This window comes from Ursus maritimus, unplaced genomic scaffold, assembly GCF_017311325.1.
Source record: "Ursus maritimus isolate PB19 unplaced genomic scaffold, ASM1731132v1 scaffold_12, whole genome shotgun sequence".
NCBI classification, from domain to species: domain Eukaryota; kingdom Metazoa; phylum Chordata; class Mammalia; order Carnivora; family Ursidae; genus Ursus; species Ursus maritimus.
In genome coordinates, this window is record NW_024423564.1 from 61,420,217 (window position 1) to 61,490,965 (window position 70,749).

Below are 70,749 nucleotides of genomic sequence, written 5' to 3' on the forward strand. Positions count from 1 at the left end.
AAATCCTCCGTTCTCGCAGACTCAGACCGAACTCCTAGGGTTAGGTAGTTTCTGCTTCCACAACAAATGTTACCTATTTGCACACCAATACTTCTGCCCCTCCTCTACTTCCAGACACTGAGGTTGCTCTTACCAAGGTCACTCAGGACCTCCTTGATGATAAAACTTATAAACACTTTCAGTCTTACCTTCCTTGACCTGGAAGCAGTATTTAACACGGTTGGCACTCCTTCTTGGAATACTCTTATTTGGGCTCACATGACACCATATTCCTGGTTTTTCTCTACCTCTCTGGTCACATCTTAATCTCCTTCACCCACCCCTTACATTATTGGTGTCTTGTCTCAAATCCATCCGCATTTGTCATCTCCAGTGCCACTACCTGACTACAGGTTACCATTGTCTTGGACGATCATCATCATAGATTAGCAACTACAGACCTTACTTCACACTTTTAATCTTTCCATTTCCCAATCTATTCTACAATACCGCAACCAGAGTGATTTTGTCTAGAATCCAATAGGTCATGTCACCACCATCCTTTCTACTTTCCCGCTTAAGGCTCTTCATCTGTTTGTTTCCCTTGCATTAAAATCCAATACCTTCATATGGCTTGTAAGCCATTTGGCTTCTGCCCCTTCTCCAACCTCATTACAATATTCACAACCTCATTCTGTTTTCTAACCACACAGTTCTGGGCCCTCTATCTGGAATATTTCCTTGAAGAAGACTTCCCTTAGGCCCCTCGATTGGATTGGGAGCCATCCCATGTGCTTCCATAGTATTCTGTGTTTCCCCTATTTGTAACCTTTATCTCTACATTGTAAGTGCTTGTATACTCCGTAATTGCCTGTTCTGCAAGTTCTAGTAAGGTCTGTCTTGCTCACCACTGTATTCCCGGCACATAGCACAGTAAATGCGCAGTAAATCATGCTGAATTCAGGCACATCAAATACACAGACCACGTTCTTTCCGCTATACCATGTAATCTCACACCCCCAAACCTAAATCACTTTACAGCCTGAGTAGAGTCCAGTGTCCTTTAAATTTTCTCAGAACTTTTGTTATTTGCCACATCTGCAGATGCTCAGATTCAGCAGTTCCCGTATAATTTTTATAATTTCACTACTGGAAAATAACCTTGTGGCAACTACCTGATGAATCTATATACTTAATTGCAATTATCACAAGATTGTTGTGAGGATTCAAAGAACAAACATTTGTAAATGGATTTACATTTATTAGGTGCTTAATACCTGGTGGTTCCCTTCTCTTTTTTATACAATTCCCTTGTTACCACCCATATCCAGAGTTTTCTTTTTTTAAGATGTATTCATTTATTAGAGAGAGAGTGAGGGAGAGGGAGAGAGAGAATCCCAAGCAGACTCCCCGCTGAGCACAGAGCCCATTGCAGGGCTTGATCCCGGGACCCCGAGATCATGATCTGAGCCAAAATCAAGAGTCTGGTGCTCAACCGACTGAGCCACTCAGGCATCCCCCAGTGTTGTTTTTTGTTTGTTTGTTTTTTAATAAAATGCCTTATGGATTTATAGCAATTTACACTTTGCAAAGTATTTCCCCAATTTCCAAGATATTGTTTCCTATCCTTACAACAGTCCTGCCAGATGCATAACATTATTTTTCTTATTTTAAAGATACATTTAAGACCCAAAAAATTAATCAGTTCACCTTCCGTAACAATGAATCAAGTCGCACAAGGATAATTTTAACACAAGCTTCCAGTGATTTCCCCCCATCACACCCACTCTACACTCTGCTACCAGTTAATTTTTTTCAGGAAGAAGAGGAGTAATGGCAAGATTGGGAATGAGAATCAAGGTACCACGGACCTCAATACGTAATAGTATACAGTTAGAGTGGCCAGGCCCCAAGAAGGAAGCCATCTCAGCACTGTCTCTGGAACTGATTTCATTCCCCCCTCTGGCTGGAACCTTGATGAGCTAAAGCAGTCTTCTAATAATTAGGATTTTGATTGTCCTTTGCCTATTCAAGGAGGAAAATTTTTCCACAGCCAGAAAGACTTCACAGAGGTCTGCCACTTTGGCCTGAAAAGACAAGGGCCTCTTGGGCATCAGTCAACTGCAGCTCATCCGGGGTGCTCTGCAAAAACATATCAACGCCTAGGTTCACCACAAGAGGACTTAATTGATTTGGGGTGGGCCCAAGCATCAGTATTTTTAAGATGTTCCCAAATGATTCCATTGTGCAGCCAGGACTGGGAATCACTGCTGGGTAAGCAGTGCGTAGAAAACGAGAATGGGAAATTAAATATTCAGTTTAACTTCTATTCACAGCACCTACTCTACAGACCAGTGAAGTAGAAAGGGAAAGGTAGAAATAAAAAGAAATAGAAAGTAAAAGGGATAAAATGGGAAATAAGTTAGTTCCAATCTCCACCGTGAATTCAGGAAAAGTATCTCTGGGAACAGTTTCCTTCAACTGGGGTCCGTAAACAGCCAAGTACAGTTGCAGCCAACTTTTGACACATCGTGTGCTGTGTTCCGTGGGGTCAGGTCACTTAAGCTTTTTTTTTTTTTTTTTTTTTCCTGTGAGGTCAGCTCATTGAACCCCATTTTATTATTGAGACCTAGGTCCAGGGATGGTTGTCAGCTTTGCCCGACTCACACAAGTCGGGGGTACTTAAACGGACGTCGAGCCTGAAAGGGCGCAGCACTCGGGGCGCTCAGCCGGAAGTCTTGAAGCAAGGTCTCCAGACCCGCAGCCCAAACCCAGGGGCGGTCCAGCTGCTTCAGCCTCAAGCTTGGGAGTAACCCGGGGGTTGAGCCTCAGCCTCGTTCCCGCCTCGGGCCGAGGGGGCGGGGCTGCATTGACCCCGCCTTCGGGAGAAAGGCGCCTTGTTTCCGCCGGGCTTGGGCCAGACTTGCCCCCACTTCCGGGAGCGGGAGAGACCCGGGCCGTTTAGCCAGGGCCGACGGCCTTGCCTTGACGTCACTTCCGCGCGCCCAGGTAAACGTCAGTGTTGGGCGCAAACAGCGGCGGTGAGGTTTGCTGATAAAAGTTTGGTTTCGGGTCCCTCCTTGTGAACCATGGAGAGTGACTTTTATCTGCGTTATTATGTGGGTCATAAGGGCAAATTCGGCCATGAGTTTCTGGAGTTTGAGTTCCGACCCGACGGTAAGAGCGGCCTCTGGGCCCCCGGGACCGAGGACTGGGCCTGGGGCGGGGTGAGGGGGGAGGCCAGGGTTCCGGGATGTGCGAGGCGCTAGAAGAGGAAGGGACTGATGACTGCGGCGCGGACCTGAAAGGATCACCCCTGTGACCGCTCCATTGGTTCTTTCCATGTGCAGGGACTTCTGTTCCGTGACATTTTTTTTACTAGAATTCTTCACTAAGCAAATATTGATCGCCTACCTTGTGCCAGGCTCTCTTTCACTATCTGGGATACAGGAGGCTCCCTCTCATGGAACGTATATTCTGGTGCTGGGAGAGATATAAACAACAACAACAACAAAAAAGATTCCAGATAGTGACGAGTGGTCAGAACATAAGACAAAATGATGGAATAATTGCTGGTGGGCTGCTTTTAAGCAGGGTGGCGCGCTCTCTGAAAAGGTAGTATTTGAACTGAACCCTGATGGACAAGAAGGAGCCAGCCTTGTGAAGCTCGGGAAGCTGAGCATTCTGGACAGAGGGAGTAACAAGTGTCAGGGCTGTAGGGCATGAGTGAGCTAGTAGGCATGTTTTAGGTGGCCAGTATGGCTGAGGAAGTAGTGAGCTCTGAGGAGGATAGTAGGAGACAATGTCAGATAAGTAGGCAGGGGGCACACCATGTAGGTGTTTACAGGCCATGACAAAGAGTTTGGATTTTATTCTAAATGCAGCAGGAAGCAATTGGAAAGTTTTAAGGAGAGAAGAGATGTGATCTTTTCCTGAAAAAGTGTTTTAATCATTGGGTGCAGAATGGGCAAGAGTGGAGACAGGGCTACTTATTAGGAGTCAGTTACAGTTGTCAAGACAAAAAGGATGTTGTTTGGGACTAGGGTGCTAGTAAAAGCGGATAGAAGAATTTAGGGTACAATGGGAGAACCAACAGGACTTTGCTGTTTGATAAGATCTGGGGGAAGGGCCACTGTAGTGAAGGAAAAGGAATCAAAGATGACAGAAAACTCCCACTAAATGGGGGCACAAAGATGAATCTGCCAAGCCCCAGTTGTAAACAAACAATGACAAGATAGTGTCTTTGGTAGTGTGACAACATAATGTGTTTACATGTGTGCCTTCTATTCCAAAGGTAAAAACTCATCTATTTCCTTTTGTCTTTTCCTTCATCCCCAGCATATACCCAGATTAGCCTTTTGGATGCACATATACACAAAAGGCCTTATATACCAGATATGCTTAATGATAAAACCACAACTTTTCCATCACAGGAATAGATCAGAGTGTTGCATGGTCACGTGAATAGTACGTAAACAGCAGTTTACAGTTTTCAAACTGCTTTCACAACTCATTTGAGCCTCAGGAGGCCCTGTGTGCAAGTAAGTTACCATCACTCTCCCTGTTTTCAGCTGAGGACGTTAACCTGCAGAGAGATGATTTGCCGGACTCACAAAAGAGTCTGCTTGTGTTCTTTAATCACACCGAGCTGCCTTTTGCAAGAATCGTAATTCAATGTCAGCAGTATTTTTGGCTTTGAGGCTATTTAATAGCGTAAAGTGAAGAACTGAAAAGACTGGTATTGTTGGAACACCAGAAGTACAAATAGTATTTCTGGTAGACACTGAAGGGAAAGCTAGGAGACATTTTAAGCAACAGCTGATAGTCTTAGTGAGCCAATGACACTTTATTCATATGTTTTTAATAAACACTGCCTTTGTTTTTTTTGTTCCTCACAGGGAAATTGAGATACGCCAACAACAGCAATTACAAAAATGATGTCATGATCAGAAAAGAGGTAATGAGCCTTCTGAGAGCCTTTCTTTTACTACAGTTTAGCCTTTTGTCTTGTTTTTGTTCTTTCTGGGAGTAGTATTGAAAAAGAATGGGAAGTATAGACATATGTACAGACACCTTCTAAAATTTTTCTCAGACCTTTTAGTGTATATTTTCTTTCACAGTGCTGAATCACTTACTGGTAGTCATTTGAAGTCTTGCAAATCTTGGTTTAAACCCTGAATCTGCTACTTACTGTGTGCCCCTGGGCAAATTCCCTGTTCTTTGTCTGCAGAAATAGAAATAATAAAACCCACCCCCCACCCTCCAGTGCTATCATGGAATTAAATATATTATACTTACAGGGTTTGGTACATTCCCTGGCTCATAGCTTTCAGTAGAGCTCTTTAATTTGCATTTGAATGGGGAAAGGGAGCCGTGGGAAAGCAGTTCACATCATTGAATGCACGGTAGATGCCAGGCATGGCACTTGGTTTTACATACAATTTTATTTAACCCTGATTGTAAGCCTGTTTGATGGGTGGTATTATTACCCTTTACAGTGAAGGCCCGGATATTAATTGTTCAAAGTCACCTCACCCTGGCTAGCAAGAGAGAGAGTGGGAGTTCAAAGCTGTGCCTGCCTCTGTCAAGTCCGTGTGCTCCATTTTGTGTAACTCCTGCCGCACTATTGAGGCTTCATCCAAGCTTCTCTTTCCTTTTAACCACTTTGTCACATTTGAAGATGTCTTGTCAATATATTTTCATACTGTTATATTTAGCATTCAGTTTTATGTTTACCCACGCATGTCAGTCTCCTTATATTTTTTTTTATGTGGACTAATATGCAAAATGAATTTTCAAAGACATGTCTCTGCTCTTCATTATCATGTCAGCTAGTTAGGAATAACCAGGGTTACTCACAGATCTTTTGTTCTGGGTTCAGGTGTGAGTTGGGTCTGTAAGCAAGGAGAAGGTCCAAGTGAACAGAATGTGCCAAGAAGTAGAAACAGGTAGATGGGGTCTGAGTAGGCACTGGGCACTTCTGGCCCTGCCCTCTTCACGCCTGAATGCCATCCCCCTTATAGAGGTGCCAGAAACTAGGTTTTAGGAGTAGGGTTTTTGTTGTTGTTTTGTTTTGTTTTTTTTTAACTTGCATCACTATCCGAGTCAGAACACTTGCTTAGGGATGCAACTTAAGTTCCGTTTTTTAATTTGCTTTCAGGCTTATGTACATAAAAGTGTAATGGAGGAACTGAAGAGAATAATTGATGACAGTGAAATTACCAAAGAGGATGATGCCTTGTGGCCTCCCCCTGACCGAGTGGGCCGGCAGGTGAGTGTTCTAGCAACTGTCCTGTAGTGCAGAAGTCTTACAAGATGAGTTCTGCCCTGCATCTGACATTGAATCTGTGTGTGTGCGCGCGCGCCCTGCACAAAGCAGATAACCAGCACCTTTATCCAAGGAAGCAGTAATCCCACAGGGAGGAACAGAGAGAGCCAGTGGTGCTTCCGACCACCTAGAGCCTAGCCCTGGATTTCCTCACGTGACTCTCCCCCAGCCCTTCTCAGAGGTTTTGCTGCCCACCTCACTTACCGAGTAACTACTACGGACAAAGCATTGTGAACATACAAAGAGAAATAGAGCGTGATTATTTTGCAATCTAATAGAAGGAACATATGCAAGCAGATAGGTATATGTGTTTAAATTCAGATAGGTATATGTGTTTAAATTCATGGCTTATATATTTATTCTGAAGACCATTATGGTAATTAAAATAAAAGCCACTGTCATATTTGACTGTGTTAACAGGGAAGCTATTTCTCTCCACCTCAACTGCTACCTTCCTAAGCTAGACTTCTAATTGATTTCCTTTTTTCTTTTGTCCTGTACAGCCTGTTTTTCCATCCTGAAACCAGACTAATCTTTTAAAATGTAAATGTAGTCCACTGATTTTAAGTTCTCCACTGCCTTCCCACTAAATAAAATCCAGGACGACTGGGTGGTTCAGTCGGTTAAGCATCTGCCTTTGGCTCAGGTCATGATCCCAGGGTCCTGGGATCAAGTCCTGCATCGGGCTCCTTGCTCCACGGGGAGCCTGCTTCTCCCTCGGCCTGCCACTCCCCCTGCTTGTGTTGTTCTCTCTCTTTCTCTGACAAATAAATAAATAAAATCTTAATAAATAAGATAAAATAAAATCTGAACTCCCACCTTATCTTCTACCATTCAGATAATCTTTTACTGTGTTCAGACCTCACTGACCTTATTTCTGTTTCTCAGACACAGCTAGGTTGTTCCTAGTTTGGGACATTTGCATTTGCTGCATCCTTCCTGGAATGTTCTATCCAACATTGTCTTTGTTATTGCAGGTTTCAAACATTACTTCCTCAGTAATGTCTTGCCTATCCATCCAATCTAAAATGTCCCTCCCTATTTTTTGTGTTTTTTTTTTTTGTAAGATGTTTTATTTTCTTTGTAGCATTTATTATTGTCTGAAATTGTCTTGTTTGCGTTTCTTTATATATCTCTTTTCCTCCCCCCCCCCACAACAGATTTGCATATACCCCTGCAAGCTCCTTCAGTACAAGGATTTTTACCTATTTTTTTCAGTGCTATATTTTTAGTGACTAAAATAGTACCAGTGTATAGTAAAAGCTCAATAATAATTACATTTATTAATATAAAAACCCATATAAGTTAATTCTTAATTCACCTCAATGGTGGGTCAACTTTTTTTTTTTTTTTTTAATGTAAATCCAAGTTAGTTAACATACAGTGTATTACTAGTTTCAGGAGTAGAATTTAGTAATTCATCAGTTGCGTATAACACCCAGCCCTCATTACATCAAGTGCCCTCCTTAATGCCCATCACCCAGTTACCCCATCCCCCCCAGCAACCCTATTTGCTCCTTATAGTTAAGAGTCTCTTTGGTTTGTCTGCCTGTTTTTATCTTCTTTTATTTTTCCCTCCCTTCCCCTATGTTCATCTGTTTTGTTTCTTTAAATTCACATATGAGTGAAATCATATGGTATTTGTCTTTCTCTGACTTATTTTGCTTAGCATAATACTTTCTAGCTCCATCTACATCATTGCAAATGGCAAGATTTCATTCTTTTTGATGGCTAATATTCCACTGTATATATACACCACATTTTCTTTATCCATTCGTCTGCCGATGGACCTTTGGGCTCTTTCCATAGTTTAGCTATTGTGGACATTGCTTCTATAAACACTGGGGTGCAGGTGCCCCCTTTGAATCACTATTTTTGTATCCTTTGGACAGATACCTAGTCTACCGCTTGAAGAGTGAAATGAAAATCTCATCCTCAGTACTTTCTAAGGTTAACTTTTTTAGTTTATATCCACGGGATCTCAGTAAAATCATGTATATGTATTTTGCTTTACCATTAATTTTCAGCTCTATTAACTCCTTCAACAATCACAGTAGTCCTGTGAAGAAAACAGGGCATACTCCTATCCCTCGCAACAACCTATTGGATAAGGTAATTACAACAAAATCCCATTCATCATAGCAACAAAAGCTATAAGAACTTGGGAGTAAATTTAATAAGATATATAAAATTTAAAAGGGCTTTATAGAAGAACATAAAAATATGTATCATTTTTATGGATGGAACAACTCCATTATTTGGTAAATTCATTCCAATTCAAATCAAAATCACAACTGGATTTTTCCTAAAGCCTAAAAAAGCATTAAATTCATGGAAGATCAAAGGGACAAGAGTAACCAAGATAATTTTGAAGATTTCTTGAAAAGGTACAGTCATCTACTGTGGTATTGCCTCAGAATTGACCAGTAAACAAAGAAGCAGAATAGAGAGCCCAGGAACAAACCCATGAATATATGGAAACTCCGAGCAGGGTATGACCGAGGTGAACTTTCAAATTAATAGAAAAAGGCTGGGTTGTTTAACAAATGGTATAAGTTGGCAGTATGTTTATAGAATATTTTTAAGTTAGACCATGTGTAGAAATAAAACAAGATTTTAAAACAGAAAATATAGACTATCTTCTATTATTTTGGGTAGAGAAGGAATATTTTAAATTCCTCAAGGGAAAAGATTGATAAATTTGACTTCTTTAAAGTCAAAACTTCTGTTTAGCTAAAGACGTCCTGATAAAGTTGAAAGATAAGCCACAAATTGAAGGAAGATATTTGCAAAACATATATGGCAAAGGGTTTATATCTAGAATATATCAAGAACTACAAATTAATAATAAAAAGATAACCCAGGAAAAAAAAAGATAACCCAGTGACAGAATATGTAAAGGTTCTGAATAGGCAGTTTACAGAACTGGAAAAACAAGTGGCCGATAAATATATGAAAATATCTACATTTTGAAAAGTGAAAATTTGGAAAATAATGAGATACCATTTCAGACCCATTAGAATAGCAAAAAGTGGGGGTGGGGGACCATCAAGTTTTAAAAAGGATGTGAGAAAGAAAAAGGAGATCTTATATAGAAGTGGGAATAACATCAGTACAGCCATTTTAGGAAATAATTTGGTAGTAACTGGCAAAATTGAAAAAAACTATACCTTCTAGGAATATTCCTAAAGACATTTTCACACGCGTACAAGGAGATGCATAGAAGAATATTCTCACCACATTGTTTATAGTACAGTAAATTGGGAACTTAAGTCTGCTTAAATAAGGATATGAATGGAATATTCTAAAGCATTTAAAACTAATGAATTAGATCACATACAAAAACAGTGTTGGATGAAAAAAGCAAAAGGATGCATATATGATCATTTTTGTAAAAATTTGAAGACATACTACCAAATCTAAAAACGTAAGTGGAAAGAATACATCTCAACTTCTGGGATGCGGGAGGGAGAATGGAATGGGAGGTGGACCTAACCTTTGGATGTGTAATGTTTTATTTCTTTAAAAGATTTGACACAAGTATGACTTAACATTTTCACATCTGGATGTTAACATTGGTTTCATAGTTTTCTATATTTTCTGTTAGAATTCTTTTCATAATTGAAAACTATAAATCAAAAAGAAATAGGAAAAAAATTAAGAAAAAAGAAGTAGAACTCACTAGATTGTAAATTCCTCAAGGGCACAGACCTTTGGTTTTTCCCATGTGTCCCGAGCACCAAGAACAGTAGCTGGCACACAGTGAGCACCCCCATGGAAATTTTTTAAAGATTTGTGCTACCCGTGTCCCTGTTTAGAAATTGAGACCCAAGACCATACAGCTGGTAGTGACAAAGCCGGGATCAAACCCAAAGTCTAGACTTCTCCTTTTCCCATGTTGCCCAGAAAGATTAGGTTCTTGGTATTTGTAAAGCACAAGATTTATACGTTACTCCACTTTCTTAACAATGAAAATTCCTATGTAAAACTTGTAAATTCTTCCAAATCCCAGAAATGGTAGAGCCTGACAAACACATCTTCCTCTAAGAGTATGAGCTACTCAAGGACTAAACCAGTATTTAATTTCTCTCTTTGTTTCTAGATCCAGCACAGGTTAGTGCTCAGATGATAGATCTTCTGTGTGGTTGATGGAAAATCCAGCTTGACTTAGTTTTTTTTAAATGTTTCTAGGAGCTTGAAATTGTCATTGGAGATGAACACATTTCTTTCACCACATCAAAAATTGGTTCTCTTATTGACGTCAATCAATCCAAGTAAGTGTCTGTGACCCTTACATCCAGGTGTGTCTGTTTTGAAGCAGACTGATATGAAACTCTTAACCAAATTGGGACCATTATGGTAAGATCTGGTACAAATGCAAGACAGAAGGGGTCAGGGGCATCAGGGTGGCTCAGTTGGTTAAGCATCTGACTCTTGGTTTCAGCTCAGGTCGTGATCTCAGGATCACGCGATCAAGCCCCACGTCAGGCTCCAGGCTTAGCTCAGAGTCTGCTTAAGACTCTCTCTCCCTCTGTCCCTCGTCCTCTCGCTCGCTCGCTTGCTCTCTCTAAAATGAATAAATCTTAAAAAAAAGACAGAAGGGCTCAGCTTTGTTCTTATTAGAGAGAGACCCCAAATTATTCTCAAGGGCTTGCTCCTGTTGCTTTTGATGTTTTTATTCAGTCACTGTTACACACAGCTTCTCAGTGACACACAGAGTAATGTCATAGGAGCAGCCAAAATAAGAATCTGGCCAGAACAGAAAATGAAATATACCAAAACAGGTGCTTGAGAGAAACTGTAGAGTCACAGGGTCGACCTGAACACCTCTTCAGTGTTGGCTGTTCAGACTAGCACATTTTATAGTCTGACAATGGTGAAACTTGAAATTATTTAGAATACAAACTTAAAACTTAATGTTGTCAGTAGGGCAAATTATAAAGTTGAGACGTGAGTCTATGCTACAAAGAGTCCTTAGAATTTGGCAATCTCTGGGGGTGCCTGGATGGCTCAGTCGGTTAAGGGTTTGACTCTTGATCTCAGGTCAGGTCTTGAGTTCAAGCCCTGCATTGGGCTCCACGCTGTGCATGGAGCCTACCTAAAAAAAAGAATTTGGCAACCTCTATCTCCTGTGTTTTGAGGATTTGGAATTAGATATGGCTCACTTTTATATTTATTATTATTTTTTAAAGATTTTATGTATGTATTTGAGAGAGAGAGAGAGAATGAGTGGGGGAGAAGGAAAGGCAGGCTCCCTGCTGAGCAGGGAGCCCGACACGGGGGCTCAGTCCCAGGACCCTGGGATCATGACCTGAGCCAAAAGCAGATGCTTAACTGACTGAGCCACCCAAGTGCCCCTATGGCTCACTTTTAGTACATACTGGGTGTAATTGTCTTCCTTTGGACAGTCTCCTTGTTCTTAGCCAGTTGTGCCATAATAATCTTCAGCCTCTTGATCCTGCTTAGTACTACTTCTTTTTAAAAAAAAAGCTTTCCTAATTCTGAAAGTAATACATGCTCACTGTAGAAAATGCAGAAAAATAAAAAGGGGAAAATCACCCACAGAATTTAACAATTAGACAGCCAGTAATATCTTGAAGTATTTCTTGTCTATTTCCCATGCATTAAAAACTATGTAACTTTTAAGTAGCACAAAAAATATAACTGAGATCAGCAGTCTGTTATTTTAATAGTTATTTTTTTCATTTAATATAAATATTTCCCCATTAAAAACTATAACATTTTAGGGGCGCCTGGGTGGCGCAGTCATTAAGCATCTGCCTTCAGCTCAGGGTGTGATCCCCGCGTTATGGGATGGAGCCCCACATCAGGCTCCTCCGCTGGGAGCCTGCTTCTTCCTCTCCCACTCCCCCTGCTTGTGTTCCCTCTCTCGCTGGCTCTCTGTCTCTGTCAAATAAATAAAATCTTAAAAAAAAAAAACAAAAACCTGTAACATTTTAAATGACCTTGTTTAATATATAGCACATAGCCTTTTCCTTCTTTATGGACACTTGGTTGTTTTTAAAGTTTTAATTCTGTAAATACCTTTATGTAAATAATCTGGGTTGTTAAATGTTTTGGTTTTTTTGCCAGTTTTTTTTTCCAGCTTTTTAAACATGTTTTTCCTCTTGTATTATAGGGACCCAGAAGGCTTACGAGTATTTTATTATCTTGTCCAGGACCTGAAGTGTTTGGTCTTCAGTCTTATTGGATTACACTTCAAGATTAAGCCAATCTAGATCGAAAATTGGTGTGGACACAAGGGGGTTTTGGGGTACCTGTTTTTAATTACCATTATCAGGAAATTTTTGTGTATATCAGGGCAATATTTTTTTTATAAACTATAAATGACTGTCTTTAATAAATACAATAACAAATGCAATTTTTTGTTATTTTATAAAGACCTGAACATGCGAACTCTCAACTATTTTTTAAAACACTAACACCCTGTGTGTTTGCCAATGTATCACCAAAAATCTCTTAATCAACTGTAGATATAACTACCAATTTACAGGAATAAGAGAATAGAGAGAAAAGTTAGAAAATATAATAGATTTTTTAAAAAGAAAGAAAATAAAATAGAAATCTAATCAATATCCAAAGGAAACTCCAGGGTAGAGGATCTGGCTTCAATAAACAAATTGCAAACGTAAAATAGAGATGGTGTGGGAAGTGGTAGATTGAAGGAGATTTAAGAAACACATAATCAGTACACTGTTTGGACCCTATTTGGATTATGACTCAAAAAAACATAAAATTGACATCATTAAGGAAATTTGGACACTGGGTATTTTATATTAATGAAGTATTGCTAAATTTTTGGGTGTGAAATGGGTTTTTCCCCCTCTGGCTTTATTGAAATTTAATTGAGGTTAGTGTTTTTTAAATCCTCTTTTACAGATACATCTGTAGGTGTTTCAGTATGGAGGAAAACATTTTGGTTTAGTACTATATAAGGGATAAAATGCCTGGTCTCAGAGAAGTTTTCTAATAATCCATTTTAAAAATCAGTACAGGAACTGAGACCTAGCTGGTATGGACAGTGTGGGAATTTGTTCGGTAGGCAGATCTGCAGGAACTTTTCCTGGCTGCTAAATTGCACTGCTTCCTTAGGCAAATTGCTGGTTTACCAGGTCATGGGCACTGAAAGGAACTGGGCTTGGTAAGTCTCATTTGTGGGGAGGTGATTAGGATAAGCTCACATCCCACAAGACAGGGCAACTTGGGACGTGTCCCAAGTCTTTGACTCCTAGGCCAGTGTTCCCGCCCCCAATACGCACAATCTGCCTCCTTCAAAGATAGCAGCAGCTTAGGTCCAGATCTGGGACCAGAGATGTCAGGGTTCCTAACTCCAGTGCATCCCCCTCGATAGAAGGGTACCTGGGGCAATGAAGTAAGTTGGTGAAGTAGACAATAGTAACTCCAAATTTTAAATGACCGTGAGAACCTCAAAGGCTGTGTGTCGCAAATAGGCTTTCCTTGGAACACCCACAGCTTCCGTATGGTCTCAGATGTGCCCTGGACAAGAGGACAGATAAGCTTCAGGTAATGTACAAGGATAAACCAGGAGTCCAGAGAAGAGCCAGCTGAAAGGGAGTGTGCAATGTTGGGGACTGCAGCGAGACGTGTACGTGGGGTAACCCTCTGAAAGCAGGTCTCCCGGGGGAAAGAGAGCGGTTTAGAGAAGAAAGGCCCCATCCCCCAAATCTGCGAAGCTGGCCGCGGGGCAGGCGAAACCGACGCGATCTAAGAGGCCTCAGAAGGGAGCAGGGACCAGGCGGTTGTTGGGTGAGAGAAGACCGAGTAGTGAAGAGACAGGAAAGAGAACTGAGGGGCAGAAGGAAGCCCTAGCAGAGGTTTCGCGCAGGCACTATCGTGTTTGCTACGGTATCCCTCAGACTAGCATAGTGCCGGCATGAGATCGGCGTTCAGCAAATATCTGGAAGCAGGCTTCCGCGGGTCTGAGCTCAGGCTGATTGAGCACTCAAGATACCGCGACCGCTCCTCCTAACGGAAGAAAAAAAAAACCCCAGCGCGCGAGGCAAGCAGCGGCGTCTGAAGGCCCCGCCCCGTCTGACGCACGCCGGAGGTCCGCACACGGTGCGCTGGCCGCGCCCACCGTTTACGACGGGCCGGAAAGTAGGGGCCGCAGCTCTCGACGGGCCGGGTCGGGCCGAGCCGAGCCACTATGGGGGTGAGGCGCAGACAAACTGCCGACGGGGCAGGGACGGGGAGGTGGCGAGGATCTGGGAGGCGGGAATTCGTGCCAGAAGGGAATGAGAGAAGTGGGCTTGCGCTGAGAAGGAGCGGGGAGGCAGAGCACGCATCCAGGAGGGGCGGGGCCGGGGCTAGTTAGGGCTGCGCAGGCGCGGTCGATGCACGTGCTGTGGCCCTCCCTCTCCGCAGAAAATTGCGCTGCAGCTCAAAGCCACGCTGGAGAATGTCACCAACCTCCGCCCCTTGGGTGAGGACTTCCGGTGGTACCTAAAGGTGCGGCTGGAGGGGCGGGACCCTAGGCGGGAGAGGGGAGGGGCATCGGAGGGGCTGTAGGCGCCGCGAGGTTCCGGGTGGGGGAGCGACTCCGGAAGTGGGCAGGGCGCTATGGGCCGGGGCCCAGGGAAAGCTTTCCCGACCCAGAGTCTGTTTCCAAGGGGAGCTTTGTCTCCAGCAAGATTGGAAATGTATAACCGTTAAATGTTTTTTTCCTGAATAGGATTTATTCACTTTTTTTTTTTAAGATTTTATTTTATTTTATTTATTTGACAGAGAGAGAGACAGCCAGAGAGACAGGGAGCACAGGCAGGGGGAGTGGGAGAGGAAGAAGCAGGCTCCCAGCGGAGGAGCCTCATGTGGGGCTCGATCCCGGAAGGCCGGGATCATGCCCTGAGCCTTAGGCAGACGCTTAACGACTGAGCCACCCAGGCGCCCCTGTTCATTTTTCTAAATGTATTGGTTTAATTCTTAATTGGTAATGTCTTGGAATTCCTTTTGTAATTTTTCCTCCGTGAAATATTTCTTGTTGTGTAAATACTAAACGAAAGACTACCTGAAGGGATCTTGGGATTGTTTAGTAAGGAGGGGAATTTCCCCTTCAATTTGATGATTAGATTTTATTTATCGTGAAATCGTTTTAATTTTGATCGTGGCTTCCCCCATCCCTCCCCATCCATACTGATGAATCTGGTACTCTGGTGGCTTGGTCTACAGAGTCCCCCCTCTTACCTAGCAGTGTGAGGCCCTTCACTCTCCCAGATTTCAGAGCTTCTGCTCTATTTCCCTCTTCGTCTAAACCCCAGCATCCTTCAGAACCTGGAAAAAGTTCTGTCCCTTTTAGGAAGCTTTCTGGCCACCTTTACTACCAAATATTTGGAAGCTCGAGTACCAGCGCTTATTTGAGGAATTAATGTTCTTCCACTTCAAAAAGCACAGAGTTTAGCAGAGTAGACAGAGAAATAGGGTAACAGTGGTAAGTACTTTTTCTAAGAACCTAGGAGGCCTGTGAGAACATAAGGGAAGCTGCAGACCCAACAAGGGGTGAGGGTGGGAGTTGTTGAGACCATTTCTTGAATTTCCAGCCAGACAGGGTACTTCTTAGAGGAGGGCGGGCACACCAGCAGGAGACACACTTGACCTGTTCTTTGCCCAGCGAGAAATTTCGGTTATGTCCTTGGTGGGGCTGGTTGTAACGATGAGGTGAAATTGTGGACAGGAAGGTAGGTTGAGCCTGCCTACGTCACACTTTTCTTGCCCTTCCCCTGTGTGTCCAGCTGAGCCAACTACTTTACTAACCCTCTTTTTCCTCCCCCAAGATGAAATGTGGCAACTGTGGTGAGATTTCAGAGAAGTGGCAGTATATTCGGCTGATGGTAACTACTCCCCCTACCACCATACCCACACGCACACACACATAGGGCTCTGGGCAGGGATTTGGGGAGGGAACCTGTGGCCCTAATCTCTCATGTCTTTGGACTCTGCTTTTTGTGGTTTGGAAGGGCAGCCATTAGTATGGTCAACACTGGGAAGAACAGGCTTCTTTGGAATGCGAGGCAGAGTTCAAAATCAAGGGGAGTCCCTTTCTCAGTCTCAAGAAACTCCCCAGGATTCTTGTCCTAGCAGATGGTACTCCCTGTTTGGGTCTTGGTCTCTTCACCTGTCTAATAAGCGGTAGACGGGATCATGTCTAATTAACGTGTGACTAGAGATTCTGTTTACCCTTGCCAGGACAGTGTGGCACTGAAGGGAGGTCGTGGCAGCGCCTCCATGGTCCAGAAGTGCAAGCTGTGTGCAAGGGAAAACTCCATCGGTAGGTCAGGCCACGAATCCTGAGCTCTGCCAACTGGGGCTACGTCTTCCTGGTACCAGACCAAAAGCAGGCTCATGTTACTGTGGGTGGACCCAGGCCTAAGGTGCCCGGGCTGTGGCAGCCGACTCTTCTTCCCAGAGCCACATCTGGGCACAGGGATGGGGGCAGAGTATGGACTCAAGTCAACTTTGTCTTTTTATGTTTCAGAGATTTTGCGCAGCACCATCCAATCTTACAATGTAAGTTTCCTGCTGTGGTGGCAGGTGTGGTGGCATTAAATCTAAGCTGGGAGCTAGGAGGCCTGGGTTCTAGAGTTCTTGCTGTCCTGCACCAGAGTGACTTGCTGTGGGACATTCATTCATGTACTCACTTGTTCACTGATTCAGCATATATTGGCCGAGTGCCTGGTAGGAAGAAGATTCGTAAACAAACAGGCTGTTACAATGTCTTCTCTAATACGCACTGGGCTGTGGGAGCTCAGGGAACCTCTGCCCAACCTGTCCACTCAGTTCCCATCACTGGGAGCGCTTGCCTTGTCTGCACCGGGGGGCTCGTGAGCCTTCTCTAGCACCCTGATGTTGACATTCGCTAGTTGTACGTTACTGTGTAACACTGGTCCAAAGGGGAGGGAGGGAGTGTGTGCTTTGCATCTCTTTGTTTAAAGTGTAGTTACTTGTATTCACCCATTCCTTTTTTTTTTTTAAGATTTTATTTATTTATATGAGAGAGCATGAGCAAGGGGAGTGGCAAAGGGAGGGGGAGAGGGAGAAGCAGATTCCCCACTGAGCCGCAGCCCAACACAGGGCTCAGTCCCAGGACCCCAAAGTGATGACGTGAGCTGAAGTCAGACACTTAACTGACGGAGCCACGCAGGGGCCCACCTTACTTAGTATTTTTGTAACATGTCTGATTTATGTCAAATTCTCAGCTTCATCCTGAAGTTAAAGGGAGAAGTTGCCAGGACTCGCTTTCGAGTAATGATATGCAGTAGGTGAGACACACCAGCAAACATAAAGCAAACCCGGGCCAACAGAGTGCCTCGTCCGTGCCAGGCACGTGATCGGTGTGTGGGAAAGGACTGTAGCGTGAAGGACAGAGTGAGACTGAATGTGGGGCGTGGTGCTTGGCATCTCTGGACCCACGGGTCAGGCAGGCATGAATCCCTCGTTATACCAGCCCCCTCAGAGGTGCCTCTTCCACATCAAAAGCCCATTTCGAAGGCTCGTAAGTCAGCCTCCGGCCTCATAGCACGGCAGAGGCGTAGCCAAAGGCTGCGGGTCAGCATCCTGGGCCATTGGGAAGATCTGGAGACTTTATAGCCTAACATTCTTGTTCATATTTTTTATTTTGATAATTTTATCTGCCATTTATCGAGCATAGTATCGGGTGCTACAGCGGGGCACTTCCACGTAGTTCAGATTTTCACAGCAAACCTGCAGCGGGGTCCTCAGCCCAATCTGACAATTTTGGGCCCAGCTGGGAAGAGAGGTAGAGCTGTCTGAGCGCATATCCAGGCAGGCTGACTCCAGAACAGTCTTTCTCCTGCCGCAACTGTGTCCAGGAAGGTCTCATGAGGAACAGGTGCCCAGTGCAGGCTTCTTCCAGAAGAGGAGTTGCTCCCGAGTCCCATTCTGTGGGACATACTCAACACACTTCTTTTCTAGGCTGAAGACAACGAGAAGTTCAAGACAGTCGTAGAGTTTGAATGCCGAGGCCTTGAACCAGTTGATTTCCAGCCCCAGGTGCGTAACCTGTATCTTCGGGGAGGGCATATAGGAAGTAACCACAGAACTTTGCTTCATCCAGAGACCGTGGACTAGGACTCCTCCTCTTTAAGGATAATAACTGTTAGTTATTGAGCACCTGCTGTATGTTGGACTGTGCTGGTCATGTTTACATATTACTTCATTTAACCCTCACAGTACCGTGTGAAGTTACTCATCCTATTTTTTGGACAAGGAAAGAACTTCAGAGATTTTGCATCTTGGCCCGGGTGACAGTAAGCACTGCAACTGTCCTTTGAACGCAGGTCTATCTGACTCCAGAGCCAGCACTCACCCCACTTTATGCAGCTTTTCCACCTCATGACAAATCTGTGAGGCAGGGAGAAAAAACAGCATTCTCATCCCCGTTTCCTAAACAAGAAAACTAAGGTCCAGAGAGGAGAATGACATGCCCAGGATCTTTTAGGAACTCGGGGATAGTGGAAAGGTTTACCCCATACCTCCTGCCTCTGGCCCAGGGCTCTGGTTTAGAGGAACCACTGTAGTCCTGGGAAAGCTGCCAGGCCAAAAAGTGCAGTAGTTATTCCAGAACAGGAGCTCGCACTGCATCTCCGTCCTCCCAACCCACGGGTGCTGTGAATCCCTGGCCAGGCCTTACAGGCCAGACCAGTGCCTCCTTTCCCCCAGACTAACTGCGCCTTCCTGTCACCTACAGGCTGGGTTTGCTGCTGAGGGTGTGGAATCGGGGACAGTCTTCAGTGATATTAATCTGCAGGAGAAGGTACAGGACTTGGGGCCTGGCGGGGTGCTATAAGGTACCTGGTGGGGATTATCCTTTCCTTTCGATGAACAAAGATCAAGAGAAAGCTGACTCCACATTTGTTTTATTTTTGTTGGTGATTTTGCTGTTTAAATGGCCCCAAGTGTAGTGCTGAAGTGCTCCCCAGTGTTCCACAAGCGAGAAGGCCGGGATATGCCTGACGGAGAGAACACATGTTAGCTAAGCTTCGCGTAGGCGTGCGTTCCAGTGCTGTTGGCTAGGAGTTCAGTATTAATGAATCAACTATATATAAGATCTTTCTACACAGAAACCTACCCAAAACAAGTTTGCATATTGATTGGTTGAAGAAAATGTGATCAGAGATTTCCAAGAACCTAACCCTGTGTTTCCCCTGGGAGTGGCGGTTCACTATTTACTAATTCAGTGACTGTGGTGGTTTTGTAGACTTATAACTACCATGAATAATGAAAATCAATTTTATTAGTGAACGTGTTACTACCTCACATAAGCCTTGTGGTCAGGCTTCAAAAGGAGAACTAAAACCTCCTTGAGTTTGCACAGCACCTCATAACAATAGCTGGAATTGACTGAGCTCTTTTTGGTGCCTGACACTATGCTAAGTACTTCTGTCTGGGTTTCCTCACTTGCTTCTTTCAAAATTCAACATGTTATTGTCCCTTTTTTTAATAATAGAGGGCAGAACTGAGGCTCTGAGAAGTTAAGTGACTTGCCCAGAATGTACTCTAGCTCTCTTCTAGGTCATACATATTCATGAATATCTCAGTAAGAGCCTGAACTGGGCCTATAAAGTCCCAGAGTGCCATTGTCCCTACCGTCCTAAGCCATCACGAGACTGACAGGGCCATTTTTTCCCCACAGGACTGGACTGACTATGACGAAAAAGCTCAGGAATCTGTGGGAATCTACGAGGTCACTCACCAGTTTGTGAAGTGCTGAACCTTCTTCCTGCCCACTTGCTTCAACTGAGAAGGGACAATGTGCCCCGAGCAGCAGAGCCCACTGAGGCTAGTCCCCTCATCCCTTATCTCCTGGAAGCTATCCAAGCCCTCACAGCCTGCCTACTGGGCTGTGTCACAGCTTCCCAAGCCCCACCAATAAAGCCCCTGTTTGTGCCGCACTGGTGCGTGAGGGCAGAGTCAGGTGACAGCAACTCCCTCCACAAATAGGACTTCCTGTTGGAAGGCTCTGACTGCTTCCTGGCACATTCCCACAGGATAGGATCCAGTTTGTAGAAGACGCAGGAACACATAGCTTCTGAGGGCTCTCCAGCTCTTGGGGAGCAGGTAGGTCAACCCAGAGGACCTAAGGTGTCAAGGCCAATGGAGCAAAGGGCAGCCGGGCCTGTGTCATGATGCCATGCACCCCACGGTCCTGAGCCAAACATTACGTTGCCCACCTTGGCTCTCAAGTAAACCGAGGCATTTCTGGCTGGTGTCACTTCATATTCCAGGGCTAGCAGGGACTTTAGAGGCAGCAGTCCAGTCCTGGCATGAATCTGCTCTGTGAAATTCCTNNTGGACGGTCATCAAGTCTTTATCCATCTGCTGTGATGGGGCAATCCTCTCCCATCACGGGCGTCAGTATCAAAGTCCTTCCTTCTGCTAAGTCAGCCTCTGTGTTCCCCGGAGCCCCTGCTGGCCCTGGTTTGTCACCTTTGTGGTCATGCTTCCATGTTCTGCCCCTGGACAGGCCAGGGGAGGTCTGAAGACAGGAGTCATGGCCCTGTAAGTCCGTGGGCCTGGTCGCCTGGGTCTGAAGACCCCTGCAGAGTAGGGCGAGTTGCTGGGTGTGCAGTTAGATCGTGAGGACTGAGGACATGCTCATGCACTCACACTGGTGAACCCACCATTTGGAAAACCTGTTGTGAGAGACCTTATTTCTCCAGTGTTCTGCTGGAGCCAAAACTCTTTGGAAGTAAAAATGATTACCTTCATTTTCTGAGAAGCCCACTGGGAAAAAGTCTGCCCACTTCCAGACTGGTTGTGGGGGGCTCTAGGAAGGGACAGTACTACCTCAGATTTCAGATAAAGCTGGCTGTGTCCGAGGGAAGTAAAGTGACCCCTACCTTGTCCGTTCTCCAGTCTAGCATCTACATCGTGTTTCCTCTAGGTTCCCTGTGTTCCTGGCCCCCGGACCTGCTCTTTTCTGCATCTGACAGAGCAGAGCTTCTCTGGCCCGCCCTCAGCCAGCAGGTCTATCCAGGCTGTCACCCCCAGGGTCCAGTCCACTGCCCAGCTGGAAAGCAAATAAGTGGAAGCAGCCTGAGTAAGCAGCCTTTCTGGGTTTAAGTCTCTTATGGCTCACAAAGAAGCAATAAAAGGATCTCAAGGTTTTCTTTATATTTTACATTATTTTCTCATTTTTCAAGAGGTAGAAGAACCCAAATAATCATTAACAGATTAAAGGAAAATCAGATGATGTCAACAGATGCAGAAAAAGTGTTCAGTAAAATTTCATACCCATTCAACAACAAAAACAACAAACTGTAGAAACTCTTTTAGCAGACTGGGAATAGAAAGGAACTACCCTCACCTCACAAAGTGGTTTATAGGAAACCTAAAGCAAATGAAATGTGTGAAGTATTCCAGTCAAGGTTAGGGTAAGCTGAGGATACCCTTCATCACTGCTACTCTGCCTTGTGCGTGAGGTCCCCAGTGTGCTAAGACAACATAAAGTAAAGGGAAAGTATCAAAGGAAGAAACAGCTCATTTTCACAGATTGTGATTTTCCACTTAAAAATACAAAAGCATTAATAGGTGCTGGATTTAAGATCAATATATAGAAATTGATAAATTCCATTTCGGGGGCACCTGGGTGGCACAGCGGTTAAGCATCTGCCTTCGGCTCAGGGCGTGATCCTGGAGTTCTGGGATCGAGCCCCACATCAGGCTCCTCCGCTGGGAGCCTCCTTCTTCCTCTCCCACTCCCCCTGCTTGTGTTTCCTCTCTTGCTGGCTGTCTCGCTCTGTCAAATAAATAAAATCTTTAAAAAAAAAAAAAAGAAATTCCATTTCAGTACACTGCTGACATGCAAGATGTCAATCAAGAAAAAAGTACCATTTATAATAGTAACAAAAAAAATACCTCCAAAGTAAATAGGAGTTAAATCTATCAAAAATGTTCATGACCTTAGTGTTTGAGAAAATTATTAACTTGGCTGAAAGGTGTTAAAGCCTAAATAAATGGAGACCTATACTATTATCGGTGGATAGGAAGACTTGATATAATCCTTCTCAACAAATGTATTTATAAAGTTCTTGTCCAAGTCTCAACTTTTTAACAGAAGTTGATTCTGAAATCTGATGTGACACAGGTGGGAGACCCCCTCTACCAGATGTCACGATGTAGTGATAGAGCAACGGCAGTGAAGCCAGCGCCATACTGGCGCTGTGATAGACCAGCGGACAGTAGACAGACCGCTGCATGTATGAAAACCGGTTTAGGACGGGGCTGGTGCAGATCAGTACGGAAATTTGTAACTCGCCAATAAATGGTGCTGGGGCAACTGTTGAGCTGTGCGCAGTGAACGATCCTGGGACGTGTTTCACTCTGCATACGGATGTCTGTCCCAAGGTTAGTTCCCCTGGGTGCTTTGGTGCAGCAGCATGTTGGGGTAGAAGAACCCCGGCCTCAGTGTCTGGCTCACTGTAAACACCGGGTAAGTACTGTCCCTCTCAGGACCCCATTTTCTCCATCTCAAAAAAAGGGTGCTTTCAGCTCTGACACTGTTACTAAATAAAAATTAGAATGGTGGTGGTATGTCTGAGGCCTGCCGCTCATCGCCAGGAAAGCTAGTTCCCTGCCCCATGTCCAGGACTGGTCTCCTGTCCAGGTAGTGGAAATTAAAGCTGCTGGACGCAGGGACAAGTGGAAGAGGAGACCATCTGAGTCCTAAGTTCCCTACTGTCTTGGTTGGACATTCCACAAAAGTCCTCAGGATGCCCTTCTAACGTTACCCTTGAACAGCCGTTTAAAAGGTACCCTCTTTATTCAATAGCATTTTAAAAAACTTGGCTTTTGGTAAATAACGAGTTGAAGGTTGGGTAACATTAAGCTGCATCCTCGTGTACAACAGTCATTTCTGTTGTTTCCCAGGAAGGGCAGACGCACCCAGGATCTCAGCCTGGCCAGGCAGCCTTGTCAGCTCACAACGCTGTCCCCATTCCTCTGTGAGCCAAGTCACCCTGGGCTGAGCCCTTACCCTGGTTAGCCACCAGAGCCCCAGACAAGGCTGCATGCGTGGCCTTCAGAAAGCCGGCCGACCATCTTCACTCTCCTGACACTTACTGTGCATCTGACCTTGGATTCAGCCGTCTTCCCTGCGGGCTTCCGCGGCAGCGAGCTCTACAGGGAGGAAGGTGCGTGCGGCCCCAGCTGTCCTGTTCAGGAGCCGGGCAACTAAACCCCACTAAGTAAAACAGTTACTCCCAAACAGGTGCATTGGCTCACTGGGAGAACTTTTGAAAAAGACATTTCTTGGCCCCACTTCATTCCTACTGAAATAGAATCTCTGGGCTAAGACCTGAGATTTTCTTTTATTTAAAAGCATTCTCGAGGGGCGCCTGGGTAGCGCAGTCGTTGGGCATCTGCCTTCGGCTCAGGGCGTGATCCCGGCGTTCCGGGATCGAGTCCCACATCAGGCTCCTCCGCTGGGAGCCTGCTTCTTCCTCTCCCACTCCCCCTGCTTGTGTTCCCTCTCTCGCTGGCTGTCTCTCTCTGTCAAATAAATAAATAATCTTTAAAAAATAAAAATAAAAAAATAAAAACATTCTCGAATGAATCTGATGTATCCAGACCACCAGAGCACACCCTGATTGACAGCAGGGTGTGCTGTGGGCTGCTGCAGGGACTAAAGGAGATAATGTTGGGGGAACGTACAGCAGTGACGCCTCGGTTAGAAATGCAGACAGTCTGGCTGTTCTCTAATGACCGACTACCCACATGTTGCTCCCTAAACGGAAACAGCAGTGAATAACTAACCGTGCCCTAATTCCCCAGGTATGGCTGTTACAGCGCTCCCTCTTCTGAGCCTAGTGCTTCCTATTTAGAAAGAATTGGTTTGGAACCAAAAGATACAATCTAAAAAGATAGAACAAATGCCAGGTGTTATTGATTATAAAAGCCAATTACTTAGATTTACAGCAGACATGGTGAGTTACATGTGAGAAAGACCTGTGGGCTTTGGGTTAATCCATAATAAGCTCAACCTATGCCAACTGCAAATTGAATTAAAAGTGGTCACAGGCTAGATCAAAAGAAATAAGGGCAAGGGGCAGGGTGAGAGCAGCCCCCCCCTTGGTCAGTCCATGCTGTGGGGCTGTTTCATTTGGTGCTCTGCACTTGAATGCGATTACAAAGCAACCTTACTAGGCCTGGAGATGATTCCTGTGAGGTACAGTGTGAGAACAGGAGAGGTTTATCCAGGAGAAAACACTGGGAAAGGTGTGTGGGGGTGGGGTGCAGACATGATCAGTTTTTACAGAACTGAAGGATTCCCATATGGGAAAGGGCAAAGACAGTTCTACGCCATAGGGGCAAACTAGCACCAAGTGTAGAGTTTCAGGGAGAGAGATTTCAGCTCGACATAAGGAGACTCTCCTAATGTCGGTCCAAAGTTGGAATGTGATACATCACAGATCTGGAGCTCCCAATCCCTGGAGGTGTTCAAGAAGAAAAGATTATGAGGACTCAGCCTCACATGTGACTTACACAAGACTAAGTTTATCACATCAGAATTCTGGTTTTGATGCATCCAGGCAGGAATTACTGGGCTAGACAATCCAAGGAATTTTACCACCTCAATTAAGCATCGCTACTACTACAGACAAATACAGGGAGCTGAACTGTCAAAGGCCAACCGGTGAGAAAACCAGAAACTTTTCTCTCCCTTTTGAAATATCCTAATAACAACGTTTTAACAATAACTAGAGAGGGAAATGAATTTGCAATCAATTCCATGAGCTAGCTCCTCTGGCAGACCTGGGCTCTCGCCAGCTTGCGGCCACTCTTCGTACTCCCCCAGCATTAGGACGGAGAGGCTGCTTCAGTGCGTTCTACACATTTAACTGGAAGCACTATTGTTCACCCTCTCTGCCCAGCTCCAGAACTCTAGCTACGGCAGCAGTCACCATCCTGTTGCACGTACTACACGGCCCACGTGCCATGCACTCTGTCGAACATGGGGATGCCTGATAGAGCCCTCAGCCTCAAGATGCTTGCTGCGACAGAGCAACAGCCAATCCCAGCACGGGGCTTCAGAGGGATAATCAGTCAGTTCTCAGATATTTAACAAGCCCTGAGGCCCCTCTGGTTGCCCACAGTCTAACAACGGAGAAAGTTGCAGAAACTGAAAAGTGCCGTAGGCGGGGGGGGGCGCTAATTCAGTCTCAGAGGATGGGGTGAGGGAAGGTTTCCTAAAGGAAATGGAATCTAGTTGAAACCTGAAAGTTGAGCAGACGATGGCCAAAAGGGCAGGGAGGGAGTTGTGTTCCAAGCAGAGGCAACAGCATGGCATGGCATCCCTGAGGAAGTGTAAGCCTTTAAGAGAGGTGAGGCTGAAAAGATCAGCTGGGTCAGCTCCATTAGAGACTCAGCTGTCACAATAAGGGGTATGGACTTCTTTCCAGGGTAACGAAAAACCATTTTAGAATTTTAAGCAGAGATATGATCAGGCTTGAACATGAGAAAAATCACTGGCTACAGTGAGGAGGGAGAATGGACTGGAGGGAATGAGTGGGATCTAAAGGCAGGAGGGCCAGTTAGGAATGAAGACATTGATTCCACCTCTTGACAGGAGGAGCTACAAAGTTACCTTCATAGGTACGGGGGCCAGGAGGCAACAAGACAGCGATCTCCAGCAACAGCCCACTATGTGTCAGGCCCCTTAATGGCTAAAACAGAGGTCAAAGCTGGAGTAGGAGGACGGAGGACAGGATGACCTTGCAACACCGTAACCTCCCTCACCTTCTCCATCCACCACCTGTCTCAGTCTCATGTCTACCTCCTCAAATCCTGGCTCCCAGTCTTTGTCATTGTGTCGCATGAAGATAATTGGAGAGGTGTCACTAGATTTGGAAAGCATGTTTGACGTGCTCTAATTTAAAACATACGCTATTAGAAACCACAATGAGATACCACTTCACCCCCACCAGAATGGCTATTTGGCCAAAAAAGATAGACGGATGATAAATGTTGGTGAGCATGTGGAGAAACTGGAACCTTCATATTCTGCTGGTGGAAATGTAAAATGGTGCAGCTACTCTGGAAAACACCCTAGCAGTTCCTTAAATGACTAAACAGAGCTACTACGTGACTCAGCAATTCCACTCCTAGGTCTATACCCAAAAGAAATGAAAACATGTTCACACAAAAACTTATACATAAATATTCACAGAATTATTCATAATAGCCAAAAGTAGAACCCAAATGACCATCACCTGGTGAATGAATAAATAAAATGTGGTATGTTCATATGCTGAAATAGTATTCAGCAATAAAAAGAAAATAAGTACTGATACATACTAGAACATGGATAAACCTTGCAAACATTATGCTAAGTGAAAGAAGTCGACCACAGAGGGCCTTACATATATAGTATAATTCCATTTATACGAAATGCCCAAAATAAGAAAATTACTATAGGGACAAAAAGTAGATTAGTGTTTTAGTATTTGGGGCGGGGGGAGTTAAGGGAAAAGGGGAATGATTGCTAATGGGTATAGAGTTTCTTTGGGGGATGAAAATGTTTAAAATGCATTGTAGTGATGGTTGCACAACTGTGGATATGCTAAAATGATTGATACATTTTAAATAAGTGGAATATATAATATGTGAAGTATATCTCAATAAAGCTGTTTAAAAAAAAAAGCCACATGGTATCCACAAAACTCGCTTTAGGGGTCCTGGGGGCACTTCAATGAGAAGCAGATAATCTCTAGAGAGGCTGGCCTGGCTGTGAATCTGGAGATGTGCCACACTTGTTCTAGAGTCATGAAGAGAGAAAGCGACCTGGACAGAACTTGCTGACTTCCCAAAGCCCACTCCTCACATGGGAGACTTCACATGGAAGCGGCTTTAGGGTCAGGAGGAGCACGGATTCATTTGACAAAGTTCGTTCTCCTGAGTCGGGAGGCCAGCTAGTTTAAGATGTAATTACCGGAAGCCGAGATGAACAGAAACAATAGAAAGAGCCCTGGACAAGGAATCAAAAGAGCCTGTCCTGATCCTACCACTTATCACGTGACCTCCTTACATTCCACAACTATCCATCTTCTGTATGTAAACTAGAGATAGCAACTTCTGTCCACTCCACAGATGAGGGGATCAAATCAGCCAAATGCTTTACAAATGTGCAAAACTTGTGTATGAGCCCCAACTGGGTTAAGACTTAATAGCTGAGTGTTTTTGCCATCCCAGGTACCACCGCAGAATCCTTCACAGCACGAATCAAAACCAGGAGGAAGGGGGGAGGGTAAGTTGTAAGCAGGAAGGCTGAACACGGAGACAGACCATAGAAGAGATTCCTTTAAAGAACTACATGTACCCAAGGTGTACTGCCCAAGGGTACATTCACCCTGAACACATGCATGAACTACGACATCTCCGCCCTGCGAGTTTCAATCAAGGTTTTGGTTTTAAGAGCTCAACTATGCGGAGCTCTCTATTCAAGTGAGGTCAACGCTTCGATAAGGAACAGAACAGCAGCAGCACAGACATCACAGAGCAGCAAGAGAACAGGCTGAGCTTCAACACCTGCCAGGTGCTTTGCCTATATCATTATAGCTAGTCCTCATTACATCCCCATGCCATAGGAATTGTCCTCAATTACAGAGGAACACACACCAGAGAGGCGGAATAACTTGTCATATAGGTTAGACATGGTAGAACCAGGTAGAACCAGGATACCAGTTCAGGTATTTTGGAGGGAGGGGTCAGAGACGACGCCTTCGTCGGCCTGGGCCAGAGAATTGGAGTCATCTGACTCACCCACCCTGCAAATGGCCCCATACATAGCATAGGTTTTAAACTTGCCTTTGAACTTGCCTGTTGCCTTGTCAACGATTTCCTCAGACCGCACAGGTGCACGACGCGGCCAGCGTCGTCCCCGGCCCAAAGCACAAGGCGGGCACCACGGGGCGGGAGGGAAGGATGCGCTGCGCCCCGGCAGCGATACCAGCGGTGGGGCGGGGCCTCGGCTAGTGCTTCCGGGTGACGCGCGCACGCAGCCGAGCTCCGGCTCAGGTTTCTCGGTGGTGCTTCATAGATGAGAACAACGTGACGTTCACGTGTAGTGGCCTCTATCACGTGTCCCCCTCTGATTAAACCACGGAATACAGGGAACCTGGTACCTGTTGGGTAGTCACGAAATGATTACCGAGTGAAGGACAGGTGAAGTGACTAAGAAGAGGTAGAGGCATGTTCATATGAACTGTAAGGAGAATTAAGTGAGATAATGCATTGGAAGTGCTTTGTGACTGGCTCATACCGGAATTCAAATCCCAGCTATCAAGTCCCCGGGTGATCCACCACAAACACAGCTTAAATTAAACACAAACAAAACCCCTTCCTTTTCAAAACACAAGACAGAACAGAACCAAACACCCTTCATGTTACAGCAGCATTCAACAACAGATTGTTAACAAAAATTCTGTGTTCAAACTGAGGACTTCAGAGGGGAGGGGGGTGGGGGAATGGGATAGACCGGTGATGGGTAGTAAGGAGGGCACGTATTGCATGGTGCACTGGGTGTTACACACAACTAATGAATCATCGAGCCTTATATCGGAAACCGGGGATGTACTGTATGGTGACTAACATAATATAATAAAAAATCATTAAGATAAAAAAAAAAAAAATTCTGTGTTCACTCAAAACCAGAGATTTCAAGTGCAAAATGTACAGAATAGTCACGTGTACGTTAGGCCATAGATACCACGCAAGATTCAACTGATTAATAAATACACACCAATTATAAATCTTCATTTGTCTGGAATAGTCAAATAGTACTCCCCAAATCCACAGGAATACCCTTTACTGCCACAGGACTATCAGAATCAAGCACCAGCAGACCACTTTCTAGAAAATTGAAAAGGATTTTGAGAGAGGATGTCCCAGGAGAGAGAGAAGTTAATAGGGAGGATGAAACAGCACTTCCCACCTCACCTCAAGAGCCAGGAGTCAGTGGGAACTTACTATTACCTGCACTTAATGCTGGAAAGTTCTTTGTGGGGTTTAGGAAATTAGGTTGAACAACAACAACAACTAAAAGGAACCATCTCCAAGCAACAATTAAATTTTATTTCTGCTTCAACAATAAATACACCTAAGTTATCCTTCCAAATCCCCCCTCCTGATCAAATGCCCTTAAAATTGAAATCTCCCATTCTCTTTAGTTGTGATCTGGTTCCACTTGACAATTTTATGTTTAGCTTTAAAACCATGACTTTAAAAGCTCCAGCCTTACAGCATGGGCTGCTTAGGCACCTTGTGATTTGTTTCCTTCATATACAGAATAGCACCTTTTGGCTACATAGGTCCCGATTTTCATGTCAATGAAGCGATGGAGGCTTTTCACCCATCCAGAAGCTAAGTTTTGATGCATTTGCCTTCTAAGGCATCAAATATGTCTTCTAAGGCCTTTTCTACACACTGAAGAAACTCCCGGGCATTGCGGCCTGGGTAGGAGGAGACGTTGCAGCCTATCCAGTTGTCATGAACGGTATACCCAATGCCAAAGCCATCAGGGACCACAGGGGCAAAGCCCCCGATGTTCACTGCTGGGCTGCTCAGCGTGCTCGTGGACAGGATGTTGTGGTTTATCTGCCCATACGCAGGGTCCAGGTATAGCTCAGGTGGAACAATCCCCTTGGCTGCTGCCAGGTACCGCAGAGCAAATAAGTGTCGATCAAAGCCCTGGCCTGCCAGAGACAAAATAGAAAACCAGAGTCTCAGAATCATAGAACGGAAAGGGACCTTAGTAAACCCCCCACCCTCTGTAGTCAGAGTCCCCTTCACAGCATCTTTGAGAGTGGAAGAAGGCTCTGTCTGCTTATGCACGCACACGTCCAACTCACTAACTCTGCAGCTGAGCCTAAAATGAAAGTATGATTTTAAAAAATTCTGAAACTGAATCAGCTTAAACAGTCAAAAAAAAAAAAAAACAAAAAACGAAAAGAGCTATGAATTCAAAAACCAAAATAAAACCCAAAGTCTAAGTCTAGTGTAAAAGACAAGATTGAGTCACTGGAACAAAAGCGAAAGGGTTTTGACCAGGGCTCTAATCTCAGCTCTACTGCTCGTGTGTTGTGTAATGCTGAGCCAGTGGCCTCAGTTTCCCACCCCTAAAATGGAGGATGAGACCAGAATGTCTCGGAGATCTCTTTTACTTCCAGGACTTTTGGCTGCATGAAAGGACAGGACTATGTGATCCTCCAGGTCCTTTCCAGGTCTCAAATTTTACCACAGAGAGGCAAAGGAAGGATGACATTAAGATTTGGGAAGAGCTTTTGAGATGGCTTATTTATCGGAAGCCAACAAGCGAGGTAAAGTAAGAGGGGCTGCAGACTTAGAAATCCTGAACTGCCAGAAGTGAGTCAGATGACCAATAAATAATAGAAAGAGAATCATGTCTCTATCCTTGCAGAGGAGGAAAGAACATTCTGATCCCTAATGGCTAATCTGGCTGTTTAGACTGCTTGGGTAGAAAATCATCATCTGGGGGTTGGCAGATGGACTGAACTGGTGAAGTGGTGGAAATCAGATATGGAGGAGAGTATTACTGAGGCTTACCCCAGAGCTGAAGGCAACACGACCCAAGGGCAGGCTCCCCACCCCCATCTCACCCATCGCTGCTTCTTTGGTCAGCTGGCCATGGTACTTGGAGCACTCGGCCATCATCTGCTGAAGCTCTCCAGCACTGTGTTGGGAGGGCTCCCTGACAAAGGCCTCAGAACACCTCTTCGTGAAGATGGAGGCCGGGCGAATGGTCTCGGTGCGGCCATGCTTGAATGCGGCAGTGCTACAGGACTCGTAGGTGGCCACCGTCTGCCCGTACTGCCGCAGGAAGGCCATCTGGAAGGCCAGCTGAGCTACCGAGTCAGGACTCAGCTTCTGCTCCTTCAAGAACTCTTTGCCCCCTCTGTAAAACCGGATGAAGTCGACAGTGAGGGTTTTCACGGTGGCATCAAACTTTTCCTTAGCAGTGCTGATGCCAGTCTTCAAGGCATCGTTCAGCTTGAAGTTAAGTCTTTGCACGGCAGCAGAAGAGTCAGTGCGGGCTGGCTGGCTCTGTGGGCTGATAGCAGGGGCCTGAGTGCTATCTTTGAACACTTCATTGAAAAACCTGAGCACTGCCACACCGTCGCCCCAAGCATGCTCGAAGTGGATGGCGGCAGTGCCGTCCTGGGCTATAATGAGGTTGAAGGACTTATCGAACCAGCGGTTTGTGCCGTCACTGTGCAGCATGCTGTGAGACAAGTGGATGAGGCCCTTAATGGGGAAGTCATCTAGGCAGAGGCAGAACACGGCAGAGTCCACCTTCCTCAGGGTCTCCTCATTGCCACCACTCACCAGCTTCTGCCTGAGGTCTGCCCAGACGTCTCGGTTCTCAGTGGTCAGATACGCCAGGGGAAATTCGGGGGCAGGGCTGTTGTCTGAGAGAATGTACTTCAGATGAGCCTGGATTTCAGAGGCGCTCACAATGTTTCCATCTTGATCCAGGACATCAAAAACATAGAAATGTCCTTTTCTTAGGACCAGGAGGTGCCTAGCCTTCTCATCAGTAACAAGTTCATCCCGAGTGGGTCTGGGTAAACGAGTTGAATTGAAAAGCCGAAAATACTGGGACATATCCAGGGGATACGCATTAACCAAGTAGGCACCGTACCAGGACAGGGAGGAAGGCACAAAGCGTATGAGTCTCTTGAAGGTATCAGTGTCACTTTTAGCAGGGTTCAAATGGAAAACCTCTGGCTCCAAAAGACCAGCCCGAAGTGTCTTCAGAAACCGGAGGGCAGAAACAGTCATGTTGGTTGCCCTGGTGAGCTGGTCATTATACTCAGACTTTGGGTCAGGGTGGAATGCCAGGAATGGATTAAAGTTCAAGACAACGGAGTCTCGAGCAGTTAGGTACATATCAAACCAGGGGCCTAAAAGATAAAAGTAAGAAACATCATAAAAAGTTAATGCAGTCCCTAAAAATGAAATTTGAGAGAGAAAAATAATCAAGCTTATGCAGAAAAAATGACGTCAACCTCCAGAGGGTGAAATTTCCTAATTATTTTTTTGATCTGCAATAATTCATGACATATAAATGGGGCCACACAATATGTGGTCTTCCGCTTCTGGCTTCTACCACTTACTATGTTTTTGAGGCTCAGCCATGTTGTAGCACGTGTCGGTTCTTTACTTTCTTGTATTGCTGAATAATGTTCCATTACAGGGATACACCACATCTTGTTTGGTTGTTTCCACTTTTTGCTTATTAGGAATAAGGCTGGTATGTACAAGTTTCTGTATGGATGGATGTTCTCAATTCTCTTGGGGAAACGGCCAGAAGTGGAATTGCTAGAACATGTGGTAAGTCTAAGTTTAACCTTTCAAGGAACTGCCAGATTGTCTTCCAAAGTGGCTGCACCATTACCACCAGCAGTGTACGAGGATTCTAATTTCCCCATGTCCTGGGCAACATTTATTATTGTTACTGTCTGTCTTTTTGACTGGAGCCAGTCTTGTGGGTATATCATTGTCATCTGGATTTGCATTTCCCTAGGTTTGTTGCTTTTTCTTCCTTTTTCTGTTTCCTCTCCTGATTCTTAAAGAAATACAGTAACACCTCATTTGCATTCATCTTGAAGAGATTAGTTATTAATTCCCACCCCGTTTCCTTAGGTTTCTCTTGTTTCATGTCCTTTCAGGGACAACATTCACACTTGACTGTCTCCCTAGTGTGGGGGAAAGTATTCGTCATCATTCTGTATGCTCTGTGCATCTGTGCACTCGCTCTTTTAAGAAATGTTTGAAAAGCAATTAGAAATAACAATCAGTTCGTGAGGATCATCCAAACGAGCCTTCTGCATTCGTGTGGATTCCTGACCTATAAAATCCCAAAAGCAATGTTTTATCAGAAAATGTGTCTTCCAGGGAAGTTCCTGTTGAGATCAGCAAGCGTGGATAAAGTCTACACATAAAAACCACCCCCGCTGGAGGAAATAATTTTCACATGTAAAGCATCGGGGAAAGGATTAATGGACACACATTTATCTGTTATCCATTTGTTGGTCCATTCATTCCATTTCATTCCTTGAGAACACGCTGCGCCAGGCCCTGCGCAGTCAGGGGATAGAGGGAGGACCAGGACGGGGACTCTGATCAGATGACCTCTGGTGAAGGACACCAACAGAATTAAAACATCATGTAACACACTGAAATGGTAAGAGAAAAAGTACTGGGGTAAGATCCACTTGATGACAGGAGACATGAATTTATGTCTCTGATCCCTCCAGTAAAAGAATTTTAAAGAGATATAACCCAATAAGGCAAAGAGAACGAAACAGGAGACAAGAGCAAATACTGGAAGTCGGAAAGCACTGAGACAACTGGTAATGACTAAGGCAGACACGAGAACCCTGAGCTGGTGGCCAAAATAGCCAGGAGATAACATGACCTACACAGCGGAACCCCCAGAGGGCTCAGGAATTGGCAGCCTTGATATATCTGGCTGAAAGACTAATTAGACCCCCAACTCCCAACCCCAGATTCCCTTCTGGCTCCAGTAGAAGACTTAACTTTTCCTCTCTGGAGAAAGTAAAACTGGGGGACAGCAGTCACAGCTGAGATCTCAAGCCTTCTTCCCTTACCCTACTCCTTCAACAGTAGCAACCTGCAGTTTAATGGAAAAGCTTTCCTGGGAGTCTAACCCAGAGACATTAACATTAGGGGCCCCCCAAGAAAATGGTTCAGCCAGGTCACATTACAGTGAAGCTGTGACTGACCGGCTCCGCCCTCATCCACAGAGCTTCCAGAAGCTTTTGAATATCTCACTCAAATCTAAGATAACAGAGAAGGAATACGAAGGATCTGAAGAAAGAAAAGATGGCAAAACAAACAGGAAAAAAAAAGCACCTTGGAGACAGACTCTGAAGGAAGATGAGAGCATAAAAAACCTTCCCCAATAAATTATTAAGCGCATAGAAAACTAAAGAAAGCATAAGATAATTACTAACTTCAGGGGGAAAAAGTTCACACAGGAACAGGAAAAATAATTTCAACAGGCTCCACGGCTCAGCTTATGATAGTGTTTATATGGCCCGAATAGCATAAACACCAAATATCAAGTGAACCGAAACGGAACGGGACGTGCGCAGGAACACTTGTGCGTGCGGCAGGGAGATGAGACGGCCCGATTCTGGTCTCCCCGGTGAGACGTCAGGAGACAATGTCTCCAACTGAAAAAGTGAAGACGCAGTGATACGGACACGTGATTTGGAGGACGGGGGTATAAGTCAGAAGAAGGAGCGGCTGAAAGTGAGGAGTGGGAAACTAGGGGAGGGTCAGGAACTTGCTGGTTTTCCAAATCAGCCTGGTAGAACTATTTGATTCTTTAAATGATGTGCACGTATAACCTTATTAAAATATAAACTAAATTAAAAGAAGTGCTGTGGGGAAAGAGGCAGAAACAACCAGCTCTGAACAGAGGAGGAGGAGGACTGAGAGGTCTCCTGGAAAAACTCATCCCACCTGGGGTTCTTTTTTTCTTTTCTTTTTAAGATTGAGATGTAACCGACATAAAACATGAAATTACTTTCAGGTGTACAACCCAATGATTCGGTATCTGTATATGTTGTATCATGATCAGCACAATAGATCTAGTTAACATTCGTCACCACGCATTGTTACAAAATTGTCTTGTCTTGTAATGACAATTTTTAAGGTCTATACTCTAAGCGACTTTCATATACAATACAGCATCATTAACCACAGCCGCAATGCTGTCCATTACACCCCATGACTTCTTTCTTTTATAACTGCAAGTTTATACCTTTTGACAAACCCTTTCACCCAATTTGCCCACCACCACCAGCCCCACCCCTGCCAGAATCTATGGCAACCACATACTTGGGTCTTAAAGAATTTGTTAGGCTAAAAATGAAAGACTAAAGGGTTGAGGGAACCGTGACTTGTCGAGTTTTGCTGCGGCATGAGAGCGTCAGGGTAATACAAGAGGTGAGGCTGGAGAGGGCAGTCATGCCAGACTGTGAAGGCTCTAGGATGACACACACACCGCACAGGACTTAATCCTGCATCCTTTCCACAGAACCAATGATTAGGCTCTGGCTGGATGCTACCTGCAGAGAAGGCAAGACATTGCTGTTCAGCACAAACTCCAGCTGAGATCTTAGTGGAGGAGGAACTCACTCAGCCTTGAAGTTTACCTCAGAAAGAGTGGATGAGACATTACTCTGGTGGGCCGGTCTCACCGAAAATATTCTGAGACCGAAACTGGAGAAAAGATGCCTCCCTGTCCGCGGTGGAGGGCTCGGGGACTCCCACGCCCACAGCCCAGCCCGCCTACCTGAAATGTAGCTCGTATGTTTATTCTGCTTGTCCTGAGCAACCAGCTGTTCATGCAGGTCTTTTCCAACCCCGTTTTCAAAACTCTTGCAAAACTGTTCTGTTTTCCTGAAATGTTCAAGAAAAGGCAGAATCAAGCCATGGCAGGGAATACATGACTTCTAGACACACAGCCAAGAACTCTTACACTGAGATTTGGGTCCCCAGTAGCACATCCCTAGAACCTAGGACTGAGATCAGAAAGTCCCTCTGATCAGAAGAACAGCAATCAAACTGGAACAGATAAATTTAGGCTATCTTCTTAAAATGACTGATCGGGAAGATCAATCAACATCTCATAAAGCAATCTGTAATCCAGGAGGCAGCTTGGCATGGAAAAAAGGAGACAGGCTTTGGAGTCCAGAAGAGCTGAGCTTTAATTCTAGCTTTGTCACTGTCAAACTATGTGACCTTGGACATGTTACTGGATCTCTCTGAGTCTCGGTTTCTTCATGTATAAAACAGAGATAATATACCACCTTACAAGGATAAAAAATATTTTTAAAGCTAAGGATTCAGGATAGTTTGAAACATTAATACGTAGTAACTGGTAGCTATTAAATCATTACCATGTCAAGAGAAGTTTCAAGTGACTAATATAGAATATTTAAAAGCAGAGGACTAGATTATGAACAATTCATCTACATTTTCCATCACTGTCCAGGAAAGGACTCTGTGATTCCAATGACAATGCCAGTTACCTGCACAAAACCTTCCAAAATGGAAAAAGTGAATTGCACTGGGATGCAAGAGCTTAACACAACCCACTTTTGACAATATCTAATTTTATCGTCCAATTCCATGCTGAGTTAGCTTTCTAGAACTGCCATAACATCCACAAATTGCATGGCTTAAAACAACAGAAATGTATTCTCTCATAGTTCTTTGAAGTACAAAGTCAAGGTGTTGACAGGACCACACTTTCCCTCAAGACTGTAGGGCAGACTCTGTTCTCTTTGTTTCTGGTGTTACCAGCTATCCTTCCCATTCCTTGGTTTATTGATGCATTCCAATCTGCCTCCGTCATCAATGGCTGTGTCTGTGTCCCTTCTCCTCTTCTTACAAGGACACCAGTCATACCAGATTAAGGACCCACCCTACTCCAGTATGACCTCACCTTAACTAATTACACCTGCAACAATCCTATTTCCAAATAAAGTCACATACTAAGTTCCAAGAAGGGAATGAATCTGGGGGGCATACTATCCAGCTCAGTACCCCTGCTCACCAAGCAAACTTCTGGCCTGCCATATGCTCTCCTCAATGAACTCCCTACCAAGGGCACATGCCCTCTGCCAATGACCAGGGCCAGTTAGCCTCCAGGTCCACCTGACAAGATACAGTACAAATCTGGCATTCTGGCTTAGACACCATTGCCTGTTGAGTCTGGGCAGAATCTCACTTCAAGGCATCCTCAGTCGTTCCTGAGTGAAAATCTATTTCCTGAACTTGAAAATGTCAGGACTAAGTCCCAGGTCTCCAGAGACCCAACTAAATCACAGACACTCCCTGAAGCTTGGTCTGCTACTACTGGCCGGCCTCTCTTGAACCTCCCAACCACGGTCATCCGGGGTTCTCAGAATTTACCTGAATTGGCCATCATCTAAGAGAGGCTTCTGCGCACGGAGGTATCTCTTCATGGTGTCTTCAAGCTTGGGAATAGGCAGCCTGGGAAGAAAATAAGTTAAGGGTGACAATATGTGGAAGAGGTCAGTTAGCTTCATAACCCAAGCTAATAAATAATTACTGGATCATTAATTTCCTTCCCCCAAAAACCAATAATGGGAAGCCACAGGCCAATCAGAATAGAAGGATTTACTAATGCAAGTATCAATGGTAACCTTTTTTTTTAAGTAAAATAAGAATTTTCTAATGTCTTAATGATGACTTTTACAAGAAAAATAAATATTCAAATTAAAAATGGGGAAGCAGAAGCCGCCTGAAGCATTGTTTCCTCGCACAATTTTGACACCTCGGCTAACCCGGTATTGGCGCTGATTTTAATTCTACCCGAAGTTTGAGCAACTGCATTTTTCTCCCCTACCATGAAAAAGTTCATTTTTAAATTTTCCTGGGCATTTTATGACACAGAATCATACAGAAATGAAACACAGGTCTGTCCAAGGGCCAACCAAATATGGGATCGACCGTGAAGTCTTGCCGGGTCACCAAGAGTCCTACGCGGAGAACCAGATCTTCCTGTTTGCCTCCTTACTCATCACTCTCTACCAGTGCGTTCCCAACGACAGCCATGGTGATGAACTCACTGGTGCGCAGTGAAATGAAAACACAGGCACAGCAGAGCAAGGCGTACTTGCTTTCTTACGTCAGTGATTTTACTGAACGATACATCTGGTCATACCAGAACTTACTCCCAGTTTGCCAAGTTAGTGCTGCCAACCTAAAATTAAGACTGATACATTCAAAATATCTAAAGATGGCAGCCATTAGGAAAAGTGGAAAGTTATCCATAAAACATAGTCTAAAACCTTACTATAAGATATGCTGTGATTCTTCAGTTTATTTTTCAATTCATGTTTATCAAAAACAGGATGTCAAAATTAATCTGAATTATTTATAGCCGTTATAGACTTAGGCCGCACTGAGTAACCACTCACAACACTTTAACACTGTGAGTACTGCCCTTATATTCACGGATTTACATAGAAAATCCCAAATACTACCTCAGCTACCTCATAATTACAAAGTTACCTACTTACCTTTCTCAAGGCTTTGTATTAATACAATAGGGACATTAACGGAAGTTCTTTAAAGAAAATTCTCAATTAGAGGCAACGGCAGTTTTGTAACAACAGTCCTTATTAAAAGTTCAAGTGTTAAGTCTAGCCTGAACTTACTTTGGTGGGGAAAAGCAAGTTTTTAGAATAGATTTATTTTGGGGTTATTGATACAACAGAAATGGAATTTCCTCAGTGGAACTTAAGGCAGTATGGAGAAAAAAGTATAAACTTTTTATCATGGATACCAGTTTTCTGTAAATCACCTGTTCTCTATATAAATTTTTTTTCAAGATTTTATTTATTTGAGAAAGAGAGAGTGAATGAGAGGGGAAGAGAATCTGAGGCCGACTCCGCACTGAGCACAGAGCCCCACACGGGGCTCAATCCCATAACCTCGAGATCATGACCTGAGCTGAAACCAAGAGTCGGACGCTTAACCGACTGAGCCATCCAGACGCCCCTCTATATAAAAAAAAAATTTTTTTAAGATAATAAATATGCCAAATTTACTAGGTTTTTATTTTTGCCTCATATAAGATGCCTTCAGTGTAAATGCAAACAGCAGTACAGTCCCCATCACTGGATTATCTAATACATTGGTAGATGACGGCCACGGTTATGAAGTTACTGGTTCACAGTGAAATGAACAAACCTGGACAGTACAGTGAGCCTTCCACAAAGCTAAATGTGCTTCATTTAGAAGTCTGCCCTTAATTCGGAGATTGTCTCACTTTTTTTTTTTTGGATGGGGGATGGGAGTCACTAAAGGTCCTTTCTTTTAAGAAATAATGTCAACAACAATATTCTTCCCCCGTAATTTTAGTGCTTTGTGAAACGTAAAAGTGTAAGAACTCCTGGTCCAGTGGAAAGAAAATGAGATGGAGACCCAGGCTTGAGTCACAGCGCTGCCGCTTCAGGTCTAGTTATAGGGTTACGGGTGGCAAATTTCTTGATGTCCTAGGCAGGACATGGAGAGAGGAACTGCCTCACAGAGAGATCCGAAATCCTGTCTATCATGTTCCAGCTCCATCTAGCACAAGTTCATCACCACCGTGTCTAGCATATGCAGAGTGAGGTTCACAGCATTTGGAACCCCACAGATCTGGGTTTACACCCGAGACTGTCACTTACTATTCATGTGATCTCGGGCAAATTTCTTATCTCTCTGCCCCCCTCTCTCTCCATTTGTTAAATAATAGCTCAGTGGGCTACTATGAGGATCAAATGAAATAATACCAAGAACTTAGCAATGTATTCTCTATTTCCTTCCATCAGCTCAGCGACATCCAGTTTGGCCCCGACCAGCTATTACTCTTCACTAGCCACTCCCACTAGGTCTTTCATGTATTTATTTTTTTAAGTTTCTTTTTAAAGATTTTATTTATTTATTTGAGAGAGAGAACAAGAGAAGCAGACTCCCTGTTGAGCAGGAAGCCCGATGTGGGGCTTGATCCTAGGACCTGGAGATCATGACCTGAGCTGAAGGCAGGCGCTTAACCACTGAGCCACCCAGGTACCCCCCATTTTTAAAATCTTTGAAGTTTTTATTTAAGTAATCTTTCCACACAACATGGGGCTTGAACTCACGACCCCAAGATCAAGGGTTGCATGCTCTTCCGACTGAACCAGTCCAGCGCCCCTCCACTAGATCTTAGAACCCCCGCTCCATTCTGAATCAACTACCCTTGCTTAGGACTTCCTTAGGACTTCTCCTACCTCCTCACCTTTCTTAAAATCTGACTATTCTGAAAATACCACTTGCTTTCAGATTTCTCTCCAAAGAAAGCCACTCCCCAACTTCTAGGAAGGACCAGGACCCTCCTACTCCCACCGCTTGCCGTCAACATTAAACAAGTCTTTTTCCTCTCAAAGCCGGTTGTACCTCCTCCCCGTCCTCACCTGCTTGCTGCTCCAAGGGGTGGTGGGTTAGTAAGCCAGCTCTCAGGTGGCCAGGGGGTGAAGCCCTGATTTGTAGTGTGTACCAATTTCTGTAAATCCCAGGCCAAACTCAAGGTACCAACACAATGTCACTGAATGTGGAGCTAAGAAAAACTGCAGAGCTGGCTCTCCTGATTACGGTGATACACAGAGAGGGGAGCTCGCCACTCGTCAAGATCCTTCCTCAAAACCTCTTCTCTGACCTCCACCAGGCACATGGGCTGACAGAGAACAGGCACGGATCACTTCTTCCTCTCCCCCACTACCCATCCCTGATTCTGCTCTATCACATTTAGTGGGTTATGTGTTATGTCCCTCTCCCCCATCAGAATGCAAATCATGAGATCCTTAAGGACATCGAAGATGGAGTTAGAAATTCTCTCTTCTGCCCTGTTGGTTTTTTCCATCATCTTCTTCAGAGTCTCTTTTCCCTCATTATGATCCTCTTGCCCTAAAAGTGCATGTTTTCTCAAGACTGGACCCTCCGCCCTCTCCTGACTGTACCCTCTGTCAGTAAACCCCTCTGCTCTGACACTTTCAACTCTGACACTTACACGGGCTCCTCCAGGCACGTACTGAGGGAGAACACGGAAGGTACTCAAGGGAGCATGACCCTGCGTGACTGCAGATCTACTCTGTCTAGGGACAGTGAGCATCAAAGCCAGACAAACCTGAGTTTAGTTATAAACCAGTGACTGTTCAGAAGGTAGATCAGTGGCTCCCAGGGGTGGGAGGGGGACGGGGAGTGACTGCTACCGTGTGTGGGTGTTTTTTGCGGGGTGGGGGGGCATTGGGGTGCGGTTGGAGAAGGGAATGAATGAACTAGACAGTGGTGATGGTCACACAACTCTGTGATTATACAAAAAATCTCCTAATTTGTACACTTTAAAAAGTGAACAATATCTCAATAAAGCTGTTAAAAAATTTTTTAAAACAAGTTCTTTTTCATCTCTGGTGGTCAGTTTTCTCTTCAGTAAAGTGAAGGAAGTGAAAGAGGTGGTCTCAAAGGCCCCTCTACAATTCTGTGACTGCAACCTCGGGGGTCCTGTGCATTCCTCCCCTTGCACGCCAGCACCACTGCACAGTGGTTAATCTGGCTCCATCATTCACGGCTCTGTGACTTTGGGCACACTACCCATCCCACACCTAACTTTCCTCACCTATAAAATGCAGATTAACCGAGGCAATCCACGTCATTGACTTAGAACAGAGCCTGACACATAGTAAGCACTCAATACACATTAAGTTCTATCATCTACTCAGAGCTCAAGTCTTACAAATCCAATCTCTGCCGCTAGACTGTTCATGTCACTAGGGAACTAGCATATGGACTCTCCCTCAGTGCCTTTCACAGCATTTCACCAGTTTTTCTGGCTGCCCCCCATGTATTCTCTCTTCTTCTGGTAACGGCACCCCTTCCTACTCAAGTCCCTTTGGCTCAGGTGGAGCTGACTGCCCAGCCCACCGTGGAGCGGGCTTACAGCCTACTGGTTCAGACCCAATGAGACCCAGGGAGAACCTATAAAACTAAATTACAGGATTTTTTTTAACTGTTAGGAAAGGGAAATCCCTACTAGCTGAGGTCACTAAGAAATGAGGGTGTAAACTATGTTGAAGTGATGGCTGCAATTCTGTCACCTTAAGGAGAGAGCCTGACTAAGAATGGAATCACACCAAAGGGTTGAGAGGCAAGGCAAAAGAGTATTGACAACATCATTTGAGCCCCTGATCTAACCTGGATTTTTCAGGTCTGTGAGTCCCTATATTCCTGTTTGCTTAAGCCAATGTAATTGGGGTTTCTATAACTTGTTACCGCAAAGGCCAGCTACTGCTTTTCAGTAAGTGTTCCCTTATAGTCAACATTTATTCTCTACTCTTTAGAAATCAAGTCGCAAGGTCACCCCTTGTCTCTTTGCAGTTTCGTAAAGAACACCAAAAGTGGTTTCCCGTGCACACCTGCAGTTCCCTGTGCTCCCTGCAATGTTAAGCCCCAGGTGTCTTCCAAGAGGTAGAGTTAGGGCTGCAGAGATGCCTGGGGAGGTCCCTCTTAACCACATGGGTTCTCCTTCCCCACCTGCTATCTAGAGAATCCCCATCTAAACATCAACTACTATAATAAAGATGGAAGAAAAGTAAGCACCAGCAGATTTCTCTCCCTAATTATCCCCTGTGTAAGTGCCTCTGTGTCAGTTGAGATGTTATTACCCCACAGCTTCCAAGCAGCAGGCACTTACTTCAAACAGTTCCTCCTGCCAAGAACACAGCTAAACAGGCTTTTGTGTTTTTATACAATCTAGTTACCATTGAGATAAGGCCAATCTATCTTAAGGACACGCCTCTGGGGCCCTGTTATCCTTCACACTGGAAATTCTGGCCTCACCAGCCTCCCATTTGAATTCTAGACAACCTGCCCGTTATGTCTGGAATACCAGTTACTATCTAAAGTGATTAGGGAGGGGCACCTGAGTGGCTCAGTCATTAAGCGTCTGCCTTCGGCTCAGGTCATGATCCCAGAGTCCTGGGATGGAGCCCCACATCCGGCTCCCTGCTCAGCGGGAAGCCTGCTTCTCCCTCTCCCACTCCCCCTGCTGGTGTTCCCTCTCTCGCTGTGTCTCTCTCTGTCCAATACATAAATAAAATCTTAAAAAAAAAAAAAGTAATTAGGGATTAGAAGACGAAAAAACAGACTGGCATTTATTGTGAATCAACTATAGGCCTAAAACGGTAACTGACGATATTATTTTTTAAGGACATAATGGGTCTCCCCCAATCACCACCCCAACACACACACACACCCAGCCCAATTCTAATAACTTAGGGCCCAAATGGTGATTCTTTACTTTGAGCCGGACTCTCCATAAACTTCTCAACAGTTCTGAGCATGCCGTGTACTTTCGGGCTTCTGTTCCTGGGCACGAGCTGCTCTACCCTTCCCTCATTCCTCCCACTTGGTGATCTTCAAAGTCCTCAAATGCCACCTCCTCTGTGAAGCTTCCCTTACTCGCCCAGGCACTGTCACCCTGACCTCCACACTGACACAACACAATAATTGTCACCAAGCACATCCGACACCTGCAAACACGAATCTGACACAGCAAGAGTACCTGTGAATATCTCCTGAGTTACCGTGTGCCAGATTTGTACTAAATGCTTCGTATCAGTATTTAATTCTAACAATCCTGAGAGAAAGGTTAACATTATCATCCCAGTGTTTAGGTTAGATGACCTCACAGCCATGCAGCTAGTATGAAGTGGAGCTGGATTAAAGATCAGATCTGACTCCTGCCTCATGATCTTGTGGAAAACTGACGGGACTACAGCCATTTTAAAATGGAGTTGGAGCAGCCATTGTAGAGAAACTGCCTTACTTACTTTTGTTTGAACTCGCTAAAACCTTCTGGACAACATGGTAATTGTCTTAAGCAATTGTTTGAGAAGTCAATAGGAGAACAGACACCCTGATCACAAGACTGATGGTTATGGACCTTCTGGGGGGGAAAAAAAAAGTCACCAATTAATGTATAACCTGGAGTAGTTTGGCTTGTAAACATGCTTAGAAAACATCCCCCCCCCTTTTATTCAACTCATGTAATTGCCCCCTTCCTCGTCCTAATAAAAACCAGTTGCTTTCATCCTACAGGTGGGAATTCTATTCGGGTATTCACTTGAATTTGTACTCCCCACACCGCTATTCTTTAATCCCCCAAAAACGTTCATTTGCCTCTCATTGCAGCTCTTTATTTTCAGGATGACAATCTTAGCCACCAGGAAATGCTGCTTCCCATTTATCACATTTTATCTTAACTGTTTACCTGTCAAATCTCCCCCACTGTATGGTATGCTCCTCCTCATGACTGATTGGTCTCCAAATCCATACCAATAAATGTTTCTCAAATTAATAGTGTGAATGAGTAGGTCAGGTTGATCCACCCTTTGTCCCCTCAGGACTTGCAGTTTTGTATTTTGAGATTAACTTCAGTGTATATAAATATGGCCCTTAAAAATAATCCCTAACTGCCCTATACACCTAAAAATAGTTAAAATGCCAAATTTTTTTTTTTTATTTAAAGATTTTTTTATTTATTAATTTGACAGAGAGAGACAGCCAGCGAGAGAGGGAACACAAGCAGGGGGAGTGAGAGAGGAAGAAGCAGGCTCCTAGCGGAGGAGCCTGATGTGGGGCTCGATCCCAGAACGTTGGGATCACGCCCTGAGCCGAAGGCAGACGCTTAACGACTGTGCCACCCAGGCGCCCCTAAAATGCCAAATTTTATATGATGTATATTTGAGCACGCTTACAAGGGGAAAAAAAAAATCTAACACTTAAAAACAAATGAATGACAGTGCAAGGGTACCTAGAGGAAAGCAGTCAAAAGGCAGTAGGGTGGGGACGACTGGGTGGCTCAGTCGGTTAAGCAACTGCCTTCGGTTCAGGTCATGATCTCAGGGTTGTGGGATCGAGTCCTGCATCAAGCTCCCTGCTCAGCGGGGAGCCTGCTTCTCCCTCTCCCTCTGCTGCTTCCACCTACCCTCCCGCCCCCCCCACCCCATCTCCTGCTCTCTCTCTAATAAATAAAATCTTAAAAAAAAAAAAAGGCAGCAGTGATGTAACAGGAACAGGAAGAGGGAGGGCGGGAGATCCAACTGGACTACGACAAAGGGACTAGTCCTTCCCAGGAAAACTAATTAGGATAGCTGCCTATTTTTGGCATCTTATCTCACTCTGCGCTCACAATAGCCCTAAGAAGTGTGTGTTCCATTCCTACCTCACTGGTAAGAACTGTGGCTCAAAGAAGTTAACTGAATTGCCTAAAGTTACGAAGTGTCACATCTAGAATCTGAAACCAAGTTCCACCAGACTTCAAAGCTAGGACTTTTCACCAAGTGGACATCAAAATGAGTTCCCAAGATAATACAGTTTACCAGTCTAGAATCTGAGATAAAAGGAATCTCATCTTATCTCACCACCAACTCACAGCTAAGGTAACAGAGGCCTTGCTCGAAGTTATCCACGGGCGATGACTCGGTACTACCATTTGTAGCTCAATTCCTACAGGTTTTTGAGCTGTAGGCTGCTGGAAATGATCTTGAGTATTACTCCCAGCTTTCCAATTCTAAAATGGAGAAAATCCCTCTGATCTTAAACCTGAGTGGAGCCCAGGCCTGCCAGAAAGTCAAATGCTACTGGGCTTGGCAAGTGAAGACAGGTTCCATCATTCCTCACCTTTCCCCCACATACAAGCTTGACTCACACATAGGCTATTAAGAAGAAGATGTGTTCCAGGCTTTGCCCACAGGCATAAAGGTCACTTTTGGTCTTTTTCTCCCTTCCTCCTGCCAAATTTAAGCACTGGGGTTGGGGCTAGATAATCTCATTCAAGTCCGCTTTAGATGTCTGCACACTGTTATGTCATAAAAATCACCTCAGATACTATTTCTGAGAGGGTGGGGGTGGGCAAAGAGGACAGTGGGTCACACAGTTGCTGGATGTGGAGAAAAACAGCAACCGAGTAGTTGAAGGTGCCGCCTGTGATACAATCCTTGTTTTGTGAGGTGGGGAGCCCTGGCCTCCAGTTCCTGGACTGGGAGATCCCTGGTGGCAGAAGGAAGTGAGAAGGGTCTTTGAGACAATTTTGGGACTTGGTACCAGGAACTAACTGGTGAGTGAGCAGAGAAGTTACAGTCTGGTTTTAGAGGGTAAATGAATTTCAGGAAATTTCTAACATTGGAAAAGGAGCCCTGGCAGGCTCAGATTAAGGCTGGGAGTTCAAAGACTGGGAAACCTGGCAGTCGAATTAAAGAAAATACCAGGTGGGAAAAGAAAATACTGGATGAGGGAAAGGGAGAGGAAGATTTATCAGGACTGTTTTCATAGGGGAAGTAGACTCTGCGTGAAGTGTTTTAAAGGAAATGAGGAGGAACACAGAAAAATTTGGGTGAGTTCTGGATCTAAGCTGAATAAGAGTTTGGGAGGGGCACCTAGGGTGGTGTCTAGAATTCTGCAAGAAGACTGAAGCTGCAGAGGGTAATGGGAGTTAGGGAGGATATCTTAGAGGGAGAAACCTCGCGGGTAGCTGAGGAAGGTTTAGAAGGGACGAAAGACCTCCAGTGAAGACAGGACTTAGAGTGCTGAGGTTGGAGGAGGGTAAGGTGAGCACTTGAGGAGTGTGCCTGGTGACCCATGGGCTGCTAAAAGTGCAGAGTATTGGAGGCACGGTGAGCGTGGCTGAGCAACAGGCCTGAAGAAGGTGGAGTGCTGGGAAAAGTTAAGGGAGGGTAAATACTGTGTATCAGGAATTGGCCTGTCCATATTCTGGGCAGGAACGAGAGTCAGTCATGAAAGTACTTCAGGGGACACCCTCGTTGGAGGGGTAAGAGTGGTGCTGGAGATATGCACGGTGGGCATTTTTCAGCAAGAAATGTGAGGGACTCTGGCATCTGGATGGAAGTTGGCTCACTGGAGAGAGAATCTGAGGCTCAAGACGCAGAATCTGAGCAAGCTATGGGGGGGGTGGGGGGTCTAGTAGCGAATGCGAACGTTCTGAGGTTCTTGTGCCAGGAGAGTCTCAAAGTGGCAGGCTTTCCAGATTTCGGGCTGCGACAGCGTTCCAGGTAGGAGTTTGGGGGTTGGGAGCGGGTTGAGTCCAAGAGTCATGAGTGACTGGTGTGAAGGTTGGGGCCGACCCCAGCGGGGGGCGGGGACCGGGAGGTCGGGCTCACCTGGGCAGGCTGTCCTGGAAGTGCATAGTGGGCACGATGCTGCGCTGCAGGTACTCGCGGGACCCCGAGCCTGAGCTAAGGGGCCGACACAGGGGTCCCGGGCCAACTGCAGGGCCCCGGGGCCAGGCGCGCAGCAGCAGCAGGCAGGCCACCATCGTCCCGAGAGGCTGCGGCGGCGAGAAGGCGGAGGATGGGAGTTCGCGGGGACAGAGTCAAGGCTGCCACCCCCAAGTCCCCGGGGCGCTGCGTCAGGGACTCCCGTCCTGCTCGGGTAGCTCCCCCCAGCCACTTCCGGCCCCTGGCCCCGCCCACGAGAGCGACGGCCCACGGGAGCGTCGGCCCACGAGAGGGCCCGCCCACCGCCGCCCCGCCACCGGCGCACGGATCGCGGCCAGGGTTCAGCCCACTGCAGGGCGGGTAGCGCCACAGCCTCCCCAGTCCGCCCGTCTTCCTGCTGGTCTCCCTTCAGCTACCAGGGCGATGGAAAACGGAGCTCCGAAGCCACTCCCTTCTCCTGTTTTCCGCGCAATGTAGAAACTGGAGCTGAAGGAAAAGAAAGGAAGGAAAAAAGAATCTGATAAACCTAAATTTGATCTAGGCTCCGTCCCTAGGAGATTGTGGGCAAATTTTAAAGCTCTTTCCTCGTCTAAGAAATAGAGGTGTATGATCGATCATTCAGCGTACCTTTCACGATCCTAGCTATGAAATGAGGTCATTGGGTATGTACAGTGCCTGGCGCTGTGAGCAGTTCGTGGTGATGATGGTGGTTGTTACTAGTGACCCGTGAAGTTTACCCTATGGAAGATCTCAGACCTACCATGGTTAACACCGCCCAGCTGCCCTGCGACCTCGAGCTGGTATTAGGGAAAATATGCGCAGCAGCGGGAAACCATGGAGTTCACCGTTCAGCCACCTGTTCCGTGCAGAACGCCCCTTTTGAGCAGGATCTCTTCTGCTTGACAATGCTTTCTCAGCTTGAATACTTCCAACGGCAGGACGCTCTTTCGCTGGTTCTAGGGAGCATTCTGTGCCCTGTGGACCGCATGAGATTGCCTGTCACCACAAATCACCTCCAAGTTTCCTTCCAACTCTGACTCTAAGATTATAGGACTAGGGGCGCCTGCGTGGCTCAGTCGATTGAGGGTCTGCCTTTTGCTCAGGTCATGATCCCTGGGTCCTAGGATGGAGGATGGGCTTCCTCCTCGGCGGGGAACCTGCTTCTCTCTCTCCCTCTGCCCTTCCCCCTGCTCGTGCTTGCTCTCTCGTGCTCTGTGTCACACACTTTCTCTCAAATAAATAAATAAATAAATAAAATATTTTAAAAAAAATTATAGGACTGGAACAGAGATCTGTTTTCCCTCACCCATCACAAAACAAATAACCCCACCACACTCCAATCCCAGCTCTCAGCTTCAGCTGAACTATTAGGTAGATTCTGTTCCCATTTCACAGAAGAAGGAAGTATCAAAAGACATAAAACCACGTTGGCTGGCTTGAGGTACAGAATTCCACCCTGGGAACTTGGACTTTCTTAGCTTCAGCTCTCTCAGACACGGCCCTGTGTGTCTGAGGCAGCTGGGTACATTTGGTCTGTCCCATAGCTGGCTAAGCAGTGGCAGAACCTGGAGCACATCAGAAAGAGCACTGGACTGGAAGTCAGAAGACCTGAGTTTTTGTCTCAGCTCTGTCTTAAATCTAGTTGGTACCCCTGGTTGAGCAGAAAGATCACCAACCAGCTCTGACACTTGCTGGGCAGTGACTACAAATCCTTAAGAACTGAACATAAAACTCAAAAATACTGAGTATCTAATCCTCCTCCAACTGAGGGGAGAACAAAGCAGACCCAAACCTAAATTATCAGTGCCGTTTGCCTACAGTGTATAGGGCCAGAGAGAGACTATCAAATTTTTTCTTAAAAGATCATTCCACCAGGGGTGCCTGGGTGGCTCAGTCAGTTAAACTTCCCACTCTTGGTCTCAGCTCAGGTCTTGATCTCAGGGTTGTGAGTTCAAGCCCATGTTGGGCTCCACACTGGCCATGGAGCCTACAAAAAAATAAAAAATAAAAAAATAAGAAGAAGAAGAAGAAAAAAAGATCATTCCACCAAATCCAGACAGTTTTCAAAGCTTTGAAACCTGAAACAAACATGAGGAGCTATGTAGAGTTAAGGGGATCAGAGGACCCGGAAGAAACAGAGGACCCAAAAGACGAGCAGTAGCTTACTTCTAGAGACAAGAGGGCCAAGGAATAGTGCTCATCCAATATAACAGCTGAAAGAGGGGCTCAAAAGCCTTCCGTGGGTGCATGGCTGACAGGAACAAAGCAAACCCCTCACGCCGGTGGCCAAGGCCTTCTAATTCTGGCCCTCATCTGCTTTTCTAGTTCCCACTATAGGGTCGAAGGCAGGCCACCCGAAGACAGGCCACTCTGATGTGAAGATTATTTTGAGCTGAAAGCAGTCAAGACCCTGTAGGCTCAAGAGAAACTTTTGCCCCTCCTTTAACTCAAAGAAGAATCTAAATTGGGTTTTTTTCCCCCAGAATAAGGGTTATTGGCAGAGATAAATTTTATCTGAGTAATCCACCTGTATTAGAGGACAAACATCTAATTTACCGAACATCTGCTCTTCTTCTTATCGCCCTGTGAATTGCGTTCCTTTCCTCTGAAATCCCAGACTCTATCCCTCTTCTCCTTAGTTCGGGATGATTCCCATATATACCTGATAATTGTTTCATATTATGTAATATGAAACAGATACTTCAGGCATATACCTCATCTTGCCTGTCTGTGGATTATCCATGTCTGTATAGATTCCCCATATGTACACTATTAAATCTGATTTTCCCCTGTTACTCTGTCTCATGTCAATTTGATTCTTAGTCCAACTAGGAGGACACTTGAAGGGGAGAGGAATTCTCGCTCCTCAACACCATCATGTCGCCCCAGGGATCCTGTGCCATAGTAACACTAAACTACTCAGAATTCCCAGACCTTGGCCTTACTTCATGCCCTTTGTTTAGCTGTGCCTACATCTAGGATGTTCTTTCCATGCATCTCTGCCTAGTACACCCCAATATCCTCCAAACCCCACTTCAAAACCCACAACCTCTGTGAAATCTTCCTCGGTCCTCATCCTTCCTCTTTCCCACAAGAACACATCCCTCCCTTCACTGCACATTCATCCTCCTTAATCATCATGTATGTAAACCCTAACTAGATTATGATTGATTTCATTAATAGTTCATCTCCCACAGTAAACTTTGAGGTCCTCCAAGACAGGGAGCTTGCTTTTATTTCTGCACCCAGGTGTCTAACACAAGGCCTATCATGGATAGCTGCTTTCCTTCTTTTTCTTTGAGATGGCCTTGGTGACCATGAGCTGGAAGACTGGAAATACCGACTTTTGCTATGTAAAGTTCAAGAAAGTTCCTCTACTTAGAGAAAAATCCTGATGAATACATTGTTTGTATTGAAGTAGTCCCAGAGTTCTGATCTGCTTCAAATTAATATGAAACAGCAGAACATGGTGGTCAGGTTAAAATAGTGTTTTTTGTTTTGTTTTGTTTTGTTTTTTAAGAGAAAGAGAGCACGCGTGTGGGGGAAAGAGGGAGAGGGAGAGAGAGAATCTTAAGCAGACTCTGCGTTGAGCACAGAGCCCGACACGGGGCTTGATCCAAGGACTCCGAGATCATGACCTTAGCCAAAACCAAGAGTCAGATGCTTAACCGACTACGCCACCAAGGTGCCCCTTAAAGTAATACTCTTATTCAAAATCAAAGGACAATGAACTTTGAATAGACATCAGAAGATCTCACATTTCAATGAAAAAGAGACCCAGGTGTTTAAAGAAATGACAGGAACCAGTACCTAGAGTTGGCTTGGCAACCCCAAGTTCTTTAGTTCTACTGGCTCTTACCTGGACCAAATATTGCTTAAAATAAGGAAACTCACAGGCCAGTCCTCAAAAATTGATTTAGTGGGATTTGTTGTAACGAACGCCAAACGTTTAAAGAGAAACAGTATGTGAAAAAGTATTTAAATACAAAAAATTGAATCCCAAGTATAAAAAATGTGCTCCCTGCCCCGTTGTGATGGTTAATTTTATGAATCAACTTGACTGGTCTAAGGGATGCGCAGGCAGGGTGTAAAACGAGACTTCTGGTGTGTCTGTGAGGGTGTTTCTGGAAGGGATTAGCATTTGAATCAATAGACTGAGTAAAGAAGATCACCCTCACCATTGCGGGGGTGGGGGGCATCCGCCAATCCACTGAGGGTCTGGTAGAACAAACAGGCGGAGGAAGGGTCAGTTTGTCCTCTGCTTGTACTGGCATCCATCTTCTTCTGCCCAAGAACATCCCAGAATACCCCTGCTTCCCAGGCCTTCAGGTCTGGACTGGAGCTGTTTCACCAGCTTTCCTGGACTTCCAGCTTGGGGACAGACTTCTCAGCCTCCATTATCTTGTGAGCCAATTCCTTGTAACAGATCTCTTTCTGTATATCTACATATATTCTATTGTTTCTGTTTCTCTAGAGAACCCTGACCAATACACTCATTAAAAAACTTTTAAAACTTGGGGCGCCTGGGTGGCACAGCGGTTAAGCATCCGCCTTTGGCTCAGGGCGTGATCCCGGCGTTATGGGATCGAGCTCCACATCAGGCTCCTCCGCTATGAGCCTGCTTCTTCCTCTCCCACTCCCCCTGCTTGTGTTCCCTCTCTCGCTGGCTGTCTCTATCTCTGTCGAATAAATAAATAAAATCTTTAAAAAAAAAAACTTTTAAAACTCATGTGTGGATACACTAGATATTTGATTAAACCAATGAATGAGGAGTTCATGGTATGTGAAAAAAAAAATCTGTCCTTTAAACTTATAACTAACCTGACATTCACTTTTTGAAGCATTGCCCAGACCTGATGTGAAATGTTGGGGTTTGGGAGCAAATGGTCAAGAACGAATTCTTGAGGCATCTTCGGTGCAAAAAGGTGGTTTTATTACAGCATGGGGACAGGACCTGTGGGCAGAAAGAGCTGCACTGCGGTTGTGAGGGGTGACTGATTATATACTTTCAAGTTGGGAGGGGGTGAGGGATAGTGTAAGTCTCTAAGGAATTTGGAAGCAAGGTTTCCAGAACCTTGAGCAGCCAGCTGTTGTTAGGAAAAAGTCATTTACTATCTAGTAAAACACTAGTCATGAGACCCTTCAGATGTGTATCAGTGGGCCATATGCTTGGAGGACGACTGCTAACATACATCTTGGGGTGGAGGGGGGTGTTAGAGATAAAGGAAGTTTCCAAAGGGATTTTTATGGGATCCTGGAGGTCGGGCTAATGTCAAGCTAAGATTGTTTTTTGTCTCGAACAATGTGTTAACATCGAGGCAGCTAAGCTCCTTGACGAAGGTCACTCTGCCTGTCTCAAGTACTTGTGAATGGGTCATAAGCCAAAAGGAAGTTTAATTCTTTTTCTTTTGCCTTTGTTCTCCACATCAGTACTACTGGAGGAAAAGAACAGAGGGCCAGAGTCTAAAGACCTGACAGGGTCTCCAGGTAATTTAGAAGGCGCACCTTTTGAGGGATCCAGAGGACTGAATTCAGGCACCTCAGACATGGGTTCTGGTCCTCGGCGCTGGCAGGCCTCCAGTCCCTGGTGATAAGAACGCACTGGAGAAGGGGCTGTGAAGGGGCCTGAGCGCGGCTGAGGCGAGGTGGAAACTGTACCCACAGCTGAGCATGCCTCCTGAGGAAGGCTCTGCCCCTCTCTGGACCGTGTGGCAATACATGCCTGACTTCTGTTTCACTCCAATGTACACTCAGCTCTTCCAAATTGAGTTAGGTTAAGCTCACCTCCAGCCTCCTCCCAATGTGGCTGTTTTCCCTTGTAGACTTCTCTGGTAGGAGCCGACTCCTCTGCCCACAGCTCCAAGTCAATCCTGGGCAGGAAGAGGGAAGGTACTTTCAAGGCACAAAAACAATGGCCTTGTCCCACCTCCTAGGTGTGATGGGATTATTATAAAAGACCATTTTCCAATGGAAACCTTTGTCCTCACTGGGTCCTTAGGCCCCAGTTCTTTTGTGCCCCTTTCCCGATTTCAGTGGGCAAGAACTTTAATGGGAGTGTGTGTGAGTGCTCTGGGTTAATAAAAACCTCACAGAATTCAACCACACAGAAACCTTGGTCAGATTTTTTTTTTTAAGATTATATGAGAAAAGAACAAATAATGACAAAAGTAGCTGATGTCAAGAATTTGGCTTTTAAAAAATCACATACAACTTCCAGGTCTATGGGGAAATCAGTGCTTTCTAAGGGTACCGCAGAGGCAATGCAAAGGTGCCCATCAAAGATGATGGGTATCTCCAGACAGGCCAATAAAATGATGGCCTTTAGAACAATCTAGGTTTGAAATAAAAGAAACGGCTGGCCAATATTCACATTCTAACTATTCACAGTTAACAGATATCTGAGAAAGGTTAAAGGGGACAGACCCCTGGATACAGACAGCTGTTAGGATACGTAGGTGCATGACTGACAGGTGGAAAGGAATATGATACAGACAGATAGCAATGCCACATAGAAGGTAAAGGGTGAAGGCACTGGGTAGACAGATAAATGTAGACATAGAGGATCAGAGAATGCATTTTAACAAAATCCCCAGGTGAGTCATAGGTGCCTTAGTGTTTGACACTGGTTTCTCCCATTGGACCAGTACCACCTACCTCATTCTAACAAGGAACATTTGTGAATGACATTTGTACATTTATCACTTTGTAATTCACAAAGCACATTTCAAATAGTAAAAGGAAAAGCAACCGAAAAGCATTGAGTGCGCCCTGTGCTGAGCACTGTATCTATATAACCTCATTAATCCTCAAGGCCACGCTTTGAGACAGGCAAGGTTCCCAGCAGGTGTTCCCAGAACTCGAAGATTTTGGCCAGGGAAATCCATCCAGAATGCGTTCTCAAATCAGACTGATTTGAAGACACCCTACTGAGCCAGAGCAAGCTTGTGACCATGATTAAATTCACATGATTAACGTGTACCTTCCTGAAGGGTCACCATATTGTCTGACACATTCTTTTTGGCCCAGAGATCCCAAGGTTCTTTGCTTCAATTTCAGAGTGCTACTTTAAGTCAGTTCGTTACCATATTTTTGAGGATCTGTTAGATGGGGTGCAACCAAGGCCTCTCTGTGATACACCTAATGTCAGGTTATTGATACACCTAATGTCAGGTTATCAGAATTTCTATCTACCTCATGTGGCTAGAGCAATTTTGAATCGTGATCTATGGGTCACCTACCTTATACTTTATAGGCTCCCTGATAATTTGAAATAGTGTAATACGAGATAAAAATAAAGCCTGACTTTATGTGTACAACTTTAAAATAATGCAACTCACTGGAATTAAAAAAAAAAAATCAATCAGGACACGATTTCAAAGCTGGCATAAATTGTAAATGGTGTTTACATTCCTGCCACACGGTGGCGCCACTTAAGCCCGTAAACAGAAAATCTTGCCGGGTCCTGTTGGTATTGTCTAAACCAGGCTGTGGTTTAGTGTCTTCTAGTAATGGTGGTGGCTTTTATGTAGTTTTTGTGCTTTAAAATCTCTTTAAATATCTTATAACGATGTCATCCAGGCGTTCCATAGGGGCAGTACTACTGAGAGAGCCGAATAGCTATTATGATAAAGGAAGCTGTGTATATAACCCCATGATACCCTCTACTGTTCATTAGCAGACACCACGCCATAAAATATTAGCGATAATACTGAGAATATACAAAGCAAAAGTATGTTACAGAGGCTATCGGTTGATGATTTCCTGGAATGCATTTCCCTAAGAAATACACTTCAGCGAAAATGAGCAGTGAGTGACAGCACTTGGATTCCGACCCTGAGTAGAAAGGGTTTGTTTATCACACGTTCTCGGCCACACGCTGGGAGATCCCTAGTGACCAGACTATGGCTTAGCTGCTGGTTCGTTTAGCGGTTAGGCCCATAGACCAGGGAGAGACAATCGGGGTTCGAATCCTGCTCCCACCACTTCCCAGCTGCATGATTTGCTGCAACTCATTAACTCTCTGCATCTTATCAGAAAACTGGGCACTTAACAGTGCCTGGCTCGCAGTGTTGCTGTGTGAGAGCTCAACTGAACAGTCTAGTAGGGGCCTATCGCAGTGCCTGGGACAGGGTAAGTGCTCATTACATGTTAGCCACACTCCTTCTCAGCAGTGCCACTGCCCCAGCTCAGCGCGGTGCCAAATCCCCCAGAGATGGAGAGTTCCCATCAGAGAGAATTCTTTCCTCTTCATCTCTAGTCATATCTGACACGAACCTAACCACGCTCTTCTTGGAAAATCAGCATGTTATTCAGTTCCTTGCCAATCTCATTTTGGAATCCGTGGGAAAACTTTTGAGTTTTCCTGAAATCGTAGGAAAGGCTGTGATAGCCCCATGAATCTAGGCTGGCAAGATGTCGGCAGAGTCTTCAGAGAGCTATTCCTCCCCTTTGCCGTGTACCCCCCTCCTTCTCTGGGCTTCTCTGACCACCTCCTCACACCCCTGGACACAGCACCCCATGAGCCAGGCCCAGAGTTCTCCCCGCCCCTCCACCGAATCTCAGAGAGCTGCCCTCCATTAGAAGCGGCCTTACTCCTCTGGAGGTCTTCTTGCCATTTTTAGGGAACAGGCTATTTTAGGGACAAGTAAAAGGGTAAGAAAGGAAAGAAGGGGATTACAGGGACACTTCTCCCCCTCCTCAGAGTGGCATTGAGGTGGGAAGATTTAACGGGGCCAATTCTGAGGGCAGGGAGTGGAGTCCGCTTCTGATTGGGAGACGCTGACCTGGGACCCACTAACAGAGCTGCAAAGGCCTGGGAGACAGAGAGCAGGAGGGATGCTTGGAGCTCCAGCTCTGCCAGGTTCAGGGCCTTTCTATTTTTTCCCATAGGCCTCAAAGGTTTTAGGTACCAAACTGCATTTTTAAAAAAGTCTCTTCACTTTTCCATTACACACACACACCTGGGTATATAAACAAGAGTGGGGCCTCAAGGAGGATTGTTGGGGTAAAAGATAGGACAAGAGATACAAGCCTTTCAGTGGTCTAGGATTCAGAGGTCCTCACTTGGATAAAGCTCTGGAAAGAGCCCTGGAGACCTGGACAGTTGCCCTTAACTCGGTCACTAATTTGCTGTGTGACCTCGGGAAAGTCACTTTTCCCCCTTAGTTTGGAAAGTGAGGGCGTCTGACAGCAGGATCTCTGCGATCCCAGATGAGGGATCTGGGATCCCTCTCTCCTGATGCTGTTCCACCCCCATACCATGCTCCAGTCCCTGAGACACTCAGTCTTTGTTTCTGCCATAGCTCCTCCCACAGCTTCCGGCACAAAGTTGATACTTGGTACATTACGATGAGTGAATAATAAAAACAGTGCCACTGCTGGCCATGCCCCGTGTGCCCAGCACCGTGCCAGGGACCTTTATGGACACTTGTATAATTCCGACAACACCTCAAGGTGGGATTTCTTTTTAACTTTTGATTGAGGAAGTTGAATCGATTGCCTCTTGGTTAACAGCCCGTTGTTGTCATTGGTCTGTGTGATGCTCTCTTCTGCTTTGATCCCCCACGCCCACCCCTAATCTCCGTTCCTCTTCATCTCCTCTCATAGGCATCTATTCTAACACCTTTGATATGTCTGTAAATATGCATGTATTCTCGTAAAGTATGTTCTCTTGTTTGGTGTGTGCTTGTGTTTTGTGTTTATGTCCATGGTATTGTGATACCTGTGTTCTGCTGCTTACGTTTTTACCCAACACTGTTTTGCAGAGTCGCCCACGCTGCTATATGTGTGTCTAGCCCCCGGCCTCTGGCTGCTGTCAGAACCCCGTGGCTGCGGCCCTCACCGCTTCCTTGTCCGTTCCTCTGCTAGAGAAAATCTTCAGTACCTTTTGCTGTCTGCTACCACAGACACCACCAGTGTGACTGTCCTCCTAGACTTGCCCTTCTGTGTCTCCGGGAAGAGAATTTTCCCAGGGTATCATTCAAGAGCAGCCTTGCCGGGTCATAGGGCACAGGCAAAGCAGAGATTATAGTCTCCAATTGTTTTTTTGTTTTGTTTTGTTTTTTTGGAGAGAGAGAGAGAGAGAACACGTGTTCACATGTGACTGGGAACCGGGGTTGGGAAGGGGCAGGGGGAGAGGGAGAGAGAATCTTCAGCAAGCTCCATGCCCAGCACAGTGCTAGACGTGGGACTTAATCTTATGGCCCTGAGATCAAGACCTCAGCAGAAATCAAGAGTTGGATGCTTAACCGACTGAGCCACCCAAGCACCCCCCCTGTAGTCCTAATTTTAGAGCTGAGAAACAACGCTTACATTACCCAGTCAGAAACTGGGGATCTAGGATTCATTTCCAGAATTTCTGCCTCCAGATCCTGGTCTGGTTCCAAGGTGCTTCTATAAATAACTGGTCCAAATCAGCTCAACAAGTAGTTTCTCTGTTACGTGGATCTCAGTAATGAACCCAGATAAACTGACGGGGTTGTCTAGACATCTTGGCATTTGCTATTAAGGGCGTACTCGCCGTGGTGGGTACATTGCTCTGAGACTGTGGCTTGAGGAACCCGGGCTTCTTTGAATTACTGACAATCTCTCGCACGTTACAGCAAACACCAGTCAAGAGCATGTCCCACATGTATCGTCTTACTTCTCATAACAACCCTGTGAGGTAGGAACAGTCATCATTTCCATTTTATAGCAAAGGAAACTGAGGTTCAGCATCATTTAGCTGTAAAGTGGCAGGGCTGAGAAGCAACCCTAGGCCTCTGGACCCACATCCACTGTAATTTCCACCTCCCCCCACCCCCTCAGCCCCGGAGCTGGTAGCCTAGGAAAACAAGCCTGCCCCCCCCAGTCAGGCATTTGGATGAGATCACGAAAGCTCAGAACCTTGAGCCAGTTGTTTGCAAATCCTGTCTGCAGATGTCTGGCATCCAGCAGCGCCAGCTCCAGCCAGGAGAGACCCCAGCCGGCACACAGAAGGGGGAGGGACATGACGCCTGGGAGAGCGTCTCGTCTGGGTGATTCCAGAGCGGCAGAGGTCCACACTGTTTGGCTGGTGGCAGCAAGGTGCTGTGACCTGAACCAATGAGGGGACAATCTGGCTTCTCTCTCCCGGCCCTCGCCCAGACAATGAGAAATGTCAGTGATGGCAAAAGAAAAACCAGTGACCTCTGCTTTTGAAGCCTTTCCTGACAAATACCTCGAGTTTACTTTATTCCATTCCATTCGACTTGCAAAGCCATGCACTTTAAAAAATGTACTGTGGTTCCGTTTGACAAACATTTACTAACGACCCTGTGCCAGGAAGGGTGCTCGGCACGGAGGTTTTCAATGATAAAGCTCATGAACCGTGAGACACTGAGCAGGGAATGTCACCCTGTGGCATCCACAGGGGCATCCTCATTGGAGATTCGTTAGGTGACTGAAAAACACAGAAGCATAAAAAAGCATGAAGCATACAAGCAGTGGCAAGGAGCTGTGTCAGCTGGCACATCGAGCAAACATGGGGAATGGCAGGGATCAAAGCTGGAAGTTAGCAGTGGCTAGGCCGTCAAGGGCCCTGTGTGCTGGGCAGGGAACTTCTCTGGATGGCTCCAGCTAGGGTGGTAGCAGTGAGAGAGATGAAATGCAGGAAAAAGAAAGGATCAGTCCCTAAATGGATTTGTGGGGGTGAGGGGTTAGTGGAAGCAGTCGGGGATGGCATTCTGCTGCATCCTGCACTGGCTTCCTGCTTTTGAATAATTTACCATATTTGCCAAGAGTCAACAAATATTTATTCAAATGGGGCCTCTGACATTCTGCTGTGGTTGATTGGTTCCCATCTTGACTTCCTGGCATGGACAGTATTTGTATTGGTCAGGGTTCTCCGGAGAAACAGAACCAACAGGATATGTATATACCACATGTATATAAATGTGTGTGTGTGTGTGTGTGTGTGTGTGTGTGTGTGTCTGTGTGGATGTGAATACAGAGAGGGAGAGAGAGACAGAGATTTATTTTAAGGCATTGGCTTATATGATTATGGAGATGCAAGTCTGAAATCTGCAGGGCAGACCAGCAGGCTGGAGACCCAGGCAAGAGTTATAGTTCAAGTCCAAAGGCCGTCTGCTGGTAGAATTCCTTCTTGCTCAGGGAGATCAGTCTTTGTTCTATTCAGGCCTTCAACTTATTAGATGAAGCTCACTCACATTATGGAGGGCAATCTGCTTTACTCAAAGTCCACCAATTTAAATGTTATTCTCATCCAAAAATATCCTCACAGAAACATCCAGGATAATGTTTGATCAAATATCTGGGCGCCACGGCCTGGACAAGTTGATGCATTAAGTTAACCATCACAGTACTCTAGAAATCAGCCACATTCCTGACACGGACAGACCCTCTGCAGTAGCAATACTCTCCCTCTCAGTTATTTTCACACTCCAACAGGGTCACTTTGGGGAAAATTTCAGGGAACGTCTCCAGCCCTGTATTGCCCACATAGGCCACACCATCCATTGTTCTCTCCTCACCCCAGGGGCCAGGACATATCTGCAAGGAAGCAATTTCTGTTGTCCTATCTTCAAGTTCACTTATCCTTTCTTCTGCCTGCTCAAATCTGTCTTTGCATCCCTCTAGTGAATTTTTCATTTCAGTTTCTTTTTTCAGCTCCAGACTTTCTTTTTTGCTTGATTTTTAAGTTTTCTCTCATCTTACTGGCATTTTTATTTCATACATTATTTTCTTCACTTTCTCCACATCTTCCTTTAGTTCTTTGAGCATCTTTAAGACAGGTGTTTTAAAGTCTTCATCCAGTATATCTGCCATTATGTCTTTTTCAGGGACACTTTCTGAGGATTTATTTTTTTCCCCTTTGAATGGGCCATACTTTCCTGTTTCTTTGTATGTCTTGTGATTTTTTTGTTGTTGAAAACTGGACATTTGACTCTAATAATCTGGTAACTCTGGAAATCAGATTCTCCTCCTTCCCCAGGGTTTGCTAGATTTTGTTATTATTTTTATTTACTGGTTTTGTTGTTTTGATTGTTGTAGACTGTCTTTGTGCTGAGGATCAGCCTGAGGTATAAACTTAACATCCTCTCAGGTCTTTTCTGGGCACATGCTTTCATTTTCTTTTTCTTTTTTTTTTAAAAAAAGATTTTATTTATTTATTCGACAGAGATAGAGACAGCCAGCGAGAGAGGGAACACAAGCAGGGGGAGTGGGAGAGGAAGAAGCAGGCTCACAGCTGAGGAGCCTGATGTGGGGCTCGATCCCATAACGCCAGGATCACGCCCTGAGCCGAAGGCAGACACTTAACCGCTCTGCCACCCAGGCGCCCCCATGCTTTCATTTTCTAATTTCCCTTGGAAAAAAAAGGTGTTTTTTTTTAAACGTCCTAGCCATTAATGTCTGTCTCCCAAAAAGGAAGAAAAAACAAAGGGTGGTGAGCACCAGCCAGTAAAATTCCCAGCAAGTCACTTCAGCTGGAGGGGGAGGGGCTTGCAACAATGGCAGGAGGGGTGACAGCCATGGCAGCCGCCTCTCTGCACCTTCTGTGATCAGAAGCAGCAGGCAGTGTCAGAGCACAGATATCTGGAGGACAGGATTCTTTTTGCCTGCTCTGGCTCTTGCAAGTTGTGTGCAGTCTGCTTCAGGAACACATGCACAGCTGCCTGCCATGTGGCTGGGGATGGGGGGTGGGGGGTGGGGAGCTGCTACTGTGCTAAGAGCTAAAATTGATCAAAATTCACTGTAATTTATTGTCCAAGTCTTCCCCTGGAATTTACAAGCCTTAAACAGACTCCAGAGTTCCAAGATAGTTACATCAGACAGATTCTTCCAGTGCAATTGTTGTCTAGGTGGGGAGACAGATTCCTGGTTATTCCTACTTCTCCATCTTCCCAGAACCCCCTCTTGTGTTTAGTCTTAGACGATTGTTTGGCTCATTAGATGGACTGAAAGAAGAGGGTGTTCCAGGTGGTGGGAATAGCATGTGCAAACACTGCGACAAAAACAGGTATGAGTCTGCTGGGGAAATAAAGAGAATTTTAGTACGCACCTGGGACAATGGGAAGAGGGGGAAGGAGAGGGAAAGTAAAGAGAGAAGGAGACAAGAACAGTCTTTTGTGGCAAATAAATTCTCATGGCAGAATTCCTGCTAATGTGAAATTCAAAATTGTATTCAAAACATAGAATATACAGTGATCAACCAAAAGCCCTGCATTTGAAGTGTTAAGTAAATTTCATTTGTTCAGCTTTTCTAAACACAGCTATAAACAGAGCTAAACAGAGCTTGAAAAGATGTTTGGATTTTTTTTTTTTTAAAGGGCAGAGTCAAAAAACTTTTTGCTGTTTTCAAGAAAATTGTCTTCTCTGTGCTTTGGAAGTGGTGCCTACCACCTTGCATAGTAGCAGAAGTGGAGGGTCCTGTGGTCCCAGCATCTCATGGGCACAACAGCCTCTCGGGAGCCTCTACCTTCCTTCCCTCTGCTGCCTCCACACTTTCTCCTCAGTAACAGCCCCATAGCCCAACAGCCTGTTTACCCAACATCTAAACAACCAAGGAACCCCATGGGGGAGGCAGGGGATGGTGGGTAATGAGAGTGGTTTGTGTTCCAGTTTATGGGCAATACATAATAAGAACACGGGCTCCAGTTGGGCATTTAGTTCAACAATAGCCCAGGGTGGGTGTAGCCCCACAGCCAGCACCATCCAACTTCTGCCCATTCTGTGTGGCACTTGAGACTTTTCACAGCACTGTTTGTAAAACAATAGCATGTCATCTGCATCTTTAAGAAGTATTAAGGTCTGTTCAGTGAGCAACATATTTAAGGGCATTTAGGCTCTCTGATTGAGTCAACCAGAAAGTTCTATTAACTAGAAAAATTCCATTTTTCAAAGAATTCAGAATAACCAAGAGTTCATTGGGATCTCCCTAAAAGAAGTCTTCTGGATTTACTCCCCTAAACTTAATCTAAGATCTTGGAGTTGCAGCAATACATTTCATCTTAACTTAGAGGGTTATTCATTCACTTGACAATAATTTATTTGGCATCTACTTGGTGCCAGGCACTCTACTGGTTGTAGTGGTTCAACTTCATAGGCAATGCTCATAACCAAGAAGTAGGAGCCTATGTGCACTCAGTTGAGCAGAATGGAGAGACTGCCCAATGGAAATAAAGACCCAAATGAGAACAAACGGGGGCTATAGATTTAGAGCTCGCTGTAACAAAGAAGTCAGCCCCCATCACTTGCATTTGGCAGAGACTCAAAGGCAGGCACTGGAGCCAGAGAGCTTTATAGTTTTTAAAAAAAGAGGGAAAAGAAAAAAGGAGGGCTTCAGGGGTGCTTTGCTGGAGGCTGTTGGCAAAGGGAAGCTGGAAACAGCTGACTGGAAGCAGGGTGTCTATATGTGATTGGCTCGGGATATCTTCGGCTTTCTCTGGCTCGTCCTGAGTTGGAAGTGGGGGCAAAGAATAGGAAAGTTGATGGTCATTGACCAAGTCTGACTATTCAGGGCTGATTACTGTAGAGGTTTGTGGTTTTTCTTCCCAAGCTGGTTGCTGCAGAGGTTGTGGGTCAGAGTTCCATTGTCATTATGGTCTGGCCGTTGTCTATTTATATATTCAGTCTCTCAGGACACACACACCCCTGAGTTTCATATTCAGACTATTTGAGACATTCATCAAACAGGACACAAGCCAGAGGCAAAACTGGGTTAAGAAGCAAGGAGTGGAGTCGAGCACAGTGGTGGTCAGACAGCAGACATTGGAGTCTACGGTTCTATCAGTGAGGCTGGGAGAAAAGTCTGGGACGTCAGACTTCTGTTATGGCTCATCCTCAATTCCTTTCTATTCATTCTGTTCACTCAATAAACATTTCTATTTGTTATTTCTGTGTGAAAAGTTGTCTTCCGTCTCCTCCACGATGCTTTCCTCAATAACTACCACCTGTTCTGATGTGTCAGCTGGCCTCCCTTCCCCAAGTTTAGGAATCTCCTTCCTCCAGTTTCTGAATTCTTTTAAATGGGTTGAATGATGTCCTCCCCTGCCACACACACCAAAAGGCGGGGGGGCGGGGGGGAGATATGTCTACATCCTAATCCCTGGAATCTGTAACTGTGACCTTATTTGGTAAAAGGGTCTTTGCAAATGTAATTAAGTATCTTAGGATAGGATCATTCTCAATTATCTGGGCAGGCCCTAAGTCCAATGACGAGTGTCCTCATAAGCGTGAGTCAGAGGGAGACCACACAGACACAGAGGAGAAAGCAATGTGAAGATGGAGACAGAGATAGGACGGATATGGCCACAGACTAAGGAGCGCCAAAGATTGGCCAGTAGTCACTGGAAGCTGGGAGAGGGGCATGGCCTGGATTCTCTGGCAGAGCCTCTAGAGAGAGTGTGGCCCTGCTGGCACCCAGATTTAGGACTTCTGGTCTCCAGAACTGTGAACGGCTAGATTTCTATTGTTTTAAGCCACTGAGTTCTGTGATTTATTACAACAGGCACAGGAAACGAATACAGTCATCCATAGGAAGGAGTAACTTTAGTTCAGGTCAGATAATTGTAGGATATTGAATACTATGTTTATATAAACACTGTCAAAATCACCTAAAATTTTTTTCAGAAGAGACAAACAAAATACCCATGATCCTCACCAGGCATATTGATAATTTCTATTTCTTCATATTCTCTTGCATCGTTACACTAATAAGTATCGTAAACCTAGTGTTTGCTGTGCTTCCCTTTCATTCAACTATACAGTGGAGACGTTGTCCCACGTGGCTTCATCGTCTCCACGATGATAGTCGTGGTTGTGGTTCTAGAGCTGAATGGCAAGCTTTGATTATTTAATCACCCCTCTACTGTTAGGTGTCTAGGCTATTTTCATACTTTCTGTTACAGAGAATGTTACAATGAAAAAATCATAAGAATAATAACCACCATTTGTGCTGCACCCAGGATGCCTCATGCTCAGACACTTCACTTTATAAGGTTTTAGTTAAGCCTCTCAATAAAGAATTATTTGAAGTAAAAACAAAACAAAACAAAAAAACCCCACCCTCTTTTAGGGGGAGATGGGTTTTACAGATGAAGAGACTGGGGCTCTGAGAGGTCAATCCACATGCCCCCAAATCCCATAGAGCTAAGAAGCAGGAGAGCCTGGACTGCAATTTGATCTTTCTGACTCCGAAACCCACACTTTGTCATTAAGCCATACTGCCTCCCAAAAGGTAGTACAGATAAAAATTTCAATTTGCATCGTATCTTCAAACTACATTTCCAGGAGTGAGATGACAAAGTCAGGAGTTCAACACCTGTCATGTTCTGAAAACATATGTCATAACCACCTGGGCTGGGTAATTTCTATCATGCCACCCCAGCTGCATCTGCTCGGCATCCTTCTCTGGCCTGCTCTGTGATCCAGGAGGCTGAACCCTAAAAACTCATTACTCAAGTGCCTTGTCCTCTGGCTTCAGCTTGAGTGGGAGGAGACAGCGGTTGGGTATTTCTTGCTCGGCCTGCAGTTTGGACCCTGGCCCTCTAACCAACCACTGCTGGCTTCACTCCTCTCTGGCTTCAGCAATGACAGCTTCCTGCCTTTCCTGCTTTGGGCCCAGGTAGGGGTGGGCCCGGTTCTCCTGATGCTGGTCCCAGAGTGCTTCACCATCTCAGGCTGGCTCCCTTAACTCTGCCCACTCTTCCTTAAGCACCCTCATCCTCTCCCTTGAGTTAACCTTCTGAGTACACCCCTTTTCCTGCAGAATGGTTGTACTGTTCACAAGTTTCTTGACCATGAATGACCCCATCGAAGCCTGAGATCTAGAAGTACAAGAAAAAGTTGCCGGACAGGTGTGGAATCTCTTTGGATGACTCTTTCTGTCCCATCCCCCAGCCATGACTTCTGCATGAGGAGTGTGGGCTCAGCTACCCTGTCCTCTTTCCCCAGGTAGACATCTCTTCTAGATAGAGCCACCTTCCAGGAATTTGGGATTGGGACCCAGAGACTGCTATTCCTCATGATGGTGCTGAAGCAGAAAGGTCAAGCAAGTATTGCTGGATCTGGGACCATGGTCTGGTCTGGGCAGAAAGAGAGAGAGAAGACTGAGGGGATGCAGTGAGAGGAGCAGGTATGAGACAGGAGATCACTCTAGAAGGGATGGAGAAGGAATCTGAACTCTTGAAGTTTCAGTTCCTGGTTCTAGACTCTTGTGAAGCCCAAGTGGCCTTGTCTTCAGGCCCTCTGATCTCCATTTCCCTTCTCATAAATCGCCCCCCTTTGGTTTAAGCTAGTTTGAGCATATCTCTGTTGAACCAAATTTTCCCTGGCAAAGAACCATTTTCCACATGACACAGAGGTTCAACCTGACCTCCTGGGGAGAGCTCCACCTAAGGACCCAATGACAGGTAAGCAGGTGTGAGGTCTTCTCGGCATCTATTACAGGACCCCTATGGTGCTCACACCCAGGAAGCAGGGATGCCTGGACATCATGGCACTCCCCGGTCTGGAGGGGTGGAGGCCTGTGCAGCCGCCTGACCGGGCTTAGGCTACTGTCTGGAGGTGGAGGGGAGGGAGGTTGCTTGTAACAAGGGCCCAGCAGTGTGTACCAAAGGCCTAAACACTGAGCATACTTTTATCTGAAGATCATAATCAGGTGTTATTCACAAGGGTACGTCCTTCCAGCATTATATATAATAGCAAAAAATTAGAAATAAACCAAATTTCCAACTATCAAGGATTAGTCAACTAAATTGTGGGACACCTGTTTGACATATTATAAAGCAGCCACTAAAAAAGCCTTGGGGAAATTTGGTTATTCATAGGAAAAGATGTTCATAATATATCAAGAAGCAATATCTATAATAGTTAAATTGCAGAAGCAACCCAACTGTCCACCGACAGATGAACAGATAAGCAAAACGTGGTATATACATACCGTGGAATGTTATTCAAAAAAAGAAGGAAATTCTGCAGTATGGATGAATCTTGAAGACATGATACGAAGTGAAATGAACCGGTCACAAAAAAGACAAATACTGTATGATTCCACTCACCTGAGGTTCCTCGGATACTCAGATTCAGAGAGACAGAAAGTAGCATGGTGGCCGCTGGGGGCTGGCAGAGGGGGGTGGGGCGTCCCTGCTTATGGGTAGAGTGTTCCAGTTTTACAAGATGAAAAGAGCTCTGGAGATGAATGGTAATGGTGGTTGCACGACAAAACAAATGTACTTAGTACCACTGAACTGTACACTTAAAAATGATCACCATGGAAATTTGTATGTTGTGTTTCACTACAATAAAAATTTTAGAAAAAAAAAAAGCAGTAAGTATGTGAGCCAGCAATTGCACTTCTGGATATATACTCAAAAGAACTGCAAGCAGGGGCACTTGGGTGGCTCAGTCAGTTGAGCATCCAACTCTTGATTTTGGCTCAGGTCATAATCAGGTCATGAGATCAAGCCCCACGTTGGGCTCTACGCTCAGCTTAAGATTCTCTCTCTCCCTCTCCCTTTGCCCCTCTCCCCACCCCGCTTGCACGACCTCTTGCTCACTCTCTCTCCCTCTCTCAAAAAAAAAAAAAAAAAAAAAGGATTGAAAGCAGACACTCAAACAGATACCTGCACACCCTTGTTCACAGCAGCATTATTCGCAAGAGTCAAAAGGTAGAAGCCACCCAAATGTCCGTGGATAGATGAATGGATAAACAAAATGTAGCATATACAAGCAATGGGAGATTAAGCAGCCTTTTTCTACCCTTTTGCTCATATGAGATTTTGTCTCTCCCTTCTTCACCTTTACCAGAGGATAACATCTGTTTATCAACAAAACTAAGTCCAGCTGAAACCTCCTTCCGGAAGCCTTCCTTGACTCCCCCCCCCCCACAAGACTGTGTTTGGAGATCCTCCTTACCTCCATAGTCTCCCAAGTCCCTTCTGTGTGGTACATGTCATGCAGACGTAAGCAACTTGAGGCAGTGGCAGGTCTCATCACGCCCAGCTGGGATAGGAGCTTGGGTTAGCTGAGCTGAAAGAACCCATCTCCTACTGGAGATGGAGCTGGTTTCTTGATGGAGATCACCCAGTGCTTGCAGCTAGGTGTGCAGCTTAATTTCCACCTCATTTGGAAAATGATGACAAATTTCTGTTTTCCTAAAAAAGGGAGATGAATCATAAATCGAGGGGTTTTTTCATCTTGCTTCTTTCTTTCATGGTATCATGGTGAAAGCAGAAACGTTCTGATGGAGGTTATGCTTCCGCAGGGAAATTGAGTTCTTGGTGGTAGAAGATACATGACCTGGGATTCAGATCTGTGGGGGGAGCATTGGGAGGGATAAATCCTAAAAGAATGACTTCATTTCTCTGTGACTTAAGTTCCTCATTACATTGCAGTGATAATCTCTGACCAGACTACTTTGCAGGATTATTGTGGGAGGAAATGAAATAATGGATAATGAAAAGATGGAAGAAAGGGAGGGAGGGAAAAGGGTAGACAGATGGAAAGAGATAGGGAAGGAGGGAGGGAGGGAAGTGATGGGTGATGCTGGAGAAGAGAGGGGGAGGAGAAAGGGATACAGACAGTGCTAGGCGACCAGCTTTTTAGGGAGCCAACTCCAGGGCACAGCAATATCAGAAAAAAACAAAAGCCTTTTTTTTTTTTTCCTACGGTCCTTGCCGAGACTCTCCAGAAGCCCTCGTAGGGGAAACAGGTAGAAATTAGTTGGATCCAACATGTTAAACTTCACTGTCTCTGTGGATCCCAGTGAGCCTATCCTAGCAACAGGGGGATATCATAGCAGGAAATTCTTTCAAATGCATTTTGTCCTGGATTTTCATCATAAAACTTGTCCAGTCTCTGGAAAAACTGTCTCAAGTGCCCAGTTTCACCACTGAAAATATAAACTCAATAAGATAATTAGCATTCTAAACTGACTTGATTCCATTATTTAAGATTTTATCTATTTATTTGAGAGAGAGAGAGATCACAAGCAGGGGGAAGGGTAGAGGGAGAAGCAGACTCCCTGCTGAGCAGGGAGCCCAATGTGAGACTCGATCCCAGGACCCTGAGATCATGACCTGAGCTGAAGGCAGACACTTAACCAACTGAGCCACCCAGGTGCCCCAGCTTGATTGCATTTTTAGCCTTTATTGAAAATTAATCATTTTGAAGGGGAAACGTAACTTTCTTGGCAAGTGACATGTCTGCATATGTCCTGTATTTTAACTTTATTTGTCAATGTTTTTCACCTGGACTTGAGCTACTCAAGAGCAGGGAACCCATCATATGCCCACATAGTAGGTCCTCATCTCTGTGCTAATTAATTAAACAGTTAACAGACACCAGGGGTACTGAAAGCAGATAATAGTTAATGAATACCTCTTTCGCTATATTCTTCCAGTATTTCTTATACTTCTGCTACATGCCAGGCATTGCTCTAGGTGATGGGGGTATAGCAGGGCACAAATATTACAAAATGTAACCCCACCTGCCCCCCTCAACATACCAAAAAACCCTTAGAAAATCTTACCAGAAGCAAATCCATATATTTGCCTATTTGAAGAAAAAAAAGAAAGAAAGGGAGGAAGCAAGGAAAGACTGCACTGCCTTACAGTGCATATTAGGACACAGAAAACAGGTTCATCTTGAGCTTTCTAGCTGTGTGACCTTGGAAAAGTCACTTGACCGCTCAGCCTCAATTGCCTCATCTGTAAAACAGGGATAACGGAAATATCTAATAAAATTGTTGTGAGGATTAAATTAATTTAGACATGTAATGTACTTAGAATAATCCCTGGCACGTGTTGAATACACAATAAATGCTGGCTATTTATTGCTGTTGCTGGTTTAACAACCCTGAGTATGTCGCATCACAGATCCGCTTCAGCTTCCCCTGTAAGCTGGGGGATAAGAGGAACAACTCCGCCAAGGGTAAAGTTCAAGTGAGAGAAGAAAGTGGAAGCACTTTATAAACTAGGGACTCAAAGCCTCTAGGGGCTAGCTGTTCAGGGCGAGGAGGGGTGACGGGGTGGAAGGTGGTAGAAAGTCACGGGGACCGTGAGCGGAGCGCAGCGCCAACACCGAGCTCCAGCGATTGTGGTCATGCAGATGTTTCCAATGAAGCCACAAATCCAGATTTTTATGTAAGGTCTCCAGTTTCTAAATGTTGGCAATTAAATCAGATTTTTGTTAAACACTTTGAGAGCCAATCAAAACAAGGGTGCAGGCTGCCAATCTGTGACTTGTTATAAACTTTTACAACTATTACTTAATAAACCAAGGTAGGGGGGAGAACTCTGAAAACAGCTGATGTAATAAACCAGCTGAAAAGCCAAGAAATAACTAACATTAATTGGGTGCCACGTGTCATGCACATTATAGCAGTTGATTCTCTCAGCAATCCCAAGAGCTAGGCATAAGCATCCCCATTCTACAGTCGGGGAAACTGAGGGCCAGAGATGCCTACGGTCACAGACCTGGTGGAGTGGCCCGTGGGGTCGGATGTCACGTCTCTGTGACTCCTGAAACCAACCTCTTTTCACTCTGACAGGGTGGCAAGATGAGCAGCTTGGTCTCACCTGAGCCCACAGGCCCCCCTGACTTCACTGCAGAACTAAAATGCCAAAGGGAAACCTACATGAAGACCATTAAAGTTAACCATGATTGGACATTGGGCGCCTGAACTGGCCCTCACCTAGAAGAGGGTCTTGGGCATTAGGGTACCCTTTCAGTGAGGCATCCGGATCTGGATCCAGTACATACTAAGAGAACTAAGCAGATACTTCATTCATCCAGCAACTATTTCTTGAGCACCTACTGTGCGCCAGATATAATATTAGCGTTGGAAATACAGCGAGCAGTGGAAAGGCTACACCCTGACCCTAGTCTAGAGGGGGGAGAAAGGAAAATGAGTAAACACAGTAACATCATTTTAGGTATAATAATTATCAGAAAGAAAAATAAAACAGGTTAAGAGGGTAGAGAGTGATTGAGGAGCAGGTTATTTTATTGAACACATTTTTTTAATTAAGATTTTTTTGAGTAGTTTAAAAAATTTTTTTAAAAATCAAAATGATAAAAGATATACGTGGAGGGGCGGCTGGGTGGCTCAGTTGGTTAACTGTCCAGGTCTTGATTTTGGTTCAGGTCTTGATCTCGGGGTGGCGGGATGGAGCCCCGAGTGGGGCTCTGAGTTCAGTGCAGAGTCCGCTGGAGATTCTCTGCCTCTGCCCCTTCCCCCCCACCTGCTCACGCACGCGCTCTAAATAAATAAATAAATAAAATATTTTTTTAAAAGAGATATACCTGGAGAAGCCTTCCTCCAACCTCTGTTTGTCCCATTTTCTGGCCCAATGGGTCTCAAAATCCAACCTTCTGGTTGGCAACCCGGGAACTTGTTAGAAGTAGTTTGGGGCTCCATCCCAGACCTACTGAATCAGAAGCACCAGGAGTGGGAGCCAGTAGTCTGGGTTTAACGAGACCTCCAGGTGATCCTAGTCCAGGCTAAAGTTCAGGAACTGCTGCTCTCATCTAATTAATAAACGTTTCTCTTTATTTCTCATGTACCCTTCC

The 70,749-nt window shown here is 45.2% G+C and overlaps 3 protein-coding genes across 7 annotated transcripts; 2 read left to right on the forward strand and 1 right to left on the reverse strand.

The window, feature by feature from the left end:
* Positions 1-2,973: 2,973 nt before the first annotated feature.
* MAGOH (mago homolog, exon junction complex subunit) lies at positions 2,974-12,689 on the forward strand. The gene is made up of 5 exons (XM_008699177.2): positions 2,974-3,156; positions 4,878-4,936; positions 6,140-6,250; positions 10,499-10,581; positions 12,447-12,689. Exons 1-5 carry the CDS (start codon positions 3,069-3,071, stop codon positions 12,544-12,546), a joined length of 441 nt encoding a protein of 146 aa, XP_008697399.1. The 5' UTR covers positions 2,974-3,068; the 3' UTR covers positions 12,547-12,689.
* Positions 12,690-14,293: 1,604 nt separating this feature from the next.
* On the forward strand, positions 14,294-21,475 carry CZIB (CXXC motif containing zinc binding protein). Of its 5 annotated transcripts, none has more exons than XM_040627285.1 (8): positions 14,294-14,501; positions 14,714-14,771; positions 16,117-16,173; positions 16,529-16,610; positions 16,818-16,849; positions 18,275-18,352; positions 19,050-19,115; positions 19,995-21,475. In XM_040627285.1, exons 2-8 carry the CDS (start codon positions 14,748-14,750, stop codon positions 20,070-20,072), a joined length of 417 nt encoding a protein of 138 aa, XP_040483219.1. In that variant the 5' UTR covers positions 14,294-14,501; positions 14,714-14,747; the 3' UTR covers positions 20,073-21,475. The 5 variants fall into 5 exon arrangements, with proteins under 5 accessions (XP_040483219.1, XP_008697401.2, XP_008697400.2 ...); XM_008699178.2 differs by having other exon boundaries at positions 14,371-14,501; positions 14,714-14,797; XM_008699179.2 differs by lacking the exons at positions 19,050-19,115; positions 19,995-21,475 and adding an exon at positions 18,533-19,043 and having other exon boundaries at positions 14,366-14,501; positions 14,714-14,797.
* Positions 21,476-29,410: 7,935 nt separating this feature from the next.
* CPT2 (carnitine palmitoyltransferase 2) lies at positions 29,411-47,440 on the reverse strand. The gene is made up of 5 exons (XM_008699182.2): positions 47,143-47,440; positions 37,331-37,411; positions 35,706-35,812; positions 30,976-32,280; positions 29,411-30,051 (listed from the first exon to the last, which is right to left on the reverse strand). Exons 1-5 carry the CDS (start codon positions 47,295-47,297, stop codon positions 29,720-29,722), a joined length of 1,980 nt encoding a protein of 659 aa, XP_008697404.1. The 5' UTR covers positions 47,298-47,440; the 3' UTR covers positions 29,411-29,719.
* Positions 47,441-70,749: the final 23,309 nt, after the last annotated feature.

Coding starts and splice junctions, on each gene's coding strand:
- MAGOH (XM_008699177.2), top strand. CDS start 3,069: ATGGAGAGTGACTTTTATCTGCGTTATTATGTGGGTCATAAGGGCAAA. Junction 3,157..4,877: donor GTTTGAGTTCCGACCCGACG/GTAAGAGCGGCC, acceptor TGTTCCTCACAG/GGAAATTGAGATACGCCAAC. Junction 10,582..12,446: donor ATTGACGTCAATCAATCCAA/GTAAGTGTCTGT, acceptor CTTGTATTATAG/GGACCCAGAAGGCTTACGAG.
- CZIB (XM_008699178.2), top strand. Junction 16,611..16,817: donor TGCAAGGGAAAACTCCATCG/GTAGGTCAGGCC, acceptor TTTATGTTTCAG/AGATTTTGCGCAGCACCATC. Junction 18,353..19,049: donor CAGTTGATTTCCAGCCCCAG/GTGCGTAACCTG, acceptor TGTCACCTACAG/GCTGGGTTTGCTGCTGAGGG.
- CPT2 (XM_008699182.2), bottom strand. CDS start 47,297: ATGGTGGCCTGCCTGCTGCTGCTGCGCGCCTGGCCCCGGGGCCCTGCA. Junction 37,412..47,142: donor TTCCAGGACAGCCTGCCCAG/GTGAGCCCGACC, acceptor TTTTCTTCCCAG/GCTGCCTATTCCCAAGCTTG. Junction 32,281..35,705: donor ACATACGAGCTACATTTCAG/GTAGGCGGGCTG, acceptor TTTATCTTTTAG/GCCCCTGGTTTGATATGTAC.